Below are 72,089 nucleotides of genomic sequence, written 5' to 3'. Positions count from 1 at the left end.
GTCACCTTACACCTGCTGTCACTGTTCACCTAGCAGTAAGCAGGTACCTGGGTGTTAGCCACCTTACACCTGCTGTCACTGTTCACCTAGCAGTAAGTAGGTACCTGGGTGTTAGTTACCTTACACCTGCTGTCACTGTTCACCTAGCAGTAAGTAGGTACCTGAGTGTTAGCCACCTTACACCTGCTGTCACTGTTCACCTAGCAGTAAGTAGGTACCTGGGTGTTAGTCACCTTACACCTGCTGTCACTGTTCACCTAGCAGTAAGTAGGTACCTGAGTGTTAGTCACCTTACACCTGCTGTCACTGTTCACCTAGCAGTAAGTAGGTACCTGGGTATTAGGTGACTGATAAGGGTGGCATCCTGGGGGACAAAATTAACCTAAGTTGCCTCAGGAACTTTCTATACAAGTCAACTATTTCTATATCACTTGTACTACTAGAAATAAAGGTTATTAACACCTGGAAGCACCTAACAACTGAAGTATCCGGGTTTAATCCTGGGGACGGGTGGAAATATAAGACAAAACACCAGAACACTTCTTGTTGTTGGGTTTATAAGGGCCACTGACGGCTCACGCAATATGCTATGATTCAAGCTTATTTTCACTTATTATGTTGTTTATTGTAGGTTAATAAGTAAATAAGTCAGTAAGTACATTTATTTAGGTACAGGTACACATAATTACAATTATCACAGTGTAAATAACCCACCAATATAACCCAAAATAAGATCAGACAAAGTTACTTATTTCCATTACTCTACCTGTAATATCTTATTTAAACTTTGAGAGTTAAAACAGCTAAGTACAAAGCTGAGCTATGAAATAATTAGGAACAAAAGTTCCTTAGTAAATAAAAACTAGTTGGTCCTAATTATATAGGTGACCTGGTGGCAAAAGTTCTCGCTTCACACGGTGATGGTCCGGGTTCGATTCCCGGCGAATAAGGAATAAGGATTTTATTTCTTTGAATACAAATACCACAATGGTAATACAAGGACCACAATGGTAATACAAGGACCACAATGGTAATACAAGGACCACAATGGTAATACAAGGACCACAATGGTAATATAAGGACCACAATGGAAATACAAGGACCACAATGGTAATATAAGGACCACAATGGTAATACAAGGACCACAATGGTAATATAAGGACCACAATGGTAATACAAGGGCCACAATGGTAATATAAGGACCACAATGGTAATACAAGGACCACAATGGTAATATAAGGACCACAATGGAAATACAAGGACCACAATGGTAATATAAGGACCACAATGGTAATACAAGGACCACAATGGTAATATAAGGACCACAATGGTAATACAAGGGCCACAATGGTAATATAAGGACCACAATGGTAATACAAGGACCACAATGGTAATACAAGGACCATAATGGTAATACAAGGACCACAATGGTAATATAAGGACCACAATGGTAATATAAGGACCACAATGGTAATACAAGGACCACAATGGTAATATAAGGACCACAATGGTAATACAAGGACCACAATGGTAATACAAGGACCACAATGGTAATACAAGGGCCACAATGGAAATACAAGGACCACAATGGTAATACAAGGACCACAATGGAAATATAAGGACCACAATGGTAATATAAGGACCACAATGGTAATATAAGGACCACAATGGTAATACAAGGACCACAATGGTAATATAAGGACCACAATGGTAATACAAGGACCACAATGGTAATACAAGGACCACAATGGTAATACAAGGACCACAATGGAAATACAAGGACCACAATGGTAATACAAGGACCACAATGGTAATACAAGGACCAGAATGGTAATACAAGGACCACAATGGTAATATAAGGACCACAAAGGTAATATAAGGACCACAATGGTAATATAAGGACCACAATGGTAATATAAGGACCACAATGGTAATACAAGGACCACAATGGTAATATAAGGACCATAATGGTAATATAAGGACCACAATGGTAATATAAGGACCACAATGGTAATACAAGGACCACAATGGTAATACAAGGACCACAATGGTAATACAAGGACCACAATGGTAATATAAGGATCACAATGGTAATACAAGGACCACAATGGTAATACAAGGACCACAATGGTAATACAAGGACCACAATGGTAATATAAGGACCACAATGGTAATGTAAGGACCACAATGGTAATATAAGGACCACAATGGTAATACAAGGACCACAATGGAAATACAAGGACCACAATGGTAATACAAGGACCACAATGGTAATACAAGGACCACAATGGTAATATATGGACCACAATGGTAATATAAGGACCACAATGGTAATATAAGGACCACAATGGTAACATAAGGACCACAATGGTAATATAAGGACCACAATGGTAATATAAGGACCACAATGGTAATACAAGGACCACAATGGTAATACAAGGACCACAATGGTAATACAAGGACCACAATGGTAATACAAGCACCACAATGGTAATACAAGCACCACAATGGTAATACAAGGACCACAATGTTAATACAAGGACCACAATGGTAATACAAGGACCACAATGGTAATACAAGGACTACAATGGTAATACAAGGACCACAATGGTAATACAAGGACCACAATGGTAATACAAGGACCACAGTCACGAGCCTTTTCCATCCTATGGAGAGGGAGCATGGACACGGGGGTCGTCCCTCAGTTACTAAAAACAACAGACATAGCCCCACTCCACAAAGGGGGCAGTAAAGCAACAGCAAAGAACTACAGACCAATAGCACTAACATCCCATATCATAAAAATCTTTGAAAGGGTCCTAAGAAGCAAGATCACCACCCATCTAGAAACCCATCAGTTACACAACCCAGGGCAACATGGGTTTAGAACAGGTCGCTCCTGTCTGTCTCAACTATTGGACCACTACGACAAGGTCCTAAATGCACTAGAAGACAAAAAGAATGCAGATGTAATATATACAGACTTTGCAAAAGCCTTCGACAAGTGTGACCATGGCGTAATAGCGCACAAAATGCGTGCTAAAGGAATAACAGGAAAAGTCGGTCGATGGATCTATAATTTCCTCACTAACAGAACACAGAGAGTAGTCGTCAACAGAGTAAAGTCCGAGGCAGCTACGGTGAAAAGCTCTGTTCCACAAGGCACAGTACTCGCTCCCATCTTGTTCCTCATCCTTATATCCTACATAGACAAGGATGTCAGCCACAGCACCGTGTCTTCCTTTGCAGATGACACCCGAATCTGCATGACAGTGTCTTCCATTGCAGACACTGCAAAGCTCCAGGCAGACATCAACCAAATCTTTCAGTGGGCTGCAGAAAACAATATGAAGTTCAACGATGAGAAATTTCAATTACTCAGATATGGTAAACATGAGGAAATTAAATCTTCATCAGAGTACAAAACAAATTCTGGCCACAAAATAGAGCGAAACACCAACGTCAAAGACCTGGGAGTGATCATGTCGGAGGATCTCACCTTCAAGGACCATAACATTGTATCAATCGCATCTGCTAGAAAAATGACAGGATGGATAATGAGAACCTTCAAAACTAGGGAGGCCAAGCCCATGATGACACTCTTCAGGTCACTTGTTCTATCTAGGCTGGAATATTGCTGCACACTAACAGCACCTTTCAAGGCAGGTGAAATTGCCGACCTAGAAAATGTACAGAGAACTTTCACGGCGCGCATAACGGAGATAAAACACCTCAATTATTGGGAGCGCTTGAGGTTCCTAAACCTGTATTCCCTGGAACGCAGGAGGGAGAGATACATGATTATATACACCTGGAAAATCCTAGAGGGACTAGTACCGAACTTGCACACGAAAATCACCCACTACGAAAGCAAAAGACTTGGCAGACGATGCACCATCCCCCCAATGAAAAGCAGGGGTGTCACTAGCACGTTAAGAGACCATACAATAAGTGTCAGGGGCCCGAGACTGTTCAACTGCCTCCCAGCACACATAAGGGGGATTACCAACAGACCCCTGGCAGTCTTCAAGCTGGCACTGGACAAGCACCTAAAGTCAGTTCCGGATCAGCCGGGCTGTGGCTCGTATGTTGGTTTGCGTGCAGCCAGCAGCAACAGCCTGGTTGATCAGGCTCTGATCCACCAGGAGGCCTGGTCTCAGACCGGGCCGCGGGGGCGTTGACCCCCGGAACTCTCTCCAGGTAAACTCCAGGTAAACAATGGTAATACAAGGACCACAATGGTAATACAAGGACCACAATGGTAATGCAAGGACCACAATGGTAATACAAGGTCCACAATGGTAATACAAGGACCACAATGGTGATACAAGGTCCACAATGCTAATATAAGGACCACAATGGTAATATAAGGACCACAATGGTAATATTCAAAGTTTATTCTCTATAAGGATTACAATGCTGAGTTTACAGAAATTTGGTTATTGTTTGGTTTACATGTAGTAAAATTGTGATTACAGAGTGTACCACTAGAACGCTTAGCATGGCTAGGCATTTCGGGCATACTTAGTTTTATTCTTAATCGTAAAATATTACAAATTATGAGGTAAGTTAGTATTATGGCTAAGTGACTAAATACTAGTTTGTGAGTTTAGCAATGTGAATGCTTTTGTTTTGGCACAGTACATAGTTTCAGTATTGGAGTATCACAGGATTCATTATTTTAAGACTGAGATTAATATTTCTGTTTATGGTCAAATGAGTGAGCGAGTGTAAGTGTGAACCACCAGGTGGCATTCGTGTAGTTAGTTGACGGGGTGTATCAGGGAGATAAGATGTTTTCTAATGGTAGTTTTGAAGGTGATGAAGGTGTCTGCAGTTCTAGAGTTCTCAGGTAGGGTATTCCAGATTTTAGGGCCTTTGACATACATTGAATTTTTGTAAAGGTTTAGTCGGACACGGGGAATGTAGAGATGTTTGTTTCTGGTGTTATGCCTGTGGGTTCTGTCACAACTATCAAGAAAGCGTTTTAGGTCAAGGTTGATATTAGAGTTTAAGGCCCTGTAGATATAGATTGCACAGTAGTAAGTGTGGATGTACTGAACTGGGAGTAAGTTTAGATCTTTGAAGAGTGGGGGGGTGTGCTGCCAGGGATGGGATTTAGTGATTATTCTTACTGCAGCTTTTTGTTGGGTTATTATTGGCTTTAGGTGTGTTGCTGCAGTTGATCCCCAAGCACAAATAGCATAGGTGAGGTATGGATAAATGAGTGGTATAGTGTGAGAAGGGCATTTTGCGGCACGTAGTATCATATCTTGGAGAGGATTCCAACCGTTTTGGATACTTTTTTGGCTATATGCTGGATATGGGTGCTGAAATTCAGGTTGTTGTCAAGGTATAAGCCTAGGAATTTTCCCCCATTATTTCTGGTAATTAGAGTGTTGTCAATCTTAATGTTAATTTGTGCATCTCCTGCTCTGCTACCAAACGTAATATAGTAAGTTTTGTCAGTGTTAAGCGTAAGTTTATTGGCTGTCATCCAAGTCGATATTTTAATCAGCTCCTCATTCACAATGGTGTTGAGGGTGGCAAGATTAGGGTGAGAGATGACATAAGTTGTGTCATCAGCAAAGAGAATGGGTTTCAGGTGTTGGGATACGTTTGGAAGGTCATTGATGTATATGAGGAAGAGCAGGGGACCAAGGACACTTCCCTGCGGAACTCCAGTATCAAGTGGCCGTGTTGTTGATGCTGTGTCTTTAATGGTGACATACTGATACCTATTAGTAATGTAAGATTTGAAATAAGCAAGCGCATGGCCTCTTATACCGTAGTGGTCAAGTTTGTGGAGTAGGATTTCGTGGTTTACTGTATCAAAAGCTTTTCTTAGGTCAATAAAAATTCCTAGTGGATATTCCTTATTTTCCAATGTTGTGTAAAGCAGATCTAGCATTTTTATGATTGCATCATTAGTGCTTTTATTTTTCCTGAATCCAAACTGGCAGGGGTTGAGTATGTTTTGAGCCGTTATAAATGAATACAGTCTCCTGTGCACGAGTTTCTCAAAGATTTTGGATAGCAATGGTAAGTTAGATATTGGCCTATAGTTGTTTAAGTCTGTAGGGTCACCACCTTTATGTATTGGTGTAACCCTTGCCATCTTGAGTAGTTTCGGGAAGGTGCTAGTCTCTATTGACTTGTTAAAAAGTAATGAAATAGCATGCGAAAGTACATGGGCCGCTCGCTTGTACAGTAATGGTGGGTAAGTAAGTAAGTAAGTAAGTAAGTAAGTAAATTTATTCAGGTATACACAATACAGTTACATAGAATTATCATACATAGCAGCATATGTGTAGAGAACCTGGGATAACCCAAAAAAGTCAGACAGAGTGACTTATTTCCATTCCCCGAGTTATTTTTAAGTGACTTTATGATCTCAATGACTTCCGTGGGCTCAGTTGGTGCAAGATAGAAGGAATTAGGGAAATTTCCATCTAGGTAGTCCCCGGCATGGGCATTGGTATGTGGGATTTTACTGGCGAGATTAGATCCTATGTTTGAGAAGAAGTCGTTTATCTTGTTAGCTGTGTCAGTGGGATGTAGTGGTGTTTCATTAGGTTTAGTTAGGACAATATTCTTGGTTTTTCTCAGTTTGTGGGTCCCTAGAATCTGAGAGAGTGTTTTCCAGGTCTTTTTTTATATCTCCTCTAGTGTCTGTGAATCTACTGGAGTTTACCTGGAGTTTACCTGGAGAGAGTTTCGGGGGTCAACGCCCCCGCGGCCCGGTCTGTGACCAGGCCTCCTGGTGGATCAGCGCCTGATCAACCAGGCTGTTGCTGCTGGCTGCACGCAAACCAACGTACGAGCCACAGCCCGGCTGATCAGGAACTGCCTTTAGGTGCTTGTCCAGTGCCAGCTTGAAGACTGCCAGGGGTCTGTTGGTAATCCCCCTTATGTGTGCTGGGAGGCAGTTGAACAGTCTCGGTCCCCTGACACTTATTGTATGGTCTCTTAACGTGCTAGTGACACCCCTGCTTTTCATTGGGGGGATGGTGCATCGTCTGCCAAGTCTTTTGCTTTCGTAGTGAGTGATTTTCGTGTGCAAGTTCGGTACTAGTCCCTCTAGGATTTTCCAGGTGTATATAATCATGTATCTCTCCCTCCTGCGTTCCAGGGAATACAGGTTTAGAAACCTCAAGCGCTCCCAGTAATTGAGGTGTTTTATCTCCGTTATGCGCGCCGTGAAAGTTCTCTGTACATTTTCTAGGTCGGCAATTTCACCTGCCTTGAAAGGTGCTGTTAGAGTGCAGCAATATTCCAGCCTAGATAGAACAAGTGACCTGAAGAGTGTCATCATGGGCTTGGCCTCCCTAGTTTTGAAGGTTCTCATTATCCATCCTGTAATTTTTCTAGCAGATGCGATTGATACAATGTTATGGTCCTTGAAGGTGAGATCCTCCGACATAATCACTCCCAGGTCTTTGACGTTGGTGTTTCGCTCTATTTTGTGGCCAGAATTTGTTTTGTACTCTGATGAAGATTTAATTTCCTCATGTTTACCATATCTGAGTAATTGAAATTTCTCATCGTTGAACTTCATATTGTTTTCTGCAGCCCACTGAAAGATTTGGTTGATGTCCGCCTGGAGCCTTGCAGTGTCTGCAATGGAAGACACTGTCATGCAGATTCGGGTGTCATCTGCAAAGGAAGACACGGTGCTGTGGCTGACATCCTTGTCTATGTCGGATATGAGGATGAGGAACAAGATGGGAGCTAGTACTGTGCCTTGTGGAACAGAGCTTTTCACCGTAGCTGCCTCGGACTTTACTCTGTTGACGACTACTCTCTGTGTTCTGTTAGTGAGGAAATTATAGATCCATCGACCAACTTTTCCTGTTATTCCTTTAGCGCGCATTTTGTGCGCTATTACGCCATGGTCACACTTGTCGAAGGCTTTTGCAAAGTCTGTATATATTACATCTGCATTCTTTTTGTCTTCTAGTGCATTTAGGACCTTGTCGTAGTGATCCAGTAGTTGAGACAGACAGGAGCGACCTGTTCTAAACCCATGTTGCCCTGGGTTGTGTAACTGATGGGTTTCTAGATGGGTGGTGATCTTGCTTCTTAGGACCCTTTCAAAGATTTTTATGATATGGGATGTTAGTGCTATTGGTCTGTAGTTCTTTGCTGTTGCTTTACTGCCCCCTTTGTGGAGTGGGGCTATGTCTGTTGTTTTTAGTAACTGAGGGACGACCCCCGTGTCCATGCTCCCTCTCCATAGGATGGAAAAGGCTCGTGATAGGGGCTTCTTGCAGTTCTTGATGAACACAGAGTTCCATGAGTCTGGCCCTGGGGCAGAGTGCATGGGCATGTCATTTATCGCCTGTTCGAAGTCATTTGGCGTCAGGATAACATCGGATAGGCTTGTGTTAATCAAATTTTGTGGCTCTCTCATAAAAAATTCATTTTGATCTTCGACTCTCAGTCTGGTTAGCGGCTTGCTAAAAACTGAGTCATATTGGGACTTGAGTAGCTCACTCATTTCCTTGCTGTCATCTGTGTAGGACCCATCTTGTTTAAGTAGGGGCCCAATACTGGACGTTGTTCTCGATTTTGATTTGGCATAGGAGAAGAAATACTTTGGGTTTCTTTCGATTTCATTTATGGCTTTTAGTTCTTCCCGCGATTCCTGACTCCTAAAGGATTCTTTTAGCTTAAGTTCGATGCTTGCTATTTCTCTGACCAGTGTCTCCCTGCGCATTTCTGATATATTGACCTCTTTTAGCCGCTCTGTTATTCTTTTCCGTCGCCTGTAAAGGGAGCGCCTGTCTCTTTCTATTTTACATCTACTCCTCCTTTTTCTTAGAGGAATAAGCCTTGTGCATACATCGAGTGCCACCGAGTTAATCTGTTCTAGGCATAAGTTTGGGTCTGTGTTGCTTAGTATATCTTCCCAGCTTATATCGGTTAGGACTTGGTTTACTTGGTCCCACTTTATGTTTTTGTTATTGAAGTTGAATTTGGTGAATGCTCCCTCGTGACTAGTCTCATTTTGTCGGTCTGAGGCTCCACGCATACATGTCTGAACCTCAATTATGTTGTGATCTGAGTATATTGTTTTTGATATGGTGACATTTCTTATCAGATCATCATTGTTAGTGAAGATGAGGTCTAGTGTATTCTCCAGTCTAGTAGGCTCTATTATTTGCTGGTTTAAATTGAATTTTGTGCAGAGATTTAAAAGCTCGTGTGAGTGTGAGTTTTCATCAGAGCTGCCTCCTGGTGTTATTACTGCAACAATATTATTTGCTATATTCCTCCATTTTAGGTGCCTTAAGTTGAAATCCCCCAGGAGCAAGATGTTGGGTGCAGGAGCTGGAAGATTTTCCAGACAGTGGTCAATTTTTAACAGCTGTTCCTGGAATTGCTGGGATGTTGCATCCGGAGGCTTGTAGACTACCACAATGACTAGGTTTTGGTTCTCGACCTTTACTGCTAAAACTTCCACTACGTCATTTGAGGCATTAAGCAGTTCTGTGCAAACAAGTGACTCTGCAATGTACAGGCCAACCCCCCCCTTTTGCCTGTTCACTCTGTCACATCTGTATAGGTTGTAACCTGGGATCCATATTTCGTTGTCCAAGTGATCCTTTATGTGGGTCTCAGTGAAAGCCGCGAACATTGCCTTTGCCTCTGCAAGCAGTCCACGGATGAAAGGTATTTTGTTGTTTATTGCTGGCTTTAGACCCTGTATATTTGCAAAGAAGAATGTTATCGGACTGGTGGTATTGTTGGTACTGGGGGGGGAGTAGTATAGTTGTTTGGTTTTTTTTATTACTTTGGTGAGAGCTGATGAATAGTGTTTAAGAGTATCTTTGTGTATTAAGCCCTGTCTATATTGCTTTTCATATTGGTGTTTCTTGTCAATGGATTTTAGAATGGTGCTGGTTAGCCATGGGCAACCAAGCCGTTTGTTTGTGATCTGTTTTGTTTTTATAGGACAATGTTTGTTGTATAGTCTAAGTAATTTGTTAAGAAAGATGTCTGTCCAGTCATCAATACCATTGGCCTTGGAGAATTCTGTAGGCCAATCAACAGTCTCTAGGTCAGCTGTGAACTTCCTTACTGAGGCCTCATCATGGAGTCTAAATGAGACTTTGTTGTATTCAAGTGGTGGTTTACTAATGTTTGTCAGGAGGAAGGTAGGGTAGTGGTCTGTAGTGCTATCTGTGATTATCCCTGATTTAAGGGGGGCTAGTATATTGGTATAATATAAGGATCACTATGGTAATACAAGGACCACAATGGTAATATAAGGATCACAATGGTAATACAAGGACCACAATGGTAATACAAGGACCACAATGGTAATACAAGGACCACAATGGTAATATAAGGATCACAATGGTAATACAAGGACCACAATGGTAATACAAGGACCACAATGGTAATGCAAGGACCACAATGGTAATACAAGGACCACAATGGTAATATAAGGACCACAATGGTAATACAAGGACCACAATGGTAATACAAGGACCACAATGGTAATACAAGGACCACAATGGTAATATAAGGACCACAATGGTAATACAAGGACCACAATGGTAATATAAGGACCACAATGGTAATATAAGGACCACAATGGTAATATAAGGACCACAATGGTAATACAAGGACCACAATGGTAATACAAGGACCACAATGGTAATATAAGGACCACAATGGTAATACAAGGACCACAATGGTAATATAAGGACCACAATGGTAATATAAGGACCACAATGGTAATACAAGGACCACAATGGTAATATAAGGACCACAATGGTAATATAAGGACCACAATGGTAATATAAGGACCACAATGGTAATATAAGGACCACAATGGTAATACAAGGACCACAATGGTAATATAAGGACCACAATGGCAATATAAGGACCACAATGGTAATACAAGGGCCACAATGGTAATACAAGGACCACAATGGTAATACAAGGACCACAATGGTAATATAAGGACCACAATGGTAATACAAGGACCACAATGGTAATACAAGGACCACAATGGTAATACAAGGACCACAATGGTAATACAAGGACCACAATGGTAATACAAGGACCACAATGGTAATACAAGGCCCACAGTGGTAATATGAGGACCACAATGGTAATATAAGAACCACAATGGTAATATAAGGACCACAATGGTAATACAAGGACCACAATGGTAATACAAGGACCACAATGGTAATACAAGGACCACAATGGTAATATAAGGACCACAATGGTAATACAAGGACCACAATGGTAATACAAGGACCACAATGGTAATACAAGGACCACAATGGTAATATAAGGACCACAATGGTAATACAAGGACCACAATGGTAATACAATAACCACAATGGTAATACAAGGACCACAATGGTAATACAAGGACCACAATGGTAATACAAGGGCCACAATGGTAATACAAGGACCACAATGGTAATACAAGGACCACAATGGTAATACAAGGACCACAATGATAATATAAGGACCACAATGGTAATACAAGGACCACAATGATAATATAAGGACCACAATGGTAATACAAGGACCACAATGGTAATATAAGGACCACAATGGTAATACAAGGACCACAATTGTAATACAAGGACCACAATGGTAATACAAGGACCACAATGGTAATATAAGGATCACAATGGTAATACAAGGACCACAATGGTAATACAAGGACCACAATGGTAATATAAGGATCACAATGGTAATACAAGGACCACAATGGTAATATAAGGACCACAATGGTAATACAAGGACCACAATGGTAATATAAGGACCACAATGGTAATACAAGGACCACAATTGTAATACAAGGACCACAATGGTAATACAAGGACCACAATGGTAATATAAGGACCACAATGGTAATATAAGGACCACAATGGTAATATAAGGACCACAATGATAATATAAGGACCACAATGGTAATATAAGGACCACAATGATAATATAAGGACCACAATGGTAATATAAGGACCACAATGGTAATATAAGGACCACAATGGTAATATAAGGACCACAATGGTAATATAAGGACCACAATGGTAATATAAGGACCACAATGGTAATATAAGGACCACAATGGTAATATAAGGACCACAATGGTAATATAAGGACCACAATGGTAATATAAGGACCACAATGGTAATACAAGGACCACAATGGTAATATAAGGACCACAATGGTAATATAAGGACCACAATGGTAATATAAGGACCACAATGGTAATATAAGGACCACAATGGTAATATAAGGACCACAATGGTAATATAAGGACCACAATGGTAATATAAGGACCACAATGGTAATACAAGGACCACAATGGTAATACAAGGACCACAATGGTAATATAAGGACCACAATGGTAATATAAGGACCACAATGGTAATACAAGGACCACAATTGTAATACAAGGACCACAATGGTAATACAAGGACCACAATGGTAATATAAGGACCACAATGGTAATATAAGGACCACAATGGTAATATAAGGACCACAATGGTAATATAAGGACCACAATGGTAATATAAGGCCAAAAATGGAAACTTTCTAGATAATAATTATATAAAGTTTGTAGATGATAATAATAAATTATAGTAATTATAGACCTCTTAGTTAATTAGATGGCGTATTTATTGTAATGTAATTTTTTTGAGTAGAATTTCCTAAATAAAATCAATAATTAATAATTTTATTAACAATAACAGAGGAAAATAAAGATGGACGTGTCCGAAACCTTCCCCGGTGTTCGGATGTTCTGGTGAAAATATATCACATTTTTCCCTTTTTGGGGGGATATCCAAGTTTTTATAGATGGTATTTGATGTATATGAGTCCATGGCGTCTATATAAACACAAAAAATGGAGTAAACGGTTTTTATTTAGGTGTAAAAGGGAAAAAAAGGGATTATTATTCTTGGTCTGGACGTCGGCCAGTAGTCAGCCAGGGTTGGTCTCCTCTCTTATATATCTTATTTTTGTGGCTTCCAGGGAGGGTTCTTGTTCTGAGGAAGTGGAGCTGAGCTCCCCTATCCTCGGACCCAGAGCCCCATATATCCCTCCCCCTTTTAGAATCCCCGTGGGCGCCATACGGGTTTAGTGCTTCGCGTGTGCTTTAAAGTTTGAGGTAATAAAGGAGAGTTCTTGATCCGAGGGAGTGGAGCCGCCTTCCCCTTCCTCGGATCAAGATCCCCCATACACTCCCATCCTTTCAGGATCCGCGGACGGCGGGGGAGCCCATACGGATATAGCGCTCCCCGCGTAAATATTTTTTTTATTGAAAAATTTTCGAAGGTAATAAAAGGGTTTTTTGATCCGAGGAAGTGGATCTGCCCTCCCTCACCTTGGATCAAGATCACATTCCCCACACCCCACCAGAAACCCCATTTGCCCCATACGGGCTTAGCGTTCCCATTTATCTTTATTATGAAGGGGGGGAAAAATAGGTAATAAAAAAATCACTAATAATGCGATGTTTCGCCCATAAACTTTGGCCATATTGAGTTAAAAACAGATTGATATGTGTTGCTTTATTAAGGACGTTTTGCCCCCCAGTGACATTTTGCTCAATGTGTGGGCGAAATGTTGTCAATAATGTATCACTGGTGGCCCGTGGCCTGGTGATGGTGGCCCGTGGCCTGGTGATGGTGGCCCGTGGCCTGGTGATGGTGGCCCGTGGCCTGGTGATGGTGGCCCGTGGCCTGGTGATGGTGGCCCGTGGCCTGGTGATGGTGGCCCGTGGCCTGGTGATGGTGGCCCGTGGCCTGGTGATGGTGGCCCGTGGCCTGGTGATGGTGGCCCGTGGCCTGGTGATGGTGGCCCGTGGCCTGGTGATGGTGGCCCGTGGCCTGGTGATGGTGGCCCGTGGCCTGGTGATGGTGGCCCGTGGTCTGGTGATGGTGGCCCGTGGCCTGGTGATGGTGGCCCGTGGCCTGGTGATGGTGGCCCGTGGCCTGGTGATGGTGGCCCGTGGCCTGGTGATGGTGGCCCGTGGTCTGGTGATGGTGGCCCGTGGCCTGGTGACGGTGGCCCGTGGTCTGGTGACGGTGGCCAGTGGCCTGGTGAAGGTGGCCCGTGGCCTGGTGACAGTGGCCCATGGCCTGGTGACGGTGGCACATGGCCTGGTGATGGTGGCCCATGGCCTGGTGACGGTGACCCATGGCCTGGTGACGGTGGCCCATGGCCTGGTGACAGTGGCCCATGGCCTGGTGATGGTGGCCTGTGGTCTTGTGATGGTGGCCTGTGGTCTGGTGATGGTGGCCCGTGGCCTGGAGTTTACCTGGAGAGAGTTTCGGGGGTCAACGCCCCCGCGGCCCGGTCTGTGACCAGGCCTCCTGGTGGATCAGCCCCTGATCAACCAGGCTGTTGCTGCTGGCTGCACGCAAACCAACGTACGAGCCACAGCCCGGCCTGGTGATGGTGGCCCGTGGCCTGGTGATGGTGGCCCGTGGCCTGGTGATGGTGGCCCGTGGCCTGGTGATGGTGGCCCGTGGTGTTAGTGGACTGGTGTGGGTCACATCCTGGGTGTTAGTGGACTGGTGTGGGTCACATCCTGGGTGTTAGTGGACTGGTGTGGGTCACATCCTGGGTGTTAGTGGACTGGTGTGGGTCACATCCTGGGTGTTAGTGGACTGGTGTGGGTCACATCCTGGGTGTTAGTGGACTGGTGTGGGTCACATCCTGGGTGTTAGTGGACTGGTGTGGGTCACATCCTGGGTGTTAGTGGACTGGTGTGGGTCACATCCTGGGACAAAACTGACATAATTTGAGGGAAATGCTCAGCATAACAAGCGGCTTTCTATATAGTAGTATGTCACTGATGTCAGCTATGATCTGTATACCTTGTACATGTAGAAAATAAAGATATTATTATTATTATTATTATTACTATTATTATTATTATTATTATTATTATTATTATTATTATTATTATTATTATTATTATTATTATTATTAAGATAACATTGATGAGGAAAAAAGATTGATTCTGACTGTGGCTGCTGTCTGTGTGGAGACAAAATATAAATTCATGAAGTATATGATAATCGTACAAATGCATGACAATAAACAATGCAGTATGAAACCACTTGGTGATTATTATTTTTATAGTCAAAACTAAGCGCTAAACTCTAAGGACTCAGCTAGCCCGCCACAATTGTTATTCTTTTCGAATTGCGTGGTGGTAGGAGGTGCTACTTTCATTTTTTGCTTTGCAAACATTTGTTCCTTTATTTAGCCATGTTACATAGAGTGCTAAAGGTGCGCGGTGCATCCTGATGTCTGCGGCCACAAAAACACAAAAAAAGTGTGATATTAGAAACTAAACTAAAATTTTTAAAGAGGTTTGACGATGGACATTGAGGTGTGGATGTTGGAAGAGCTTGTGGTTTCATTATACACCATTTCACTTACAGTCGCAGCTTCCAAGTATGTACTTACTGACGATGTAAAGTGAAGACTTACTGTACAGGTGCTCCTTGACTTACGATGCTTCGAATTACAATATTTTAACTTTATGACGCCGCAAAATCATGAAGGCAGCAAGTCCCTAACTTGTATTCATTTATTTACTTTTCAATACTGGTATTTAGTTACAGTAATTACCTGGAGTTTACCTGGAGAGAGTTCCGGGGGTCAACGCCCCCGCGGCCCGGTCTGAGACCAGGCCTCCTGGTGGATCAGAGCCTGATCAACCAGGCTGTTGCTGCTGGCTGCACGCAAACCAACATACGAGCCACAGCCCGGCTGATCCGGAACTGACTTTAGGTGCTTGTCCAGTGCCAGCTTGAAGACTGCCAGGGGTCTGTTGGTAATCCCCCTTATGTGTGCTGGGAGGCAGTTGAACAGTCTCGGGCCCCTGACACTTATTGTATGGTCTCTTAACGTGCTAGTGACACCCCTGCTTTTCATTGGGGGGATGGTGCATCGTCTGCCAAGTCTTTTGCTTTCGTAGTGGGTGATTTTCGTGTGCAAGTTCGGTACTAGTCCCTCTAGGATTTTCCAGGTGTATATAATCATGTATCTCTCCCTCCTGCGTTCCAGGGAATACAGGTTTAGGAACCTCAAGCGCTCCCAATAATTGAGGTGTTTTATCTCCGTTATGCGCGCCGTGAAAGTTCTCTGTACATTTTCTAGGTCGGCAATTTCACCTGCCTTGAAAGGTGCTGTTAGTGTGCAGCAATATTCCAGCCTAGATAGAACAAGTGACCTGAAGAGTGTCATCATGGGCTTGGCCTCCCTAGTTTTGAAGGTTCTCATTATCCATCCTGTCATTTTTCTAGCAGATGCGATTGATACAATGTTATGGTCCTTGAAGGTGAGATCCTCCGACATGATCACTCCCAGGTCTTTGACGTTGGTGTTTCGCTCTATTTTGTGGCCAGAATTTGTTTTGTACTCTGATGAAGATTTAATTTCCTCATGTTTACCATATCTGAGTAATTGAAATTTCTCATCGTTGAACTTCATTAGTATTTTATGCACTAATTAATTGACAGTAGTTATTTACTTATTTATTTATCATATATTCATATTCGACTTTTGATATTTTCGACTTACAAAGGGTTTATTGGAACATAACCCCATCATAAACTGTGGAGCACCTGTACGTATAAGTAATTTTTGTACATATGTGAATATGCAGACATAATGCTGAAACTCATCCTTAACCCGTAAACGGTCCAAGCAGATCTACGTTCACATGTGTAGTGCTACAAAAGTAGATCTACGTTTTTTTTTTACACATTTTGAAATGTAAAATAAACAAAAAGATCTACTTTTATTACATTCAAATGTTGAAAAAACGTACATATGTGTTTGGACCGTTTACGGGTTAAAACTTGTTACCAGAGGGTTAATAACCAAAGGTACCTCAAGCCAAGCAGTTTGGCATTTATCCTATTATAGTCTCTTAACTTCTCTTCCTCACATATTAGATCACACACTACAGCAGAGATTTGTCCATATAACATGTTTCTAAATGTAAAAAGAAGAAAACTTTCATTTCTTCTTTTTTTTGGTCGTTCTTCCTCGGTGGGAGCCGGCCAGTGTGAAAATAAAAATATAAATTTCTGATCAGTGCTGAAAAATCAGTGATTAGAAATTTGTCTGAAATACTGTAGCTTCATCAGTTTTTTATGAATATTGATGAGATTTATGAATATTTATGAGATTTATGAATATTGATGAGATTTTTGAATATTGATGAGATTTTTGAATATTGATGACATGAATATTTATGAGATTTTTTAATATTATTGAGATTTTATTAATGTTTATGTTTTCATTTAGTTTATTTAATAAGAAACTTTATTAGTTTTATTTTGCATGCCTTGATACTGGTAAAGGGCTCTTGATCTAAAGAATTGGAGCTATCCATCCCTGCCACAGATCAAACCTGATTATTTCTTATTCCCCAGGTACTGTGTGCCTCCCCTGCAGGTTTATTGTTTTCTCACAAACAAAATTATAATGCTATGCACGTAATTATTTGTTTAGCACTTTCCATGATAATAGTCGGTCCAGAGACAGTAGAAGATTATGGAAAAATAGACATAGATGGAGTATAATATGATCTTTTATTGACTACTTATCACTCACATCGGGTGATATGTGTGGGCAAAATGTAGTCGGTATAGGATCGCATTATAGTGTGTTTGTGTTTGTTTTTATATGTCAGTATTTAATGCCACTTATCTCCAGAAGATTATGGAGAAGGAGCATGGACACGGGGGTCGTCCCACAGTTACTAAAAACAACAGACATAGCCCCACTCCACAAAGGGGGCAGTAAAGCAACAGCAAAGAACTACAGACCGATAGCACTAACATTCCATATCATAAAAATCTTTGAAAGAGTCCTAAAAAGCAAGATCACCACCCATCTAGAAACCCATCAGTTACACAATCCAGGGCAACATGGGTTTAGAACAGGTCGCTCCTGTCTGTCTCAACTATTGGATCACTACGACAAGGTCCTAGATGCACTAGAAGACAAAAAGAATGCAGATGTAATATATACAGACTTTGCAAAAGCCTTCGACAAGTGTGACCATGGCGTAATAGCGCACAAAATGCGTGCTAAAGGAATAACAGGAAAAGTCGGTCGATGGATCTATAATTTCCTCACTAACAGAACACAGAGAGTAGTCGTCAACAGAGTAAAGTCCGAGGCAGCTACGGTGAAAAGCTCTGTTCCACAAGGCACAGTACTCGCTCCCATCTTGTTCCTCATCCTCATATCCGACATAGACAAGGATGTCAGCCACAGCACCGTGTCTTCCTTTGCAGATTACACCCGAATCTGTATGACAGTGTCTTCCATTGCAGACACTGCAAGGCTCCAGGCGGACATCAACCAAATCTTTCAGTGGGCTGCAGAAAACAATATGAAGTTCGACGATGAGAAATTTCAATTACTCAGATATGGTAAACATGAGGAAATTAAATCTTCATCAGAGTACAAAACAAATTCTGGCGACAAAATAGAGCGAAACACCAACGTCAAAGACCTGGGAGTGATCATGTCGGAGGATCTCACCTTCAAGGACCATAACATTGTATCAATCGCATCTGCTAGAAAAATGACAGGATGGATAATGAGAACCTTCAAAACTAGGGAGGCCAAGCCCATGATGACACTCTTCAGGTCACTTGTTCTATCTAGGCTGGAATATTGCTGCACACTAACAGCACCTTTCAAGGCAGGTGAAATTGCTGACCTAGAAAATGTACAGAGAACCTTCACGGCACGCATAACGGAGATAAAACACCTCAATTACTGGGAGTGCTTGAGGTTCCTAAACCTGTATTCCCTGGAACGCAGGCGGGAGAGATACATGATTATATACACCTGGAAAATCCTAGAGGGACTAGTACTGAACTTGCACACGAAAATCACTCACTACGAAAGCAAAAGACTTGGCAGACAATTCAACATCCCCCCAATGAAAAGCAGGGGTGTCACTTGCACATTAAGAGACCATACAATAAGTGTCAGGGGCCCGAGACTGTTCAACTGCCTCCCAGCATACATAAGGGGGATTACCAACAAACCCCTGGCAGTCTTCAAGCTGGCACTGGACAAGCACCTAAAGTCGGTTCCTGAGCAGTCGGGCTGTGGCTCGTACGTTGGTTTGCGTGCAGCCAGCAGTAACAGCCTGGTTGATCAGGCTCTGATCCACCAGGAGGCCTGGTCACAGACCGGGCCACAGGGGCGTTGACCCCCAGAACTCTCTCCAGGTAAACTCCAGAGGGTTAGTAACCCAGGATAATCCAGGGAAGCCATGACAGACTGTCTGGCTTACATCCATTAAGATTTTTTAGTCCTATTTTCCATAAGGTGACCAATACAAATCGGCTGTTTGTAGCTACATAAGCAGAGCTGTGTTCATGGCGTCCCATTGTTAATAATTTTATCATCATTTAATTTGTAAAGTAAAAGGACACAAGTGCAACTAATGTGACATTTTATTGTGGCAACGTTTCGCTCTCCAGGAGCTTTATCAAGGCGATACGTATCGGCTTGATAAAGCTCCTGGAGAGAGAAACGTTGCCACAAAAAAATGTCACATTAGTTGCACTTGTGTCCTTTTACTTCACATATTGTCGGTAATTCTACCAACATTATTACAATCATTTAATTTCTTTAAACATTCCGATGGTTGTAGCACTTATTAGTCTAAAGTTAGGCTTCAACTTGCCCAAAATGCTCTGTATAACCATGGGCTTTTCGCGTGAATTCTGTTGTCACCCATTACTGTATAAATAAATAATAAACACCTTTATTTCTTTGTCCCTTCAAGAAAGGTTCTTTGATGTTGGTGAAGGGCTTTTGAACTAGGGAATTAGATCTGTGCTCCAGTTCCCTGAATTAAGCCTGAATTCCTTCCACATCCCCCCCACAGGCGCTGCATAATCTGGCGGGTTTAGCGCTCTCCCTTGATTATAATAATAATAATAATAATAATTTATTTCTTTGTGTAGTGTATAAAGTGTAGTTTACATGTGATAAAATATTGTTAAGCACAAAGCTACTAAAATGCCTGTGGAAATAAACTTTGACTTTGAATTCATTTTGTCGTATGAACCTATGGTTTTAGGATTTCCCTGTAATAATCATTTACATCTTCTGCAGAGATGGAAGCACCCGTAGAGTCGGACAATGACGAGGGAAGTGACGAATCCATTGCCCTTCCTGACGACTATGATGATGAGGTGGACATTAACATACATTTCCACTGTGAACACTGCATCAAGATGATGAGGTGTACAGAGCGTCCCAAACCTGGCTGGTGCTGCGAGTTTGATGTGTGTTCCAACGGGTGTGGCCACAGGTAAGTTTGCCAGAATTCACAGTTAACAAGAACAGGAAAACTGCAGCACCACAGTAAGAGAGAGAGAGAGAGATTTTGTTCAAAATTTTAACCCCGGAGCATTAGCCACCCTGGATAACCCAACAAAGGCAGTGCATCATTGAATGACTGTCTGTCTTATTTCCACTGTGGTCCTCAATCTTGTCCTCCAGGATGCGACCCACACCAGGCAACTAACACCCAGGTACCTTACTTATTAGGTGAATAGGACAGCACATGTAAGGAAACATGCGCAATGTTTGCACCCGTACTGGGGATCAAACCTGGACTCTCAGGGTGTAAAGCCACGAGAGTGTTGGCTACCAGTTCTATTAGCCTGTTGTTTTGTGGGAAAAGACACTTATGTACAGTTCAGGTGGAGGAAACGTTTTGCCCTGAAAGGCTTTATGGCCAAACGTTTCCTCTAATAAATATCCTAAGCTAAATGTCTTCCATCATTTTTCTCTGTATTGGACTGAAGAAGCCACTGGCTGGTGAAACGTTTCTATATAAAGATTCCCAAATATTGCACAAGTGTCTCATTCTTTGACTGGTTAATGATCTAAGTTGGACCAAAAACATCGTCATAAGTTACATTCTCCTATGAGCATGTTATTTGTGTATCGTTCCAGCTACGGTATTGTGCCTTCTTATTCTTTATGACCCAACATTACAGATGCCACGTGTGCAAAATGGAAGAACATCGTCTTATATGTAGCCACGAGAGAGTGCCCTGCATCAACGCTGGTTATGGCTGCCCGCACTGGATGCAGCGCCGATTTGTAGCTGAACATTTGCCGTTTTGCCCTGCCTCAGTCATTATATGTAACGCTGAGTGGAATCGCTGGGCCTTAGGGGCCAAGGAGAGGGAGAAAGTGTCCATGGCTAAAGGTTTAACTGCACTCTATGATCCTACTGATCTAGGTAAGTAAAGGTTATTTCTGTGTCTAGTTTCTAACTTTTGTTAAGACAGCTGTGCCCATGCTGGTGAAGAGCTCTCCTTCCAATTATTTTGGAAATATATTTTCCTGGATAAAATCTGACTGCCTTCCATTCCAAGGTGCTGTATAGCTCCTACAGGTTTAGTGCTTCCCATGAATATGCAAGTAATAATAATGATGGGTAATAATGACTCACGAAATCGTAATGACACGATTGCAAACAAACCATACCACGGGCGGGGATAGAACCCGCGATCAGAGTCTCAAAACTCCAGACCGTCGCATTAGCCACTGGACCAGCTAGCCACAATAAGATTCGTCCAACTAGGTATATTTCTACACCATAGAAAGGTTAGCATAGGCACCACTGTGACCACAAATGCATGTTTTTACAGACGAATCTCCAGCTAGCGTGGCCGTGACGAACTCTAGCTCAAGTCCCCTCAAAGCAGTTAACATGACTCACGAAATCGTAATGACACGATTGCAAACAAGCCATACCATGGGTGGGGATAGAACCCACGATCAGAGAGTCTCAAAACTCCAGACCGTCGTGTTAGCCACTGGACCAGCTAGCCACAATAATTGTCGCGTTAGCCACTGGACCAGCTAGCCACAATAATTGTCGCTTTAGCCACTGGACCAGCTACCCAGAATAAGATTCGTCCAACTAGGTATACAGTGGACCCCCACATAACGATCACCTACGAATGCGACCAATTATGTAAGTGTATTTATGTAAGTGCGTTTGTACGTGTATGTTTGGGGGTCTGAAATGGACTAATCTACTTCACAATATTCCTTATGGGAACAAATTCGGTCAGTACTGGCACCTGAACATACTTCTGGAGTGAAAAAATATCGTTAACCGGGGGTCCACTGTATTTCTACACCATAGGAAGGTTAGCATAGGCACCACTGTGACCACAAATGAAAGTTTTTACAGACGAATCTCCAGCTAGCGTGGCCGTGGTGTTGTGTTCCAATGAACCCACAGTAAGTCAAAAGTATCATAAGTCGAATATGAATATGATATACTAAGGATATGTTGTGTATCTTTATACGTACATATATGCTTCTAAACTGTTGTATTCTGAGCACCTCTGCAAAAACAGTGATTACGTGTGAGTGAGGTGAAAGTGTTGAATGATGAAAATATTTTTTTTGGGGGGATTTTCTTTCTTTTTGGGTCACCCTGCTTCGGTGGGAGACGGCCGACTTGTTAAAAAACTAAATACCAGTATTAAAACGTTAATAAACGAATACTACAAGTTAGGAACTTACCACCTTCATGCTGGGCAATTATCTTAAGTTTCATCTCCCAAGCAACTGCTTTTGCACCATCGTAAAGTTGAACCATGATAAGTCCAACCACTGTAAGTCCAGCCACTGTAAGTCCAACTACCACAAGTCCAACCATCATAAGTTCAACCACTAAGTCCAGCCATCATAAGTCCAACCACTGTAAGTCCAACTACCACAAGTCCAACCATCATAAGTTCAACCACCGTAAGTCCAACCACCATAAGTCCAACCACCATAAGTCCAACTACCACAAGTCCAACCATCATAAGTATTTCTTTATTTCAGGATCTATTTTGAAGAAAGAACATTTTTATAAGTGAAGGGGGAGGGTTGTAAGTCGAGAGTTGCCTTTATATATTGTACAATGAAGATCCTTGGTGCGTATGATGTGATTTGTTTTTTTAACACATCGACCATCTCCCACTGAGGGAGGGTGACCCAAGTAAGAGGAAATACTGTCACCATCACTCACTCCATCACTGTCTTGCCAGAGGGGCACTGTTACTACAGTTCAAAACTGCAAATATTCCCACCTGTCCTTCAGAGTGCAGGCACTGTACTTCCCACCTCCAGGACTCGAGTCCGGTTAACTAGTTACCCTGAATCTCCTCGTAAATGTTACCTTGCTCACACTCCAACAGCACTTCAAGTCATGAAAACCACTTGAAATGTAAATTCAAAATTGATAATATGTGACAAGGCCTTTATTGTATGTGCCATTTAATTTTGGATGAATTTCTTCAATCGCATTTATAAAACGTTTCACTATGTATAGAAGAGCTTTATAAGAGAACTTACTTTTTGCCTACACACTGGGCTTTATCAAGTCACAGACAGATGTGTTTTTGACTTGATAAAGACCACTGTGTGGGTGAAACATTGTCAACAAAGGATCGCATTATACCGCAGTTATGTCTGTTTTTCCATCATGTCGGTATTTTATACCATTTATATCCAAGAGATGTTATTGCAGTTGCTTTTGTATAATTTCTGTTTCACTCCTCAGACATGGCTTTGGCCCTACACGACCAAGAACTTGTAAATGAGATGCAGAAGATGCCAAAGAAAGTTCGAGCGGCTCTCTGTAATGGCATCACTCGCCGTTTTCCCTACCTGCCGCTCACACTGCGGGGGTCCAGACACGAGACACCAAACGAGCACTTTAAGTTGCACAAAATGAGTCGTTCAGCCACAGACGAGGAAGAAGACGACCTCACGCCAGGTAGTAATACCTCAAACAGATAATTTAAGACAGAGAAACTTATGACAACGTTTCGGTCTGACTTGGACCAAAACATTGCTACTCCTCTCTCCTATGTGCCGGTTATTTGTGTATTGTTCCAGTCACGGTATTGTGCTTTTTTATTCTTCTTTCTAAACAAATAATTTATTTCTGTTCCGCAGTGTACAGGTAATGTAGTGTACATGTAATAATATATTGTCAGGCAGGAAACAAAGCCACTAACATGCTGAGTATTTCAGGCAGATTAATACTGATGCTAAGATACTACAGTCAGGCATTGCTTTACAGCGTTTCGCTTTACAGCGTTTCGCTTTACAGCGTTTCGCTTTACAGCGTTTCGCTTTACAGCGTTTCGCTTTACAGCGTTTCGCTTTACAGCGTTTCGCTTTACAGCGTTTCGCTTTACAGCGTTTCGCTTTACAGCGTTTCGCTTTACAGCGTTTCGCTTTACAGCGTTTCGCTTTACAGCGTTTCGCTTTACAGTGTTACGCTTTACAGTGTTTCGCTTTACAGTGTTTCGCTTTACAGCGTTTCGCTTTACAGTGTTTCGCTAATGCAGCAGTTTTCAATTATGGCCATTCTTCATTTATTCAGACTTCCTAAATAAAAATATTCACCTATGAGGCCTGGTCTCTGACCGGGCCAAGTAGCCCAGGGCCTATAAGCACTTGCCCTCCTTCTATAAGCAGGGCCCTCCTGTACAGCAGTAGCCCAGGCAGGGCCTAACTTGCTCTATAAGCAGGGCCCTCCTGTACAGCAGTAGCCCAGGACCTAACTTGCTCTATAAGCAGGGCCCTCCTGTACAGCAGTAGCCCAGGACCTAACTTGCTCTATAAGCAGGGCCCTCCTGTACAGCAGTAGCCCAGGACCTAACTTGCTCTATAAGCAGGGCCCTCCTGTACAGCAGTAGCCCAGGACCTAACTTGCTCTATAAGCAGGGCCCTCCTGTACAGCAGTAGCCCAGGACCTAACTTGCTCTATAAGCAGGGCCCTCCTGTACAGCAGTAGCCCAGGGCCTAACTTGCTCTATAAGCAGGGCCCTCCTGTACAGCAGTAGCCCAGGGCCTAACTTGCTCTATAAGCAGGGCCCTCCTGTACAGCAGTAGCCCAGGACCTAACTTGTTCTATAAGCAGGGCCCTCCTGTACAGCAGTAGCCCAGGGCCTAACTTGCTCTATAAGCAGGGCCCTCCTGTACAGCAGTAGCCCAGGGCCTAACTTGCTCTATAAGCAGGGCCCTCCTGTACAGCAGTAGCCCAGGGCCTAGCTTGCTCTATAAGCAGGGCCCTCCTGTACAGCAGTAGCCCAGGGCCTAACTTGCTCTATAAGCAGGGCCCTCCTGTACAGCAGTAGCCCAGGACCTAACTTGCTCTATAAGCAGGGCCCTCCTGTACAGCAGTAGCCCACCTAACTTGGCAGGGCCCTCCTAACTTGCTCTATAAGCAGGGCCCTCCTGTACAGCAGTAGCCCAGGACCTAACTTGCTCTATAAGCAGGGCCCTCCTGTACAGCAGTAGCCCAGGACCTAACTTGCTCTATAAGCAGGGCCCTCCTGTACAGCAGTAGCCCAGGACCTAACTTGCTCTATAAGCAGGGCCCTCCTGTACAGCAGTAGCCCAGGACCTAACTTGCTCTATAAGCAGGGCCCTCCTGTACAGCAGTAGCCCAGGACCTAACTTGCTCTATAAGCAGGGCCCTCCTGTACAGCAGTAGCCCAGGACCTAACTTGCTCTATAAGCAGGGCCCTCCTGTACAGCAGTAGCCCAGGGCCTAACTTGCTCTATAAGCAGGGCCCTCCTGTACAGCAGTAGCCCAGGGCCTAACTTGCTCTATAAGCAGGGCCCTCCTGTACAGCAGTAGCCCAGGGCCTAGCTTGTTCTATAAGCAGGGCCCTCCTGTACAGCAGTAGCCCAGGGCCTAACTTGCTCTATAAGCAGGGCCCTCCTGTACAGCAGTAGCCCAGGGCCTAACTTGCTCTATAAGCAGGGCCCTCCTGTACAGCAGTAGCCCAGGGCCTAACTTGCTCTATAAGCAGGGCCCTCCTGTACAGCAGTAGCCCAGGACCTAACTTGCTCTATAAGCAGGGCCCTCCTGTACAGCAGTAGCCCAGGGCCTAACTTGCTCTATAAGCAGGGCCCTCCTGTACAGCAGTAGCCCAGGACCTAACTTGCTCTATAAGCAGGGCCCTCCTGTACAGCAGTAGCCCAGGACCTAACTTGCTCTATAAGCAGGGCCCTCCTGTACAGCAGTAGCCCAGGACCTAACTTGCTCTATAAGCAGGGCCCTCCTGTACAGCAGTAGCCCAGGACCTAACTTGCTCTATAAGCAGGGCCCTCCTGTACAGCAGTAGCCCAGGACCTAACTTGCTCTATAAGCAGGGCCCTCCTGTACAGCAGTAGCCCAGGGCCTAACTTGCTCTATAAGCAGGGCCCTCCTGTACAGCAGTAGCCCAGGACCTAACTTGCTCTATAAGCAGGGCCCTCCTGTACAGCAGTAGCCCAGGACCTAACTTGTTCTATAAGCAGGGCCCTCCTGTACAGCAGTAGCCCAGGACCTAACTTGCTCTATAAGCAGGGCCCTCCTGTACAGCAGTAGCCCAGGGCCTAGCTTGCTCTATAAGCAGGGCCCTCCTGTACAGCAGTAGCCCAGGGCCTAGCTTGTTCTATAAGCAGGGCCCTCCTGTACAGCAGTAGCCCAGGACCTAGCTTGTTCTATAAGCAGGGCCCTCCTGTACAGCAGTAGCCCAGGACCTAGCTTGCTCTATAAGCAGGGCCCTCCTGTACAGCAGTAGCCCAGGGCCTAACTTGCTCTATAAGCAGGGCCCTCCTGTACAGCAGTAGCCCAGGACCTAACTTGCTCTATAAGCAGGGCCCTCCTGTACAGCAGTAGCCCAGGGCCTAACTTGCTCTATAAGCAGGGCCCTCCTGTACAGCAGTAGCCCAGGACCTAACTTGCTCTATAAGCAGGGCCCTCCTGTACAGCAGTAGCCCAGGACCTAACTTGCTCTATAAGCAGGGCCCTCCTGTACAGCAGTAGCCCAGGGCCTAACTTGCTCTATAAGCAGGGCCCTCCTGTACAGCAGTAGCCCAGGGCCTAACTTGCTCTATAAGCAGGGCCCTCCTGTACAGCAGTAGCCCAGGGCCTAACTTGCTCTATAAGCAGGGCCCTCCTGTACAGCAGTAGCCCAGGGCCTAACTTGCTCTATAAGCAGGGCCCTCCTGTACAGCAGTAGCCCAGGACCTAACTTGCTCTATAAGCAGGGCCCTCCTGTACAGCAGTAGCCCAGGGCCTAACTTGCTCTATAAGCAGGGCCCTCCTGTACAGCAGTAGCCCAGGGCCTAACTTGCTCTATAAGCAGGGCCCTCCTGTACAGCAGTAGCCCAGGGCCTAACTTGCTCTATAAGCAGGGCCCTCCTGTACAGCAGTAGCCCAGGACCTAACTTGCTCTATAAGCAGGGCCCTCCTGTACAGCAGTAGCCCAGGGCCTAACTTGCTCTATAAGCAGGGCCCTCCTGTACAGCAGTAGCCCAGGACCTAACTTGTTCTATAAGCAGGGCCCTCCTGTACAGCAGTAGCCCAGGGCCTAGCTTGTTCTATAAGCAGGGCCCTCCTGTACAGCAGTAGCCCAGGGCCTAGCTTGTTCTATAAGCAGGGCCCTCCTGTACAGCAGTAGCCCAGGGCCTAGCTTGTTCTATAAGCAGGGCCCTCCTGTACAGCAGTAGCCCAGGGCCTAGCTTGTTCTATAAGCAGGGCCCTCCTGTACAGCAGTAGCCCAGGACCTAACTTGCTCTATAAGCAGGGCCCTCCTGTACAGCAGTAGCCCAGGACCTAACTTGCTCTATAAGCAGGGCCCTCCTGTACAGCAGTAGCCCAGGACCTAACTTGCTCTATAAGCAGGGCCCTCCTGTACAGCAGTAGCCCAGGACCTAACTTGCTCTATAAGCAGGGCCCTCCTGTACAGCAGTAGCCCAGGACCTAACTTGCTCTATAAGCAGGGCCCTCCTGTACAGCAGTAGCCCAGGACCTAACTTGCTCTATAAGCAGGGCCCTCCTGTACAGCAGTAGCCCAGGACCTAACTTGCTCTATAAGCAGGGCCCTCCTGTACAGCAGTAGCCCAGGACCTAACTTGCTCTATAAGCAGGGCCCTCCTGTACAGCAGTAGCCCAGGACCTAACTTGCTCTATAAGCAGGGCCCTCCTGTACAGCAGTAGCCCAGGGCCTAACTTGCTCTATAAGCAGGGCCCTCCTGTACAGCAGTAGCCCAGGGCCTAACTTGCTCTATAAGCAGGGCCCTCCTGTACAGCAGTAGCCCAGGGCCTAACTTGCTCTATAAGCAGGGCCCTCCTGTACAGCAGTAGCCCAGGACCTAAATTGTTCTATAAGCAGGGCCCTCCTGTACAGCAGTAGCCCAGGACCTAACTTGTTCTATAAGCAGGGCCCTCCTGTACAGCAGTAGCCCAGGACCTAACTTGCTCTATAAGCAGGGCCCTCCTGTACAGCAGTAGCCCAGGGCCTAACTTGCTCTATAAGCAGGGCCCTCCTGTACAGCAGTAGCCCAGGACCTAACTTGCTCTATAAGCAGGGCCCTCCTGTACAGCAGTAGCCCAGGACCTAACTTGCTCTATAAGCAGGGCCCTCCTGTACAGCAGTAGCCCAGGACCTAACTTGCTCTATAAGCAGGGCCCTCCTGTACAGCAGTAGCCCAGGACCTAACTTGCTCTATAAGCAGGGCCCTCCTGTACAGCAGTAGCCCAGGACCTAACTTGCTCTATAAGCAGGGCCCTCCTGTACAGCAGTAGCCCAGGGCCTAACTTGCTCTATAAGCAGGGCCCTCCTGTACAGCAGTAGCCCAGGACCTAAATTGTTCTATAAGCAGGGCCCTCCTGTACAGCAGTAGCCCAGGACCTAACTTGCTCTATAAGCAGGGCCCTCCTGTACAGCAGTAGCCCAGGGCCTAACTTGCTCTATAAGCAGGGCCCTCCTGTACAGCAGTAGCCCAGGACCTAACTTGCTCTATAAGCAGGGCCCTCCTGTACAGCAGTAGCCCAGGACCTAACTTGCTCTATAAGCAGGGCCCTCCTGTACAGCAGTAGCCCAGGGCCTAACTTGCTCTATAAGCAGGGCCCTCCTGTACAGCAGTAGCCCAGGGCCTAACTTGCTCTATAAGCAGGGCCCTCCTGTACAGCAGTAGCCCAGGACCTAACTTGCTCTATAAACAGGGCCCTTATGTACAGCAGTAGCCCAGGCTTGTTCTATAAGCAGGGCCCTCCTGTACAGCAGTAGCCCAGGACCTAACTTGCTCTATAAGCAGGGCCCTCCTGTACAGCAGTAGCCCAGGACCTAACTTGCTCTATAAGCAGGGCCCTCCTGTACAGCAGTAGCCCAGGGCCTAACTTGTTCTATAAGCAGGGCCCTCCTGTACAGCAGTAGCCCAGGACCTAACTTGCTCTATAAGCAGGGCCCTCCTGTACAGCAGTAGCCCAGGACCTAACTTGCTCTATAAGCAGGGCCCTCCTGTACAGCAGTAGCCCAGGACCTAACTTGCTCTATAAGCAGGGCCCTCCTGTACAGCAGTAGCCCAGGGCCTAACTTGCTCTATAAGCAGGGCCCTCCTGTACAGCAGTAGCCCAGGACCTAACTTGCTCTATAAGCAGGGCCCTCCTGTACAGCAGTAGCCCAGGACCTAACTTGTTCTATAAGCAGGGCCCTCCTGTACAGCAGTAGCCCAGGACCTAACTTGCTCTATAAGCAGGGCCCTCCTGTACAGCAGTAGCCCAGGGCCTAACTTGCTCTATAAGCAGGGCCCTCCTGTACAGCAGTAGCCCAGGACCTAACTTGTTCTATAAGCAGGGCCCTCCTGTACAGCAGTAGCCCAGGGCCTAACTTGCTCTATAAGCAGGGCCCTCCTGTACAGCAGTAGCCCAGGGCCTAACTTGCTCTATAAGCAGGGCCCTCCTGTACAGCAGTAGCCCAGGACCTAACTTGCTCTATAAGCAGGGCCCTCCTGTACAGCAGTAGCCCAGGACCTAACTTGCTCTATAAGCAGGGCCCTCCTGTACAGCAGTAGCCCAGGACCTAACTTGCTCTATAAGCAGGGCCCTCCTGTACAGCAGTAGCCCAGGGCCTAACTTGCTCTATAAGCAGGGCCCTCCTGTACAGCAGTAGCCCAGGCAGGGCCTAACTTGCTCTATAAGCAGGGCCCTCCTGTACAGCAGTAGCCCAGGACCTAACTTGCTCTATAAGCAGGGCCCTCCTGTACAGCAGTAGCCCAGGGCCTAACTTGCTCTATAAGCAGGGCCCTCCTGTACAGCAGTAGCCCAGGACCTAACTTGCTCTATAAGCAGGGCCCTCCTGTACAGCAGTAGCCCAGGACCTAACTTGCTCTATAAGCAGGGCCCTCCTGTACAGCAGTAGCCCAGGGCCTAACTTGCTCTATAAGCAGGGCCCTCCTGTACAGCAGTAGCCCAGGACCTAACTTGCTCTATAAGCAGGGCCCTCCTGTACAGCAGTAGCCCAGGACCTAACTTGCTCTATAAGCAGGGCCCTCCTGTACAGCAGTAGCCCAGGACCTAACTTGCTCTATAAGCAGGGCCCTCCTGTACAGCAGTAGCCCCAGGCCCTCCCAGGTCCTAACTTGCTCTATAAGCAGGGCCCTCCTGTACAGCAGTAGCCCAGGACCTAACTTGCTCTATAAGCAGGGCCCTCCTGTACAGCAGTAGCCCAGGACCTAACTTGCTCTATAAGCAGGGCCCTCCTGTACAGCAGTAGCCCAGGACCTAACTTGCTCTATAAGCAGGGCCCTCCTGTACAGCAGTAGCCCAGGGCCTAACTTGCTCTATAAGCAGGGCCCTCCTGTACAGCAGTAGCCCAGGGCCTAACTTGCTCTATAAGCAGGGCCCTCCTGTACAGCAGTAGCCCAGGGCCTAACTTGCTCTATAAGCAGGGCCCTCCTGTACAGCAGTAGCCCAGGGCCTAACTTGCTCTATAAGCAGGGCCCTCCTGTACAGCAGTAGCCCAGGACCTAACTTGTTCTATAAGCAGGGCCCTCCTGTACAGCAGTAGCCCAGGACCTAACTTGCTCTATAAGCAGGGCCCTCCTGTACAGCAGTAGCCCAGGACCTAAATTGTTCTATAAGCAGGGCCCTCCTGTACAGCAGCAGGACCTAACTTGCTCTATAAGCAGGGCCCTCCTGTACAGCAGTAGCCCAGGACCTAACTTGCTCTATAAGCAGGGCCCTCCTGTACAGCAGTAGCCCAGGACCTAACTTGCTCTATAAGCAGGGCCCTCCTGTACAGCAGTAGCCCAGGACCTAACTTGCTCTATAAGCAGGGCCCTCCTGTACAGCAGTAGCCCAGGACCTAACTTGCTCTATAAGCAGGGCCCTCCTGTACAGCAGTAGCCCAGGGCCTAACTTGCTCTATAAGCAGGGCCCTCCTGTACAGCAGTAGCCCAGGGCCCAACTTGCTCTATAAGCAGGGCCCTCCTGTACAGCAGTAGCCCAGGACCTAACTTGCTCTATAAGCAGGGCCCTCCTGTACAGCAGTAGCCCAGGACCTAACTTGCTCTATAAGCAGGGCCCTCCTGTACAGCAGTAGCCCAGGGCCTAACTTGCTCTATAAGCAGGGCCCTCCTGTACAGCAGTAGCCCAGGACCTAACTTGCTCTATAAGCAGGGCCCTCCTGTACAGCAGTAGCCCAGGACCTAACTTGCTCTATAAGCAGGGCCCTCCTGTACAGCAGTAGCCCAGGGCCTAACTTGCTCTATAAGCAGGGCCCTCCTGTACAGCAGTAGCCCAGGGCCTAACTTGCTCTATAAGCAGGGCCCTCCTGTACAGCAGTAGCCCAGGACCTAACTTGTTCTATAAGCAGGGCCCTCCTGTACAGCAGTAGCCCAGGGCCTAACTTGCTCTATAAGCAGGGCCCTCCTGTACAGCAGTAGCCCAGGACGTAAATTGTTCTATAAGCAGGGCCCTCCTGTACAGCAGTAGCCCAGGACCTAACTTGTTCTATAAGCAGGGCCCTCCTGTACAGCAGTAGCCCAGGGCCTAACTTGCTCTATAAGCAGGGCCCTCCTGTACAGCAGTAGCCCAGGGCCTAACTTGCTCTATAAGCAGGGCCCTCCTGTACAGCAGTAGCCCAGGACCTAACTTGCTCTATAAGCAGGGCCCTCCTGTACAGCTATAACTTGCAGGGCCCTCCTGTACAGCAATAGCCCAGGGCCTAACTTGCTCTATAAGCAGGGCCCTCCTGTACAGCAGTAGCCCAGGGCCTAACTTGCTCTATAAGCAGGGCCCTCCTGTACAGCAGTAGCCCAGGACCTAACTTGCTCTATAAGCAGGGCCCTCCTGTACAGCAGTAGCCCAGGTACAGCAGTAACTTGCCTAACTGTTGCTCTATAAACAGGGCCTTCCTGTACAGCAGTAGCCCAGGACCTAACTTGCTCTATAAGCAGGGCCCTCCTGTACAGCAGTAGCCCAGGACCTAACTTGCTCTATAAGCAGGGCCCTCCTGTACAGCAGTAGCCCAGGACCTAACTTGCTCTATAAGCAGGGCCCTCCTGTACAGCAGTAGCCCAGGGCCTAACTTGCTCTATAAGCAGGGCCCTCCTGTACAGCAGTAGCCCAGGGCCTAACTTGCTCTATAAGCAGGGCCCTCCTGTACAGCAGTAGCCCAGGACCTAACTTGCTCTATAAGCAGGGCCCTCCTGTACAGCAGTAGCCCAGGACCTAACTTGCTCTATAAGCAGGGCCCTCCTGTACAGCAGTAGCCCAGGACCAAACTTGTTCTATAAGCAGGGCCCTCCTGTACAGCCGTAGCCCAGGATCTAACTTGCTCCATAAGCAGGGCCCTCCTGTACAGCAGTAGCCCAGGACCTAACTTGCTCTATAAGCAGGGCCCTCCTGTACAGCAGTAGCCCAGGACCTAACTTGCTCTATAAGCAGGGCCCTCCTGTACAGCAGTAGCCCAGGACCTAACTTGCTCTATAAGCAGGGCCCTCCTGTACAGCAATAGCCCAGGGCCTAACTTGCTCTATAAGCAGGGCCCTCCTGTACAGCAGTAGCCCAGGATCTAACTTGCTCTATAAGCAGGGCCCTCCTGTACAGCAGTAGCCCAGGACCTAACTTGCTCTATAAGCAGGGCCCTCCTGTACAGCAGTAGCCCAGGACCTAACTTGCTCTATAAGCAGGGCCCTCCTGTACAGCAGTAGCCCAGGACCTAACTTGCTCTATAAGCAGGGCCCTCCTGTACAGGCCTAACTTGCTCTATAAGCAGGGCCCTCCTGTACAGCAGTAGCCCAGGACCTAACTTGCTCTATAAGCAGGGCCCTCCTGTACAGCAGTAGCCCAGGACCTAACTTGCTCTATAAGCAGGGCCCTCCTGTACAGCAGTAGCCCAGGACCTAACTTGCTCTATAAGCAGGGCCCTCCTGTACAGCAGTAGCCCAGGACCTAACTTGCTCTATAAGCAGGGCCCTCCTGTACAGCAGTAGCCCAGGACCTAACTTGCTCTATAAGCAGGGCCCTCCTGTACAGCAGTAGCCCAGGACCTAACTTGCTCTATAAGCAGGGCCCTCCTGTACAGCAGTAGCCCAGGGCCTAACTTGCTCTATAAGCAGGGCCCTCCTGTACAGCAGTAGCCCAGGGCCTAACTTGTTCTATAAGCAGGGCCCTCCTGTACAGCAGTAGCCCAGGGCCTAGCTTGCTCTATAAGCAGGGCCCTCCTGTACAGCAGTAGCCCAGGACCTAACTTGCTCTATAAGCAGGGCCCTCCTGTACAGCAGTAGCCCAGGTCCTAACTTGCTCTATAAGCAGGGCCCTCCTGTACAGCAGTAGCCCAGGACCTAACTTGCTCTATAAGCAGGGCCCTCCTGTACAGCAGTAGCTCAGGACCTAACTTGCTCTGTAAGCAGGGCCCTCCTGTACAGTAGTAGCCCAGGACCTAACTTGCTCTATAAGCAGGGCCCTCCTGTACAGCAGTAGCCCAGGACCTATCTTGCTCTGTAAGCAGTGCCCTCCTGTACAGCAGTAGCCCAGGACCTAACCTAACTCGCTCTATAAGCAGGGCCCTCCTGTACAGCAGTAGCCCAGGACCTAACTTGCTCTATAAGCAGGGCCCTCCTGTACAGCAGTAGCCCAGGACCTAACTTGCTCTATAAGCAGGGCCCTCCTGTACAGCAGTAGCCCAGGACCTAACTTGCTCTATAAGCAGGGCCCTCCTGTTGTGCCTGTGTTGTGTCAGTGTACAGCTCTGTGTTGTGTCAGTGTGTTACCTGTGTGTTGTGTCAGTGTGTTTAGCCTGTGTTGTGTCAGTGTGTTGTGCCTGTGTTAGTCAGTGTGTTGGGCCCAGGTTGAAGTCAGTGTGTTGTGCCCAGGTTGTGTCAGTGTGTTGTGCCCAGTTAGTCAGTGTGTCAGCCTGTGCTGTGTCAGTGTACAGCCTGTGTTGTGTCAGGTGTGTGTTACCCTGTGTTGTGTCAGTGTGTTGTGCCTGTGTTGTGTCAGTGTGTTGTGCCTGTGTTGTGTCAGTGTGTTGTGCCTGTGTTGTGTCAGTGTTGTGCCCAGTTAGCCTGTGTTGTGTCAGTGTGTTGTGCCTGTGTTGTGCCTGTGTGTTGTGCCCAGGCAGTCAGTGTGTTGTGTCAGTGTGTTGGGCCTGTGTCAGTGTGTTGTGCCTGTGTTGTGTCAGTGTGTTGTGCCTGTGTTGTGCCTGTGTTGTGTCAGTGTGTTGGGGTCAGTGGTTGTGTCTGTGTTTGTGTCAGTGTGTTGTGCCTGTGTTGTGTCAGTGTGTTACCCTGTGTGTTGTGTCAGTGTGTTGTGCCCAGTTAGTCAGTGTGTTAGCCCAAAGCAGTCAGTGTGTTGGGCCCAGGTTGTGTCAGTGTGGTTGTGCCCAGTTGTGTCAGTGTGTTTTGTGCCTGTGTTGTGTCAGTGTGTTGTGCCTGTGTAGGTCAGTGTGTTAGCCCAGTTGTGTCAGTGTGTTGGGCCCAGGTTGTGTCAGTGTACAGCCTGTGTTGTGTCATGGTTAGCCTGTAAGAACAGTGTGTTTGTGCCTGTGCAGTCATGTGTCAGCCTGTGTTAGCCTGTGTTGTGTCAGTGTACAGCCTGTGTAGCCTGTGTGTTGTGCCTGTGTTAGTCAGTGTGTCAGTCAGTGTGTTAAATCTGTGTTGTGTCAGTGTAAGGTAGCTCCAGTTAGTCAGTGTGTTGTTCAGGTTGTGCCCAGGTTGTGTCAGTGCATAGCCCAGTTGTGCCTGTGTTGTGTCAGTGTGTTGTGCCCTGTAAGTTGTGTCAGTGTGTTGTGCCTGTGTTGTGTCAGTGTGTTGTGTCAGTGTGTTGGGCCCAGGGCAGGTCATGTGTTGTGCCTGTGTTGTGTCAGTGTGTTGTGCCTGTGTTGTGGGCCAGTGTGTTAGCCTGTGTTTGTGCCTGTGTTGTGTCAGTGTGTTGTGCCTGTGTTGTGGCCTGTGTTGTGTCAGGTTGTGTCAGTGTGTTGTGCCTGTGTACAGCCTGTGCTAAGTCAGTGTGTTGTAATGCGTGTTGGGCCTGTGTTGTGTCAGTGTGTTGTGCCTGTGTTGTGTCAGTGTAAGCCAGCCCAGGTTGTGTCAGTGTACAGCCTGTGGTTAGCCCTGTGTTTGTGTCAGTACAGCCTGTGTTGTGCCTGTGTAAGGTCTGTGTTAGTCAGTGTGTTGCGCCTGTGTACAGCTCCAGGCAAATAAAAGTGTTGTGTCAGTGTTGGGCCCAGGTTGTGTCAGTGTGTTGTGCCTGTGTTGTGTCAGGTGTGTTGTGCCTGTGGTTAGTCAGTGTGTTGAGCCTGTGGCTAGCCTGTGTTGTGTCAGTGTACAGCCTAAAGCTAGCCCTGTGTGTTGTGCCTGTGTTGTGGTCAGTGTACAGCCTGTGTAAGCCAGCCTGTGGTTGTGTCAGTGTGTTGTGTCAGGTTGGGCCCATAGGTCAGTGTGTTGTGCCCAGTGTTGTGTCAGGTTGTGCCCGTTAGTCAGTGTTGTGCCTGTGTTGTGTCAGTGTGTTGGGCCTGTGTTGTGTCAGTGTGTTGTGCCCAGGTTGTGTCAGTGTGTTGTGCCCAGGTTGTGTCAGTATAGCCTGTGTTAGTCAGTGTGTTGTGCCCAGGTTGTGGCCCAGGTTGTGGGTCAGTGTGTTTGTGCCTGTGTTAGCCCTGTGTGCTGTGCCTGTGTTGTGTCAGTGTAAGCCAGCCTGTGTACAGCTCAAAGGTGTCAGTGTGTTGTGTCATGTGTTGGGCCTGTGTTGTGTCAGTGTACAGCCTGTGTTGTGTCAGTGTGTTGTGCCTGTGTTGTGTCAGTGTGTTGTGCCTGTGTTGTGTCAGTGTGTTGTGCCTGTGTTGTGTCAGTGTACAGCCTGTAAGCAGCTGGGGTTGGGCCCAGGTTGTGCGTGTGGTTGTGCCCAGTGTTGTGCCTGTGTTGTGTCAGTGTGTTGTGCCCTGTGTTGTATCAGTGTGTTGTGCCCAAGTAGTCAGTGTGTTGTGCCTGTGTGTTGTGCCTGTGCAGTCAGTGTTGTGCCTTGTGTGTTGTGTGCCTGTGTTGTGTCAGGTGTGTTGTGCCTGTGTTGTGTCGTGTAAGCCAGCCTGTGTGTTGTGCCTGTGTGTTGTGCCCAGTGTTGTTGTGCCTGTGTGTTGTTGTACCTGTGTGTTAGCCTATGTGTTGTCCTCTATGTGGTTGTGCCTGTGTGTTGTTGTACCCAAAGTTGTGCCCATGTGTTGGTCCCATGTGTTGTGCCTGTGTGTTGTTGTGCCTGTGTTGTTGTACCTGTGTGTTGTGCCTATGTGTTGTCCCATGTGCTGTGCCTGTGTGTTGTTGGGTGCCTGTGTGTTGTTGTACCTGTGTGTTGTGCCCATGTGTTGTCCCCATGTGTTGTGCCTGTGTGTTGTTAAATTGTAAAAGGTTGTACCTGTGTGTTGTGCCTGTGTGTTGGTCCCATGTACAGCCTGTGTGTTGTTGTGCCCTGTGTGTTGTTGTACCTGTGTGTTAAAATGGTGTGCTTGTCCTATGTTGTGCCCAGTGTTATTGTGCCTGTGTTGCTTGTACCTGTGTGTTGTCTTTCAGCTATCATGCGAAAAAGTTTCAGAGGAGGGTTTATGTTTGAGTATAATGTTCTATATAGTAGTCCCTGTATCCACAGGGATACGGAAACTATGAATAGTAGCAAACCCCATAAGTAAGTTGTTTTTTGTTGACACACACCCATGATACAGCTTCTAATTGATGAATAATGCACAATAAGTGGATAATTATCACTTTTTCACTGATGAAAACACTTAAATTTTTTAGGTTTTGCCCCATTATCACTATTTTTGTGTTTGGTGTTTTTATTCCACAAACAGGATAACTAAAACGGGAACGGAACGCGATCGGGGTTTGCTGTATATAATAGGCACGTAATAGAGGCATTTTTTTATGGTTTTCAAATTTTTAAAAATATTTGTAAACTTAGTTTAAATGATGAAATTTTTTTATATCATGAAAAGGGCCTTTTTGGATATAAGTATAAAAGACGGGAAGGAGATGTATATGTTTAAACCCTTAAAACTTTTATCTACTGTATTTTTTGGCCTTACTTTTTTATCAAAGCCTTTTCCAATATATATATCAACCTATATTTATCTCCTGTAATTGTTTTAATGATGGAGGATTGGGTTTTTTTCTGTCTCTAAACCGCAAGATTTCAGATAAATCCATTCATACACTTGGTACACTCAAAACTGACAACGAATATCACCCTCGGGTTTTTTAAATTTTTTTCTTTGTTTTGTTTTTGTTGTTTATTTTCTTCCCCATGGGGAAGTGGAAAAAATTTTTCCCCCAAGCCATGGTTTGAGGAGGAACTAAATCGGGAAAAAGGGGCTAGTAACCCTTCTCCCCTGTATATTTACTAAATGTAAAAGGGGAAAATTTTTTTTCCTTTTTGGCCACCCCCCGGTGGATAGGCCGGGGTTTAAAAAAAGAAAAAAAGGGTTTTTTTTTTCTGTCTCATAAACATGCCAGATAAATCTTGCTAACCCTTTTAAATTGTCACATTTCAATTATTCAAGCATATATAAACACCCCCTGGTTTTCTTTTTTTATAGTTCTTGTTATTTTTTATCTCCATGGGGAAATGGAAAAAATTTTCCTCCCTAGCCTTTTGTTGTAAGAGGCAAATAAAAAGAAAGGAAAAGCAGTAACCCCTTCCTTTTAAATTATAAATTTATAAAAGAAACTTTTTTTTTTTTTATGGGGCCCCCCTGCCTTGGTGGGGTATGGGTGCATCGAAAAAAAAAAATATTTATCCCATAAACTCTTTCATTCACATTTCCCCCGAAACCTCTTCATCCCTATTTCCCCTCAAAACCCCCCTTTTTTTATTTTGATAGAGACCCTTTACACCAGTGCATTTCATCCAAAAGATTTCTTAATCTGCTGAAGAGTTCTGACGTGGGCAAAATACCAGGTCTCTTTACGATGTTTGTCCAAACCGGGGGGATCCACTGGGGTTTTTTTCCCGGGGGATGGAAAGGCCCCGGAGGCAAAAAAAAGGAAAAATTAATGGGAAAAAGGGAAACCATATCTGTTGAAGGCAAAAGGGCAAATGGCCTTTTGCACCCCCTTTCTCAAGTGGATGTCATGCAAGTGGTCTTGTTCCCCCCAAGTGGATGTCAGTGCCAATGGTCTTGCTTCACCTTTGGGCAAGTGGATGTCAGTGCCAAGTGGTCTTTTCCCCTGCCAAGTGGATTTTGGCCAAGGGGTTTTTCCCTTCCCCTTTGGTAAAGGTGGATTTTGGGGTGGGGCCGCTTCCCCTTTTGGTCAAGTGGATGTCAGTCCCAAATGGTCTTGTTTCCCCCTTGCCCAAGTGGTTTCAGTCCCCGGGGGTTCTTGTTTCCCCCTTACCCAGGGGATGAAAATTAATGGTTTTTTTTTCCCCCTTCCCCAAGGGGATGGGGTAAGTGGTCTTGTTTCCCCCAAGTGGATGGGTCCCAATGGTCTTGCTTTGCATCGATAATTTTTTAAATTTTTTCCAAAAGTTGAGGAAAGACATGTTGGGGGCCCAAATTTAATAACATTTGTTTTATCATGACAAATACAACTCTAAATTTTTTTCTAAACAGATCATCTCCCCCAAAGGTGGGGTTGTTTCCCCCCAAAAAAGAAGAAACACATTTACTGTCATTCAGTCACTGCCTTGGCAGAAGTATTCGGCAACAAAATTTGTTTTGACTCTTGAAGGCTATATCCTCACTCTTTTTTGAGTGAAGGCACTTTTATTTCCCCAACCCTGTTTGTCAAGGCTTAATGTTTGTCCCATTGAAGGCTTGTTTTTCCAACAAGTCTTTTTGTCTTTTAGAAATATGCTTTTTGGGAATTCATGTTTAATCCATTTTTTTGTATGTTTTGTTTTCAGATTTTTTTTTTCATTGTGTCAACGTATGCTTTGGAATTCCCCTTTTAAAGTTTTTTATCATGTTGTTTTGCTTGTGGCATGTAACCCCTGTGTTTGGGTTCCCCCTCCCAGGTCTTTCTGTGTCTGTTTGCACTGAGCTTTTAGTGGGAAAAATTGAATGTGTGTTCCACCGGGGAGGCCCCGGCCCCCCCATTCCTCCTCCATCTTCCGGGACCCTTTTACTCCCCGAATTTATAACTCTACAGAAGATCATGGGTTTAAAGCAGTTATTCCCTCAGTTGTTCAAGAATCATCACTTGAAATGGGAGGGCCCTTGATGATTTTGAAAAAGCCTTTATATAAATACCCGGGAACCTTTATTTTTTAAAACAAACCCGAATCCCAAAGTTTTTTTCAGAAAAATTGACCCGTCTCCCGGATATTTTTTTTTAGGGCCCAAAAATGCTGACTTGTTTAAAAAATTTAGTTGTAAAAAAATTATATGGAAAACTCTGTTTGAAAAAATGGATTAAGGGCCTTTTGATACTGACCTGATTTTCAGAGACTTTTGGGAAGGGGTCAAGTTCCCAAATTTCGATAATTAAAACCTGGGGAAAAGTTTTCCCCATTGAACTTTTTTCCCGTTCAAACACCACCTAGGAACCAATTAAAATTCAAACACTGAGGTTGCAATTTTGGAGTTATTATACCCTTAATTACCCTTTTATTTCCCCGACTTGTATGACCCAGTGGGTTCACTGGCTTGTATGACCACAGTGGGTTTTACTGGCCCGTTGACCACAATTGGGGTTTACTGTTTTCCCTTACTATAATAACAATAACCCATTTATTTATTAATTTAAAAAAAAATTTTAAGTTTTTTTTTTTTTTTTTTCAACAAGTCTTCTCCCCCCGAGGCAGGGGACCCACCCAGGGAGGGTGACCCACCGAGGCAGGGGGTATTAAAAAAAAAAAATCCCCAAAAAAAAAATACTTTCATCATCATTCAACACTTTCACCCCACTCACACATTATCACTGTTTTTTCAAAGGGGCTCGAATAAAAAGTTTAAGCATTTTACGATAAAAAATACATAACATATCCCTTTCCCAAAATGCCAATATCCCAAAACCCCCCCTTTAAAATTTTGCATTGTACTTTTCCCCTTTCAGGACTCAAATCCCTTTTATAAAATAACCGGTTTAAATTTTTTTTTTTTTTTTTTTAAAATCGGGCCTCCCACCGAGGCAGGGTGACCCAAAAAAAAAAAGAAAATCCCCAAAAAAAAAAAACCATCATCATTCAACACTTTACCACACTCACACAATTACTGCTTTTGCAGAGGTTTCAGAAACAACAGTTTAGAAGCATATCGATAGAGATACAAACATATCCCCCCCAAACTGCCAATACCCCAAACCCCCCTTTAAAGTCGGCTTGTATTTTTATTTCAGGACTAAAGTCGACTATATGAAAAAAACCCGGTTTTCCTAAATCCCTTCCTAAATTTACCCTGCTCACCTCCAACAGATCGTCAGGTCCCAAGTATCTCGTCCCCATTCCTCCTATCTCCGCTCATGCCGCTTTGAAGTCAACCCCCTCCCCCCAAAAACCTCCACCCCCCTTTTTCCCAAACCCTTTTTGGGAAGCCCCCCCTTTTTCCCTTTCCCCCAAAGTTTATGTTTCCATGTCTTCTACTTTGACCCATTCTTTTAAATAAAACCACCTCAACAACCCCTCCTCCCCCTCACTAATGTTTTGCTCCACCCTTCTCCAAATTTCCCACCCCCCAATTTTCTGCATAATATTTAACCAAAATTCCCCTTAGACGGGTTTCCCCACTGCCCCCAACCGTCCTCGCTGCCTTTTTCCACCCAACCATCCATATAAAGTGTTTACTACTATTTTTCAACATTCCTTTTTTGCCTCCATGATAACGTTTTTGACTCACATATCCTCAATGCCACCCTTTTTCCCTCATCAATTCTTGATTAACCTCATCCTTCTAAATCCTCCCCGCCCGTCAACTCCCAAGTATCTAAAAACATTCACTTCCCATACTCCTCCCCCCCAATTTGATATCAATTTTTTTCTTTTCTAAATCATTTTCCCTCATCATTCCTTTTTTTATTTCCTTTAATTTTCTCCCCACATTCTAAAACTCATCCACAAACCCTTTTGTAATTTTCTTTAGAATCCCCCATAAGCACATATCATAAAAAATATTAAATTCCTTTTAAAATTTGATTCCCCAAAAATTTAATCCCCCCCCTCCCAAACCCAAATTTCTTTTTTCCCCCATCTATAAATAATTAAAAAAATGGTGACATTACACACCCCTGTCTAAGACCTTTTTTCGGGAAATTTCCTCTCTTCTACACCCCCCCTAACCTGAGCCTCACTACCCTCATAAAAGCTTTTTGCATTTGTAACACCACCTATTCCATATCCAACATCCCCATTGTCCTCTATCCACTCTATCTATGCCCTAAACCCATAAATGCAATAAACCCCTACCTTTATCTAAATACTGTTCCATATAGCCAAGTAAACACTTATCTAAAACCCCCTCCCCCCTTAAAACCCTTTGCGTCCAATTCTCTTTCTTCTTCCTCTTTTTTCAATTAAAACCCCTAAATTATTTTTCCTTTTCTCAGTAAACTTATTCCTCTATAATTTTAAATCTTTTTTGCCCCCTTTCCCTTTTAAAAAAAGGGACTATTTCCCCTCCGTCCTAGGTACCTTCCTCTTTCAAAATTTATTAAACAAAGTAAACCACTCCAAACTATACCCCCCCTTTTTTAAAATTTCTGCAGTCCCATAGTTCAGCTGTTTTACCCCTTTCATTCTTATCCTCCTCCTCCACCACCCCTTCTTTTCTTCCCCCAAAAGATGGTATACCTCCCAAAATTTGAAATCCCTCCCTTTTTTCCCTTAACATTTAAAATTTCCCCTAAATATTCTCCCATCTCCCTAATCCTCCCTTCCCCATCTACTACCCCCTCTCTGTTTTTAAAAAAATCCATACTTTCCCCTGGCTTTCTTCTTTTTTAACTCATAAAATTTTCTTTTTTCTTTAAAAATTTTTTGACATTCCCCACCTTTTATCTGCTCTCCTTTTTCACTCTCCACTCTCTTCACCTTTTTTTTCTCTCCAAAACTCCTCTTCTTATAACACTTCTTTTTAAAAACCTCTTAAAGCTCCTTTTTTCTTTTTCACCCCTTTACTTCATCATTCCCAAAACATCCCCTTTTTCCCCCCCTCCCATAAACAAACCCCACATTTTTAATACTGCATTTTAAAAATACCAACCCCTTTCCCCCCATATCTTTTTCTTACCTTTCTGTTTCATATCTCTTGAACTTCCCCCCTCCCAGGTTTTTCACTTTTACCCCCCTTTCTTTTTTTGCCACCTTCCCCTTTTTCCCCTCTCCTCTTCTCTTGTGCTTTCTAAATAATGATCGATATATCAGTTTTCCCCCCTTAAAATGCATCCTGACCTAAACAACCTTTTTTTACCAATCAAAACAACAAACTCTTTCATTTTGGTACATCTATTTTATTTTATCCTCTTTTCATAAAAATTTTATTACTTATTCAAAAATTTTTTTCTAAAATAGCTCAATTAAAGGCTCCCCCTTTTTCATTTTCCCCGAAAAATTTTACTACTCCCCCCATAACATTTTTTCCCACTTTGTTTAAAACCCCAAACCATTACTCTCCCTGATTCAAAAATCCCCCCCCCTTCCTCCCCTTTCCCAGAATCTCTCTCTCTCCTCACACTTCTCTCTTCTCAGGTCTCCACTATAACCCTTTTCCCTCAATCTTTATTTTCTCCCCTAATCCCTTAATTTATCATTTTGTCCCTCTTTTCCTGCCATAAAAAAACCCTTTAACATTATTTCTCCTTCTTTAGCTCTAACTCTATTTAAACCCCCGACCTAATCCCCTTTATTCCTCCATTGAAACCCCCCACCCCCTTCAGCTTTGTTTCACTTAAAGCCAGGAAACAGTTTTTTTCATTCATAAAACCCCAATCATCTCTTTCTTATTTTCACAACTCCCCCCATTCAGACCCCACGAAAATTTTTTTCTTCTTATTCTTTTATAATCTTTACAGGAAAAGTTACTAGCCCCTTGTTCCCATTTTAGTTTACTTTTACAACACCACTTCTACGGAGGAAAGTTCATTCCACTTCCCCCCGGATATAAAGGAAAAAATAATAAGACCAGAACATTAAAAAATAAAAACAAAGAAAACTCAGATGATTACATGAGTGTACATGTGTGAGTGTGACCTAATTTAAAATAGAAGTACAAGGTCCTGTAATCTTATATTTTTAGACAGTCAACTCCCAAGTATCTGAAAACATTCACTTCTTCCATACTCCTCCTCCCCAATTTGATATCCAATTTTTCTTTATCTAAATCATTTGATACCCTCATCACCTTACTCTTTTCTATGTTCACTTTCAACTTTCTACCTTTATACACACTCCCAAACTCATCCACTAACCTTTGCAATTTTTCTTTAGAATCTCCCATAAGCACAGTATCATCAGCAAAAAGTAACTGTGTCAATTCCCATTTTGTATTTGATTCCCCATAATTTAATCCCACCCCTCTCCCGAACACCCTAGCATTTACTTCTTTTACAACCCCATCTATAAATATATTAAACAACCATGGTGACATTACACATCCCTGTCTAAGACCTACTTTTACCGGGAAGTATTCTCCCTCTCTTCTACACACCCTAACCTGAGCCTCACTATCCTCATAAAAACTCTTTACAGCATTTAGTAACTTACCACCTATTCCATATACTTGCAACATCTGCCACATTGCTCCTCTATCCACTCTATCATATGCCTTTTCTAAATCCATAAATGCAATAAAAACTTCCCTACCTTTATCTAAATACTGTTCACATATATGCTTCAATGTAAACACTTGATCTACACATCCCCTACCCACTCTGAAACCTCCTTGCTCATCCGCAATCCTACATTCTGTCTTACCTCTAATTCTTTCAATTATAACCCTACCGTACACTTTTCCTGGTATACTCAGTAAACTTATTCCTCTATAATTTTTACAGTCTCTTTTGTCCCGCTTCCCTTTATATAAAGGGATTATACATGCTCTCCGCCACTCCCTAGGTACCTTCCCCTCTTTCATACATTTATTAAACAAAAGTACCAACCACTCCAACACTATATCCCCCCCTGCTTTTAACATTTCTGTCATGATCCCATCAGTTCCAGCTGCTTTACCCCCTTTCATTCTATGTAATGCCTCACGTACCTCCACCACACTTACATTCTGCTCTTCATCACTCCTAAAAGATGGTATACCTCCCTGGCCAGTGCATGAAATTACCGCCTCCCTTTCTTCCTCAAAATATTCTCGCCATCTACCTAATACCTCCCTCTCCCCATCTACTAACTCCACTACTCTGTTTTTAACTGACAAATCCATACTTTCCCTAGGCTTTCTTAACTTGTTTAACTCGCCCCAAAGTTTTTTCTTATTTTCATTAAAATTTCTTGACAGTGCCTCTCCCACTCTATCATCTGCTCTCCTTTTGCACTCTCTCACCACTCTCTTCACCTTTCTTTTACTCTCCATATACTCTGCTCTTCTTATAACACTTCTGCTTTGTAAAAACCTCTCATAAGCTACCTTTTTCTCTTTTATCACACCCTTTACTTCATCATTCCACCAATCACTCCTCTTTCCTCCTGCCCCCACCCTCCTATAACCACAAACTTCTGCCCCACATAGTAATACTGCATTTTTAAAACTATTCCAACCCTCTTCAACCCCCCCACTACTCATCTTTGCAGTAGCCCACCTTTCTGCCAATAGTCGCTTATATCTCGCCCGAACTTCCTCCTCCCTTAGTTTATACACTTTCACCTCCCTCTTACTTGTTGTTGCCACCTTCCTCTTTTCCCATCTACCTCTTACTCTAACTGTAGCTACAACTAAATAATGATCCGATATATCAGTTGCCCCTCTATAAACATGTACATCCTGGAGCCTACCCATCAACCTTTTATCCACCAATACATAATCTAACAAACTACTTTCATTACGTGCTACATCATACCTTGTATATTTATTTATCCTCTTTTTCATAAAATATGTATTACTTATTACCAAATCTCTTTCTACACATAGCTCAATTAAAGGCTCCCCATTTACATTTACCCCTGGCACCCCAAATTTACCTACTACTCCCTCCACAACATTTTTACCCACTTTAGCATTGAAGTATATGCATAAAATGGCAAATAGTACTAATACAGGCGCTCGTTGACTTACGGTGCTTCAACTTAAGATATTTTGACTTTAAAATGGTGTAGCAGCAATTACTTTAGAGATGAAACTTGAAAATAATTACCCATCATGAAGGTGGCAAGTCCGTAACTTGTATCCATTGATTAACTTTTCAGTACTGGTATTTAGTTACAGTAATTATTTGTTTATTTACTTATTCAGTGACAGTATTTATTTATTTACCTACTTAGCATATCATATTCATATTAAACTTATGATATTTTTGACTTTACAATGGGTTCATTGTAACGTAACTCCATTGTAAGTCAAGGACCACTTGTATACTGCATTATGCACAGATAACCTGCACATAGATGAATGAAACTTATGACGTTTCAGTCCGTCTTGAACCATTAACTAGTCACACAGAAGTGCGAAGGGAAGGGAGCCAGTATATATACTAGAGGGAGGGTGGAACCCCACTTGTATATATACTGGCTCCCTTCCCTTCATGCTTCTGTGTGAGTAGTTAATGGTCATAAGTTTCATTCATCTATGTGTGGGTTATATGTGTATCATTCCAGTCATGGTATTGTGATTTTATTCTGTATTCTGCAATAGCATATGTTTAAACCTTTTTTTATTTTATTTTCAACCATAATGGCCATTACATGTGAAGGTGAAGTGAAGTAATGGAAGCTTTACGCACGATGAAAAGCTAATTCATAGTTTACAATAGTCGTAATGTAATAATGTTTAGAAGGTCCTTTAAATTGTGATGTTTGCACATTTCTGACAGAACAGTTATTGAAGGAATGATGGTGAATGTGTTTCCTTGTTTCTTGAGTTTCTGACAGAACAGTTATTGAATGAATGATGGTGAATGTGTTTCCTTGTTTCTTGAGTTTCTGACAGAACAGTTATTGAATGAATGATGGTGAATGTGTTTCCTTGTTTCTTGAGTTTCTGACAGAACAGTTATTGAAGGAATGATGGTGAATGTGTTTCCTTGTTTCTTGAGTTTCTGACAGAACAGTTATTGAAGGAATGATGGTGAATGTGTTTCCTTGTTTCTTGAGTTTCTGACAGAACAGTTATTGAATGAATGATGGTGAATGTGTTTCCTTGTTTCTTGAGTTTCTGACAGAACAGTTATTGAAGGAATGATGGTGAATGTGTTTCCTTGTTTCTTGAGTTTCTGACAGAACAGTTATTGAAGGAATGATGGTGAATGTGTTTCCTTGTTTCTTGAGTTTCTGACAGAACAGTTATTGAAGGAATGATGGTGAATGTGTTTCCTTGTTTCTTGAGTTTCTGACAGAACAGTTATTGAATGAATGATGGTGAATGTGTTTCCTTGTTTCTTGAGTTTCTGACAGAACAGTTATTGAAGGAATGATGGTGAATGTGTTTCCTTGTTTCTTGAGTTTCTGACAGAACAGTTATTGAAGGAATGATGGTGAATGTGTTTCCTTGTTTCTTGAGTTTCTGACAGAACAGTTATTGAAGGAATGATGGTGAATGTGTTTCCTTGTTTCTTGAGTTTCTGACAGAACAGTTATTGAAGGAATGATGGTGAATGTGTTTCCTTGTTTCTTGAGTTTCTGACAGAACAGTTATTGAAGGAATGATAGTGAATGTGTTTCCTTGTTTCTTGAGTTTCTGACAGAACAGTTATTGAAGGAATGATGGTGAATGTGTTTCCTTGTTTCTTGAGTTTCTGACAGAACAGTTATTGAAGGAATGATGGTGAATGTGTTTCCTTGTTTCTTGAGTTTCTGACAGAACAGTTATTGAAGGAATGATGGTGAATGTGTTTCCTTGTTTCTTGAGTTTCTGACAGAACAGTTATTGAAGGAATGATGGTGAATGTGTTTCCTTGTTTCTTGAGTTTCTGACAGAACAGTTATTGAATGAATGATGGTGAATGTGTTTCCTTGTTTCTTGAGTTTCTGACAGAACAGTTATTGAAGGAATGATGGTGAATGTGTTTCCTTGTTTCTTGAGTTTCTGACAGAACAGTTATTGAAGGAATGATGGTGAATGTGTTTCCTTGTTTCTTGAGTTTCTGACAGAACAGTTATTGAAGGAATGATGGTGAATGTGTTTCCTTGTTTCTTGAGTTTCTGACAGAACAGTTATTGAAGGAATGATGGTGAATGTGTTTCCTTGTTTCTTGAGTTTCTGACAGAACAGTTATTGAAGGAATGATGGTGAATGTGTTTCCTTGTTTCTTGAGTTTCTGACAGAACAGTTATTGAAGGAATGATAGTGAATGTGTTTCCTTGTTTCTTGAGTTTCTGACAGAACAGTTATTGAAGGAATGATGGTGAATGTGTTTCCTTGTTTCTTGAGTTTCTGACAGAACAGTTATTGAAGGAATGATGGTGAATGTGTTTCCTTGTTTCTTGAGTTTCTGACAGAACAGTTATTGAAGGAATGATGGTGAATGTGTTTCCTTGTTTCTTGAGTTTCTGACAGAACAGTTATTGAAGGAATGATGGTGAATGTGTTTCCTTGTTTCTTGAGTTTCTGACAGAACAGTTATTGAAGGAATGATGGTGAATGTGTTTCCTTGTTTCTTGAGTTTCTGACAGAACAGTTATTGAAGGAATGATGGTGAATGTGTTTCCTTGTTTCTTGAGTTTCTGACAGAACAGTTATTGAAGGAATGATGGTGAATGTGTTTCCTTGTTTCTTGAGTTTCTGACAGAACAGTTATTGAAGGAATGATGGTGAATGTGTTTCCTTGTTTCTTGAGTTTCTGACAGAACAGTTATTGAAGGAATGATGGTGAATGTGTTTCCTTGTTTCTTGAGTTTCTGACAGAACAGTTATTGAAGGAATGATGGTGAATGTGTTTCCTTGTTTCTTGAGTTTCTGACAGAACAGTTATTGAAGGAATGATGGTGAATGTGTTTCCTTGTTTCTTGAGTTTCTGACAGAACAGTTATTGAAGGAATGATGGTGAATGTGTTTCCTTGTTTCTTGAGTTTCTGACAGAACAGTTATTGAAGGAATGATGGTGAATGTGTTTCCTTGTTTCTTGAGTTTCTGACAGAACAGTTATTGAAGGAATGATGGTGAATGTGTTTCCTTGTTTCTTGAGTTTCTGACAGAACAGTTATTGAAGGAATGATAGTGAATGTGTTTCCTTGTTTCTTGAGTTTCTGACAGAACAGTTATTGAAGGAATGATGGTGAATGTGTTTCCTTGTTTCTTGAGTTTCTGACAGAACAGTTATTGAAGGAATGATGGTGAATGTGTTTCCTTGTTTCTTGAGTTTCTGACAGAACAGTTATTGAAGGAATGATGGTGAATGTGTTTCCTTGTTTCTTGAGTTTCTGACAGAACAGTTATTGAATGAATGATGGTGAATGTGTTTCCTTGTTTCTTGAGTTTCTGACAGAACAGTTATTGAAGGAATGATGGTGAATGTGTTTCCTTGTTTCTTGAGTTTCTGACAGAACAGTTATTGAAGGAATGATGGTGAATGTGTTTCCTTGTTTCTTGAGTTTCTGACAGAACAGTTATTGAAGGAATGATGGTGAATGTGTTTCCTTGTTTCTTGAGTTTCTGACAGAACAGTTATTGAAGGAATGATGGTGAATGTGTTTCCTTGTTTCTTGAGTTTCTGACAGAACAGTTATTGAAGGAATGATGGTGAATGTGTTTCCTTGTTTCTTGAGTTTCTGACAGAACAGTTATTGAAGGAATGATGGTGAATGTGTTTCCTTGTTTCTTGAGTTTCTGACAGAACAGTTATTGAAGGAATGATAGTGAATGTGTTTCCTTGTTTCTTGAGTTTCTGACAGAACAGTTATTGAAGGAATGATGGTGAATGTGTTTCCTTGTTTCTTGAGTTTCTGACAGAACAGTTATTGAAGGAATGATGGTGAATGTGTTTCCTTGTTTCTTGAGTTTCTGACAGAACAGTTATTGAATGAATGATGGTGAATGTGTTTCCTTGTTTCTTGAGTTTCTGACAGAACAGTTATTGAAGGAATGATGGTGAATGTGTTTCCTTGTTTCTTGAGTTTCTGACAGAACAGTTATTGAAGGAATGATGGTGAATGTGTTTCCTTGTTTCTTGAGTTTCTGACAGAACAGTTATTGAAGGAATGATGGTGAATGTGTTTCCTTGTTTCTTGAGTTTCTGACAGAACAGTTATTGAAGGAATGATGGTGAATGTGTTTCCTTGTTTCTTGAGTTTCTGACAGAACAGTTATTGAAGGAATGATAGTGAATGTGTTTCCTTGTTTCTTGAGTTTCTGACAGAACAGTTATTGAAGGAATGATGGTGAATGTGTTTCCTTGTTTCTTGAGTTTCTGACAGAACAGTTATTGAAGGAATGATGGTGAATGTGTTTCCTTGTTTCTTGAGTTTCTGACAGAACAGTTATTGAAGGAATGATGGTGAATGTGTTTCCTTGTTTCTTGAGTTTCTGACAGAACAGTTATTGAAGGAATGATAGTGAATGTGTTTCCTTGTTTCTTGAGTTTCTGACAGAACAGTTATTGAAGGAATGATGGTGAATGTGTTTCCTTGTTTCTTGAGTTTCTGACAGAACAGTTATTGAAGGAATGATGGTGAATGTGTTTCCTTGTTTCTTGAGTTTCTGACAGAACAGTTATTGAAGGAATGATGGTGAATGTGTTTCCTTGTTTCTTGAGTTTCTGACAGAACAGTTATTGAAGGAATGATGGTGAATGTGTTTCCTTGTTTCTTGAGTTTCTGACAGAACAGTTATTGAATGAATGATGGTGAATGTGTTTCCTTGTTTCTTGAGTTTCTGACAGAACAGTTATTGAATGAATGATGGTGAATGTGTTTCCTTGTTTCTTGAGTTTCTGACAGAACAGTTATTGAAGGAATGATGGTGAATGTGTTTCCTTGTTTCTTGAGTTTCTGACAGAACAGTTATTGAAGGAATGATGGTGAATGTGTTTCCTTGTTTCTTGAGTTTCTGACAGAACAGTTATTGAATGAATGATGGTGAATGTGTTTCCTTGTTTCTTGAGTTTCTGACAGAACAGTTATTGAAGGAATGATGGTGAATGTGTTTCCTTGTTTCTTGAGTTTCTGACAGAACAGTTATTGAAGGAATGATGGTGAATGTGTTTCCTTGTTTCTTGAGTTTCTGACAGAACAGTTATTGAAGGAATGATGGTGAATGTGTTTCCTTGTTTCTTGAGTCACCTTACTGAGGCAGGAGACGGCCAGTGTGTTAAAAAAAGTCTATACATTGTACTCTAGCCAGACCTCCAATTTTGTGTTTCTCTAATAACAAAACACTATAAATGGAACAATGGCTGGCAAAACTTTCTCAAAATTGCTAGAGATTCTTCATAGATAAATTTTGAATAGAAAAATGTAAAAATTACAAATGTCTTAACTTAGGCTCCAGATATAAAAGTACAGTAAGTCTCTGACTTATGAACATTTTGAGTTGTGTATAGAATAATAATATAATAATAGTGTAATAAAGTTAGTAGAATTACCGACAATATGTAAAGTAAAAGGACACAAGTGCAACTAATGTGACATTTATTGTGGCAACGTTTCGCTCTCCAGGAGCTTTATCAAGCTTGATAAAGCTCCTGGAGAGTGAAACGTTGCCACAATAAATGTCACATTAGTTGCACTTGTGTCCTTTTACTTTATAATAATAATCATAAGATCTCTATTTCTACAAGAACATGTAATATTTTTGACTACCAGCCCACACCATGGGGTGCATGATAGATATTAAACTTAACTAATACTCAAAGCCTAAATAAATAATTATTACTGACTTGTTATTAAAGATTTTATTCAATTTATACCCTGAGGAGATATTAATCCAGCCACAATAGCTTATAGCCAGCAATGTTCTCACCTATATAATAATAATAATAATAATAATAATAATAATAATAATAATTTTTTTTTTCAACAAGTCGGCCATCTCCCACCGAGGCAGGGTGACCCACCGAGGCAGGGTGACCCACCGAGGCAGGGTGACCCACCGAGGCAGGGTGACCCACCGAGGCAGGGTGACCCACCGAGGCAGGGTGACCCACCGAGGCAGGGTGACCCACCGAGGCAGGGTGACCCACCGAGGCAGGGTGACCCAAAAAAGAAAGAAAATCCCCAAAAAGAAAATACTTTCATCATCATTCAACACTTTCACCACACTCACACATTATCACTGTTTTTGCAGAGGTGCTCAGAATACAACAGTTTAGAAGCATACACATATAAAGATACACAACATATCCCTCCAAACTGCCAGTATCCCAAACCCCTCCTTTAAAGTGCAGGCATTGTACTTCCCATTTCCAGGACTCAAGTCTGACTATATGAAAATAACCGGTTTCCCTGAATCCCTTCACTAAATATTACCCTGCTCACACTCCAACAGATCGTCAGGTCCCAAGTAATAATAATAATAATAATAATTATTATAATAACAATAATAAATAAATAATAATAAATGGAGAGCATTTAAATCTGTAGGAGAAGGAAGGCAGGGTAGGGGTCATCCTCGAAAAGGTTGGAAGGAAGAGGTAAGGGAGGTTTTGTGGGCGAGGGGCTTGGAGTTCCAGCAGGCATGCATGAGTGTGTTCTATAGGAATGAATGGAGACGAATGGTATTTGGGACCTGACGATCTGTTGGAGTGTGAGCAGGGTAATATTTAGTGAAGGGATTCAGGGAAACCGGTTATTTTCATATAGTCGGACTTGATTCCTTTAAATGGGAAGTACAATGCCTGCACTTTAAAGGAGGGGTTTCGGGATATTAGCAGTTTGGAGGGATATGTTGTGTATCTTTATACATACGTATATGCTTCTAAACTGTTGTGTCCTGAGCACCTCTGCAAAAACAGTGATTATGTGTGAGTGAGGTGAAAGTGTTGAATGATGATGAAAGTATTTTCTTTTTGGGGATTTTCTTTCTTTTTGGGTCACACTGCCTCGGTGGGAGACGGCCGACTTGTTGAAAAAAAAAAAATCTTTATTTGTACAAGTATATGTACAAGGTATACAGACCATAGCTGACATCAGTGACATACTACTATATAGAAAGCCACTTGTTTTGCAGGGGTTAAGTTGCAGACTACTGCCATTAAGCAAATATCACCTTAAAGAGAATCATAGCCTTCTTTTTCATTTGCTAGTGCATATATAAACCTAAAAACATGTTCACACTGTCATTATGTGCACAATAGCACTAGGCCTAAAAAAGATGCAAAAGGAAAAATAATAAAAATTTTAAATTTTCGAAAATCATCTTAAGAGTAAACCAAACATCGAAAATAATAATAAACAAATACTGTATACTGTAATTAAAAAGCACCGTATGTATTGGTGAAACACTCTAAAGCGAGTGTCATATTAACCCCTTGACTGTCGCAACCCCCAATCTTGAGGTGTCTCCTGGTGTCGCAAAATTTAAAAAAAAAAAAAAATTACTTTTTCTTATGAAATGATAGAGAATCTTTTTCCGATTGTAATGACACCAAAAAAACGAAATTTGATGGAAAACTGACAGAATTATGCTCTCGCGAAGTTAGCGACCTCGGCGCTGTTTACAAATCGGCGATTTCGCCCACTTTGAGCCCTATTTTCGGCTAATTCCGTTTTTCCAGTCGCCCAAACTCATAGCTATTTCTTTAGAACTCCATTTTTTCTATCGATTGAGTACAAGAAACTGCCCATTTACCGATTTCAACTACCTAATAATGTGGTCAGAAATTTGCAATTTGGCCAATTTCACGAAAACTAAAAAATATGACAATTTCAAAATAAGGTCCAGAATGAACAATGCAGACATTCCTGGCTCTAAAATAACATTTTCTTTGTTCATCAGTCATGTCTCCAGGCCCCTCTGATATTACTCTTGCTTTCTATTTTGAATTTTTATTCAAACAAAAAATAGAAGACTTACTATTATGCAGACTACTGCAATACTGTAATAATTGTATAAATAACATCAACCCATTCATGACTGCATATTAGAATGGCTAGTTGGACATTTATTGGACAATGGCATCATTTGTTTACTTTTGAACATTGGCAAAAATCAAACATTTCTCCTACTTTGAGCTCCATTTCTAGGTTCTTTTTATAGTAAAATCAATCAAAATCACCTCTATTTCTATAATATGTTTTCCATTCTATCAAATGAGACCAAGATAACGAGAATGCAACCATAAATACTATACGAAAATAGACCACAAAGTCGGCATTTTAATTAAAAAAAACGGTCGGAGTTTTTTTTTCTCATTATGCACTGCGTGCTCCAGGATTTTTTTTATATGGTGCACACTGACCACACAGACCCATTCTCTCACATGTGGGCCTACCAGCTTTCTCCTGCTTGATTTGAAGCCGCTAGAATTTACGAGTATATATACGTCAAACACGGTACCTCGTAAGACGTATATATACGGCCGCGACAGTCAAGGGGTTAACCTGGGTTGCCTGGACCTGGAGCCTAAGCTAAGATCTTTACAGGTTCCTGTTTTTTCCAACTGTGGCATTGACAAAGAATCCTGAGTGACGTGAAAACATTTTGCCAGTCTATCTCATTATCTCAGAGGATGATTTGATGTCAGATGTTTATGAATTTATTTTTTTATCATGGTACCAAAAAAAATGAGCTGGTTTCAATTATTCATTATTTTTACTGAAGAGTTGTCCTGAATAATTTTAATTTTATTTTTGGCTTGGCTCACCACTCACAAATTAATGTTATGTGTATTGTTATTTGTTGCTGTATTAACCCAGGATAATGGATGTAAGCCACACTGCTGGGTTAATAGCCCAGGATAACAGATATGTCACACTGCTTGGCTTGAGTTATCCTAGGTTATTAATCCAGGACAACAGATATAAGCCACACTGCTTGGCTTTCTTGAGTTATCCTGGCACATGTTAACATTCACAAATGGCACAAATTCGAGGGAACATTGGTTGATATGTATTTTTTTTTAGGTGATACAAAGCGTAACTCCGGGCAGGCAGCCAACACAGCAAACAAAGATGACATCTCTGCGCTCTGCTGTCTGCACGGCATCTTCAAAGACCTCTGCATATTTTGTCGCGACGATCCTGACGAGCCTGACTTCAAGATGGGTAAAGTGTGGCGAGAACGACTGTCAGTAAAGAAGCCCGGGGAGGTCAGATGGGTGGAGGAACCACGCGTGGAGAAGGTATGTGTTTTTTTTATGTTTCAACACACCGGCCATCTCCTACCAAGGCTGGGTGACCTGAAAAAGAAACACTTTCACCATCATTCACACTATCACTGTCATGCCAGAGGTGCACAGTTTAGATGTCACTTCAAACAGCCAGTATCCGAAACTCCTCCTTAAAAGTGTAGGCATTGTATTTCCCACCTCCAGGACTCAAGTTCAGCTAACTGGTTAGATTAGGAAATGTAATCCATTTGTAGTGTTTATTCAGATTATGAAATGTAATCCATTTGTAGTAGCTTTCACATTAGTAAACATAATCCATTTGTATTGCTTTTCAGATTAGGAAACGCAACCCGTTTGGAGTATTTGCGTACAAGAGGTACGATGAATCGGACGAGGAGGAAGAAGGTAACACCTTAGATAAGATGAACTTCATACTGGACGAGCAGGGTCGACCAATAGGGAAGCGGCCGAGGTTCCAGACTCCTCCCCCGGCACCACTAACCTGTAAGGGACTGACGATGGAACTGACCTTAAAGCACTACTCTCGTCACCAGACCAAACCTCGACTCATGTTTACCTTCCAGTGTATGCAGGTACCACCAATAGTGCTCCTCACATTATTATTATTATTATTATTCTTTCAACAAATTGGCCGTATCCCACTGAAGCAGGGTGCCCCAAAAAGAAAAGCAAAAGTTTCTCTTTTTAACTTCAGTAATGTATACAGGAGAAGGGGTTACTAGCCCCTTGCTCCCGGCATTTTAGTTGCCTCTTACGACACGCATGGCTTGTGGAGGAAAAATTCTGTTCCACTTTCCCATGGAGATAAGAGGAAATAAACAAGAACAAGAACTGGTAAAAAAATAGAAGAAAACCCAGAGGGTTGTGTATATATATAGTTGTACATGCATGTGTAGTGTGACCTAAGTGTAAGTAGAAGTAGCAAGACATACCTGAAATCTTGCATGTTTATGAGACAGAAAAAAGACACCAGCAATCCTACCATCATGTAAAACAATTACAGGCTTTCATTTTGCATTCACTTGGCAGGATGGTAGTACCTCCCTGGGTGGTTGCTGTCTACCATCCTACTACCACAGGATGGTAGTACCTCCCTGGGTGGTTGCTGTCTACCAACCTACTACCACAGGACGGTAGTACCTCCCTGGGTGGTTGCTGTCTACCAACCTACTACCACAGGATGGTAGTACCTCCCTGGGTGGTTGCTGTCTACCAACCTACTACCACAGGATGGTAGTACCTCCCTGGGTGGTTGCTGTCTACCAACCTACTACCACAGGATGGTAGTACCTCCCTGGGTGGTTGCTGTCTACCAACCTACTACCACAGGATGGTAGTACCTCCCTGGGTGGTTGCTGTCTACCAACCTACTACCACAGGATGGTAGTACCTCCCTGGGTGGTTGCTGTCTACCAACCTACTACCACAGGATGGTAGTACCTCCCTGGGTGGTTGCTGTCTACCAACCTACTACCACAGGATGGTAGTACCTCCCTGGGTGGTTGTTGTCTACCAACCTACTACCACAGGATGGTAGTACCTCCCTGGGTGGTTGCTGTCTACCAACCTACTACCACAGGATGGTAGTACCTCCCTGGGTGGTTGCTGTCTACCAACCTACTACCACAGGATGGTAGTACCTCCCTGGGTGGTTGTTGTCTACCAACCTACTACCACAGGATGGTAGTACCTCCCTGGGTGGTTGCTGTCTACCAACCTACTACCACAGGATGGTAGTACCTCCCTGGGTGGTTGCTGTCTACCAACCTACTACCACAGGATGGTAGTACCTCCCTGGGTGGTTGTTGTCTACCAACCTACTACCACAGGATGGTAGTACCTCCCTGGGTGGTTGCTGTCTACCAACCTACTACCACAGGATGGTAGTACCTCCCTGGGTGGTTGCTGTCTACCAACCTACTACCACAGGATGGTAGTACCACCCTGGGTGGTTGTTGTCTACCAACCTACTACCACAGGATGGTAGTACCTCCCTGGGTGGTTGTTGTCTACCAACCTACTACCACAGGATGGTAGTACCTCCCTGGGTGGTTGTTGTCTACCAACCTACTACCACAGGATGGTAGTACCTCCCTGGGTGGTTGCTGTCTACCAACCTACTACCACAGGATGGTAGTACCTCCCTGGGTGGTTGCTGTCTACCAACCTACTACCACAGGATGGTAGTACCTCCCTGGGTGGTTGCTGTCTACCAACCTACTACCACAGGATGGTAGTACCTCCCTGGGTGGTTGCTGTCTACCAACCTACTACCACAGGATGGTAGTACCTCCCTGGGTGGTTGCTGTCTACCAACCTACTACCACAGGATGGTAGTACCTCCCTGGGTGGTTGCTGTCTACCAACCTACTACCACAGGATGGTAGTACCTCCCTGGGTGGTTGCTGTCTACCAACCTACTACCACAGGATGGTAGTACCTCCCTGGGTGGTTGCTGTCTACCAACCTACTACCACAGGATGGTAGTACCTCCCTGGGTGGTTGCTGTCTACCAACCTACTACCACAGGATGGTAGTACCACCCTGGGTGGTTGCTGTCTACCAACCTACTACCACAGGATGGTAGTACCTCCCTGGGTGGTTGCTGTCTACCAACCTACTACCACAGGATGGTAGTACCTCCCTGGGTGGTTGCTGTCTACCAACCTACTACCACAGGATGGTAGTACCTCCCTGGGTGGTTGCTGTCTACCAACCTACTACCACAGGATGGTAGTACCTCCCTGGGTGGTTGCTGTCTACCAACCTACTACCACAGGATGGTAGTACCTCCCTGGGTGGTTGCTGTCTACCAACCTACTACCACAGGATGGTAGTACCTCCCTGGGTGGTTGCTGTCTACCAACCTACTACCACAGGATGGTAGTACCACCCTGGGTGGTTGCTGTCTACCAACCTACTACCACAGGATGGTAGTACCTCCCTGGGTGGTTGTTGTCTACCAACCTACTACCACAGGATGGTAGTACCTCCCTGGGTGGTTGCTGTCTACCAACCTACTACCACAGGATGGTAGTACCTCCCTGGGTGGTTGCTGTCTACCAACCTACTACCACAGGATGGTAGTACCACCCTGGGTGGTTGCTGTCTACCAACCTACTACCACAGGATGGTAGTACCTCCCTGGGTGGTTGTTGTCTACCAACCTACTACCACAGGATGGTAGTACCTCCCTGGGTGGTTGCTGTCTACCAACCTACTACCACAGGATGGTAGTACCTCCCTGGGTGGTTGCTGTCTACCAACCTACTACCACAGGATGGTAGTACCACCCTGGGTGGTTGCTGTCTACCAACCTACTACCACAGGATGGTAGTACCTCCCTGGGTGGTTGCTGTCTACCAACCTACTACCACAGGATGGTGGTACCTCCCTGGGTGGTTGCTGTCTACCAACCTACTACCACAGGATGGTAGTACCACCCTGGGTGGTTGCTGTCTACCAACCTACTACCACAGGATGGTAGTACCTCCCTGGGTGGTTGCTGTCTACCAACCTACTACCACAGGATGGTAGTACCTCCCTGGGTGGTTGCTGTCTACCAACCTACTACCACAGGATGGTAGTACCACCCTGGGTGGTTGCTGTCTACCAACCTACTACCACAGGATGGTAGTACCTCCCTGGGTGGTTGCTGTCTACCAACCTACTACCACAGGATGGTAGTACCTCCCTGGGTGGTTGCTGTCTACCAACCTACTACCACAGGATGGTAGTACCACCCTGGGTGGTTGCTGTCTACCAACCTACTACCACAGGATGGTAGTACCTCCCTGGGTGGTTGCTGTCTACCAACCTACTACCACAGGATGGTAGTACCACCCTGGGTGGTTGCTGTCTACCAACCTACTACCACAGGATGGTAGTACCTCCCTGGGTGGTTGCTGTCTACCAACCTACTACCACAGGATGGTAGTACCTCCCTGGGTGGTTGCTGTCTACCAACCTACTACCACAGGATGGTAGTACCACCCTGGGTGGTTGCTGTCTACCAACCTACTACCACAGGATGGTAGTACCTCCCTGGGTGGTTGCTGTCTACCAACCTACTACCACAGGATGGTAGTACCTCCCTGGGTGGTTGCTGTCTACCAACCTACTACTACAGGATGGTAGTACCACCCTGGGTGGTTGCTGTCTACCAACCTACTACCACAGGATGGTAGTACCTCCCTGGGTGGTTGCTGTCTACCAACCTACTACCACAGGATGGTAGTACCTCCCTGGGTGGTTGCTGTCTACCAACCTACTACCACAGGATGGTAGTACCACCCTGGGTGGTTGCTGTCTACCAACCTACTACCACAGGATGGTAGTACCTCCCTGGGTGGTTGCTGTCTACCAACCTACTACCACAGGATGGTAGTACCTCCCTGGGTGGTTGTTGTCTACCAACCTACTACCACAGGATGGTAGTACCACCCTGGGTGGTTGCTGTCTACCAACCTACTACCACAGGATGGTAGTACCTCCCTGGGTGGTTGCTGTCTACCAACCTACTACCACAGGATGGTAGTACCTCCCTGGGTGGTTGCTGTCTACCAACCTACTACCACAGGATGGTAGTACCTCCCTGGGTGGTTGCTGTCTACCAACCTACTACCACAGGATGGTAGTACCTCCCTGGGTGGTTGCTGTCTACCAACCTACTACCACAGGATGGTAGTACCTCCCTGGGTGGTTGCTGTCTACCAACCTACTACCTAGGATTATTATTATTATTAATTAATATTTTGCTTTAGCAAACATTCCTCCTCTGAACCTGTTTGCTTGGACTTCCTCCTCTTTTCTGTAACATTGCAAGCTCCTGATGACGTGTTGATTGCAACATGAAAGACCTAGAACTATCATTCAACTCCCCCTATGTTGTTTTGCATCTTGTATTACTTGTTCACAATTTTTGCATAATATACATAAATAAATCACTTACTGTCACTGAATAAGTACATAACTATTGTGACTGACTAAATACCAGTATTGAAAAGTAGATAAATGAATACAAGTTGTTCTTTCTTTCAACAAACAGAGAATGCAAGTTGATCCTATCAATAAATGTATAGTACTGTACAGTACATAGGGAAAAAGATTTTACACCATGGTAAAGTTGAAATATTTTAAGTGAAACCATAGTAGTGCAAGGAGCATTTGTAGTCCTCTTATCATTTCAGTAATAATAATGTGAGATATTAGTTGTTGCTTGTTAATGGTTCCAATTTGAGTAAAACATCGTCATAAGTCTCTCTCTCCTATGGCCAGGTTATTTGTGTATGTCATTAATCATTTGTGGTCATTAATTCAATTTTAAATCTTCCATACATTAAGTCCTCAACTTACAAACACACTGGGAACCTCCTGAATTGTGTATAATAATGATATTATACACAGTAATGATATAATAATGATATTATATACAATACAGAAGATTCTCAACATGTTCGTAAGTCGAGGACTTACTGTATATTTTTTCCCCAGGAAGTACGTCGGAGTGAGTTTAGCAGCCATTATCAGAACGTCCACAGTGAGATACAGGAAGGACTAGATGGCTGGCTTATTTCCAGATGTCCACTGCATGTTTTCGGTTGTCCTTATGTATATAAGCGCCTTCACCCAGGCCGTACGGTTAGTAAGATATATCGGTTGTTATTACTACATCACAAGAGGTTACTGGATGTGAGTCCTGGAGGTGGGAAGTACAGTACCAATATTGGAGGTCAAGAGAGTCATCAAGACCGTGATGTCCTTGTACTTCCGGCAAGACAGCTATTGTATGAGTGATGGTGAATGTGTTTTCTTCTTTGTATTACCCTACCTTGATAGTAAATATTTCTTGTAAGAGAGCTTTTGAATCAGTGATGGTGGATGTGTTTTCTTCTCTGGATCACCATACCTTGATGGGAAACAGGTGATGTGATAAAAAATCAGAAATGAATGAACCAAGGAAGACAAAAGTATCTATATTTACTGATTGATAAATACTTTACCATCATTATCCTCTATTTAGTCTCTGTTCAATCACTCCATAAAACTGAAGGTCATTGAATCAACTTAAAATAATAAATCATACAGTAGAACCACCGTATCCATGGATTCAGTATCTGCTGTTTCAGTTATCCACTGTTTACTGTGTCCCAAAAATAACCATTAATTTTGCTTAATAACGGCCCCAGAGCACAAAAGTAGTGATGGTGGCAGTTCTTCAAAGACTCAGAGAAGACATAAAGTGCTTCCCATCAGTGAGAAAGTGATAATTCTCCACTTATTGTGCATAATTTATCAATTAAACTTTGTGATAGGTATATATGCCAGTGAAAAATGACATATTTAGGATTTGCTAGTAACCACGGTTTCAGGTATCCCCGGCAGGTCTTGGAAGGTATCCCTCGTGGATATGGAGGGACTACTGTACTTTTAAAATTGTACCATTCATTCATTCACTAAATAAAAAAAAATAAATGTTTATGTCTTTGTGATGTATGCAAACTGTAGTTTACATGTCATAAAATATTGTTAAGTACAAAGCCACTAACATGCCCAAGTATTTCAGGCAGATTAATATTAACCCTTTGGGGGTTTCGGACGTACTAGTACGTCTTAAATAACAAAAAAAGGCACAATACCGTGACTGGAACGATACACAAATAACCCGTACATAAAAGAGAGAAGCTTACGACGATGTTTCGGTCCGACTTGGACCATTTACAAAGTCACACTAACCAGAAGTGGGGCAGGACGGCTATATATAGGCAGGAAGAGGTGGTGGTAGTAGTAGTAGTAGTAGTAGTACAAGAATGGTATATAATACCAACAAGATGAAATTAAGACACATGCGCAACACCCGTGTTGCGCATGTGTCTTAATTTCATCTTGTCGGTCTGGAGTTTTGAGACTCTCTGATCGCGGGTTCAATACCAGCCGGGGTATGGTTTAAATGGTCCAAGTCGGACCGAAACGTCGTTGTAAGCTTCTCTCTTTTATGTGTGGGTTATTTGTGTATAGTACGTCTTACGATCCAGGGTTTTTGACGTACTAGTACGCCTAAATTCTAGCGCCCTCAAATCTAGTGAGAGAAAGCTGGTAGGCCTACATATGTAAGAATGGGTCTATGTGGTCAGTGTGCGCAATATAAAAAAAATCCTGCAGCACACAGTGCGTAATGAGAAAATAAAAACTTTGACCGTGTTTTTGGATTAAAACAGCGAATTTGCACTGTATTTTCGTATGGTATTTATTGTTGTATTCTAGTTTTCTTGGTCTCATTTTATAGAATGGAAGACATATTACAGAAATTGAGATGATTTTGACTGGTTTTACAATGAAAAGTACCTTGAAATTGAGCTCAAAGTAGCAGAAATGTTCAATTTTTACCAAAGTTCAAAAGTAAACAAATCATGCCAAGCGTCCAATACACGTCAACTGGTGAGTCTAATATTCTTTCACAAGTGTGCTGATATTATTTATACCATTTCTACACTAATGCAGTAGTCTGGATAACAATAAATCTTATTTTTTTTGTGAGAATAAAAATTCACAGTGGAAAGCCAAAGAAATATAAGAGAGGCCTGGGGATGTGACTAACGAACAGAGAACTTGTTATTTTAGTGCCAGGAATGTCTTTCTTGTTTATTCTGGACCCTATTTGGAAATTGGCATCTTTTGAAATTTGTGTGAAATTGGCAAAATTGCTAAATTCTGACCACTTTATTGGATAGTTGAAATCGGTAAATGGGTGATTTCTTGTACTCATTCGGTAGAAAAAATGGAGTTTTAGTGAAATAATTATGATTTTTGTTGACTAGTACACTGAAATTGGCCGAAAATAGGGCTCAAAGTGGGCAAAATCGCCGATGCGTAAACATCGTCGAGACCACTAACTTCGCGAGAGCATAATTCTGTAAATTTTCCATCAAATTTCATACTTTTGGTGTCATTATGATCGGGAAAAGATTCTCTGTCTTTTCACAAGAAAAAATAATTTTTTTTTTTTTTTGAAATTTGGGCGACCCTGAGAACAAGTCTCTGAGAGGACCTGTCGACCCCCAAAGGGTTAATGCTTATACATTATACTTCAATTTAGACACAAGTTATAGAGTGGTCAATTTTAATTATGTATTATGAAAAACTAGGTAGCAAAAATATAATTAGAAAAAAATTATTGAGTGTATAATAGTAGATAATTGCTTAAGAAACCCAACTTCATATTTTGTGTATAAATACAGTGGACCCCCGCCTTACGATATTAATCCATTCCTGAGAGCTCATCGAAAGCCGAAATTATCGTTAGCCAAATTAATTTTCCCCATAAGAAATAATGGAAATCAAATTAATCCGTTCCTGACGCCCCAAAATATGAAAAAAAAAAAATTTTTACCACATGAAATATTAATTTTAATGAACATCAAAATGGTATACAATACCGACAGGTTGGTAGGTAAGACACCTTGGACAAACTTTTCAAGTGAGAATTGTTGAATCTGAGGGGGACATGACCTCTCAGTGGCTACATTCTCACTACTACTACTACTACTCTGCACCTCTCCTTCCGACAGTATTTAAGTCTCCGCACTGTCGCTTGATCTTCAGATAGTTCCTGACTATGGAACTGAACTTCTCCAGGCTGAGGGACTGACAACCTCAAATTCTACGACTTCAAGGGTGATGGACTGATTACATCGTCTTCACATCTCTACTGTTCCTGCCTACTTTCTGTATTCGACTGAAGAAGCCTACTGTGTAGGCGAAACGTTTTGGAATAAAGTTGCCCAACTGTTGCCTATGTGTCTTACCTACCATTAGTTTTAATACACACAAACTGAAGAAGACATGCACAATTACTACTCTACTAAGAATAGAACACATGACGCTTACCTTTATTGAAGATCTGGTGATGACTGATGGGATGGGAGGAGGGGAGAGTGTGGAAGTTATTGTTTAGAAGGGGAATCCCCTTCCATTAGGACTTGAGGTAGCAAGTCCTTTTCCGGAGTTACTTCCCTTCTTCTTTTAATGCCACTAGGACCAGCTTGAGAGTCACTGGACCTCTGTCGCACAAGAAATCTGTCCATAGAGCTCTGTACCTCCCGTTCCTTTAAGACTTTCCTAAAATGGGCCATAACATTGTCATTGCACAGGTTGCCAACACGGCTTGCAGTAGCTGTGTCAGGGTGATTTTCATCCGTATGTGTAAATGCGACCGCACTGGCTGACTTGTAAACACTGGCGCTGAGGCCACACGTGGGACGCGTCCCGGATGAATCACATAAGGCGAGTTTTTTATTGTGAGGTGAGGCAAAATTTTTGCGTTCAAATGCTTCGTATGGCGAATTTAACATAACGCGATGTGTTCGTAAGGCGGGGGTCCACTGTATTAAGTAATCTTTAAGCATTAGGATTAGTCTGCCCAAGATGAACTGCATACTAGTGGTTTACCGTATACAGTGGAGCCCCGCCTAACAATGAGCTCCCACCTCGACCAATTATGTAAGTGTATTTTTGTAAGTGCTTTTGTAGGTGTATTTTTGGGGGTCTGAAATGGACTAATCTAATTCACAATATTCTTTATGGGAACAAATTCGGTCTATAACGGCACTCGAACAGACTTCTGGATTAAGATAATATCGTTAGGCGGGGTCCACTGTATAAAGGAACTTTATAAAAGAGTTTTCTGTAGATGTCACTTACCTAATACTTGATACAGTACTCTGCCTATATACAGGATGGTGACGTGGTCTACTGTCACACTCTTAATGCGTTCGGTGTACGACCCAAACTGGAGTATGAACCAGCCTCGTGTGGTGGGTATGCTCTTGTATTTCCTCTCAGTTACCTTTGTAGCATTTGTTTTATACACCAGAGATACACAACCTGTTGCCCAGGGACTGCATGGGGCCCACACGCAGCAATATCACTGCCGTTGATGTATTGTGTTAAACAATTTGAATTTATCAGTAATGTGTGACACGGAATACCTTCCACTGGTGTTGTGCCATTGATAAACAGCCTATTATTATTATTATTATTAGTGGTAGTAGTAGTAGTAGTAATAGTATTTTTAACACGTCTGCTGTCTTCCACTGATGCAGGGTGACAATTAGTGATTTATACAAGAGAAGGGGGGTTACTATCCCCTTGCTCCCATTATTATTATATTTAAAAACAAGTATTAAACCCATACATGTCATACAGTGTACAGGTGAGGAATGGTACACAGTGTCATGTGCTGCTTATGTGTCAACACTGCATTCCAACCATCACATTTTTTGTTTTTTTTCTCATTAATTTTGGGTGTCTAAAGGTTGTGTATCCTCCATTAACTCTTCACTCTTTTTTTAATGCAGTACAAAAAAAGGTGGTCCTTGACTTACTATGGGGTTATGTTTTGACAAACCCAATGAATAACTAGTCACTGAATAAGTAAATAAATTACTTCTTCCATAAGTCATGCATGTCATAAATACCAGTATTGAAAAGTAAAAAAATGAATGACAAGTTAGGGACTTGCTGCCTTTATGCTGGGTAATTATCTTAAGTCTCATCTCCAAAGTAATTTCTGCCGCACCATTGTAAAGTTGACATATTGTAAGTCGAAGAAAGCATCATAAATCGAGGAGCACTTGTATTCCCAACTTTAAAAAAATCATAATTTTAGCTTAATTATATGATAATATTCCAGTCTAAGTAATGAAGATATATTTTGCTCTCTGGTGTCTATTATATATATTTTTTGTATGTTAAGTAAAAGAACACAGTTGCAACAAATGCAACATTTTATTGTGGCAACGTTTCACTCTCCAGGAGCTTTGTCAAGCAGTTGCACTTGTGGTCTTTAACATATTGTCGGTAATTCTACCAACATTAATACAATTTTTTATATGGTTAGGTGGAGTGCCAAGATCACGTTCACCGAGCGTTGAAAAAACTGGCGGTGCATTAAGCCAGATGCGGTTGTCATCGGTGCAGAAAGCGATGCGCTCCATCCCGGAACATCGCAGAAGTGGTGTGCGTAAGACTGAGGAGCAATATTACGCCTCCAGCATCAACCTGACATATTTACCCATCGAAGTTCTGCAGAATATTGCCAGTTACTTAGATGGCTTCAGGTGAGTTAGTGAAGCTGTTACCTCTCTTGTGAATTTTGTTCATGGTTTTATATAAGAGGAGCTTAAGGGTGGCAATCTGCTTGAGTGAGGAGGCTAGTCTTGAATTGGTGTGTGTTTGTGTGTTTTTGTGTTTTTGTGTGTGTGTGTGTGTGTGTGTGTGTGTGTGTGTGTGTGTGTGTGTGTGTGAGAGAGAGAGAGAGAGAGAGAGAGAGAGAGAGAGAGAGAGAGAGATAGAAAGTGAGATAGAGATAAAGAGAGAGAGATAGAGAGAGAGAGAGAGAGAGAGAGAGAGAGAGAGAGAGAGAGAGAGAGAGAGAGTGAGAGAGAGAGAGAGAGAGAGATAGATAGATAGATAGATAGATAGATATGCTTGGATGATGATCTCCTCTCAACAAACTGACTGTATCACACCGAGGCGGGGCGGCTGAAAAGGAAAAATGAAAATTTCTCCTTTTAAATTTAGTAATATATACAGGAGAAGAGGTTACTAAGCACTTTGCTTCTGGCATTTTAGACGCCTCTTATGACACGCATGACTTATGGAGGAAGAATTCTGTTCCACTTTCCCATGGAGAAGAGACAGCGGGTGTAGTAGTGAAGTGAGGATGATGTAATCAGTCCATCAACTTTGAGGTGGTCAGTTAGTTCAACTTCGTGGAGCTGAAATCTTCTCCAGGCTGAGGGACTGACCACCTCAAATGCTTTTTCTCCAAGGTTGATGGACTGATTACATTATCTTTGTTTCACCACTGCATCTGCTTCTTCTGTATTTGATTGAAGAAGCATATTGTGTAGGTGAAACATTTCATCAATAAAGATACCCAATTGTTGCACATGTCTTAACCTTCAATCATGTGATTACTGGAGTTGAGATTGAATTGTATTAATTACTTTTTTCTACTTGCTTCCAGCCTCAACAACCTATCTCTAACTTGTCGCCTCATGAGAGATATTTGTCTCTCGTTACTGAGTGAACGAGGACTTGTTATTATTGAGTGGGTGCGCTATATTGAGAACGACAGAGCTAGATGGAGAGAAGGAAGGAAGGTGAGTACGTATATATATTGAGAACAACAGCTAGATAGAGAGAAGGAAGGAAGGAAGATGAGTGTATATATTGAGAACGACAGCTAGATAGAGAGAAGGAAGGAAGGTGATTATACACATTGAGAATGATAGCTAGATGGAGAGAAGGAAGGAAGGTGATTATACACATTGAGAATGATAGCTAGATGGAGAGAAGGAAGGAAGGTGATTATACACATTGAGAATGATAGCTAGATGGAGAGAAGGAAGGAAGGTGATTATACACATTGAGAATGATAGCTAGATGGAGAGAAGGAAGGAAGGTGATTATACACATTGAGAATGATAGCTAGATGGAGAGAAGGAAGGAAGGCAAATGTCCACATCAAGAATCACAGCTAGATGGAGATAAGAATGTATCCCTGGGGGGATACATTCCAAGACATACTGTAGATACCCAAAACCCTGGATAGTAGCAAACCCTATATGTAAGTTGTTTATTGTTTACATACACCTCTATAATAAAGTTTAATTGATAAATTACTCAATATAAGTTGAGAATTAGCACTTTTTCACATATAGGAAGCACCTCACAGCTTCTCTGAGGCTTTGAAGAACTGTCACCATCACTGCTTGTGCATTTTGGTGCATTTTTGGTTGCAGTTTAAAAACTGTAGTGTAAAGCACCCTTCTGGCAAGACAGTGATGGAGTGAATGATGGTGAAAGTTTTTCTTTTTCGGGCCACCCTGCCTTGGTGGGAATCGGCCAGTGTGATAATAAAATAAATAAAATATTCAGCAAAATTAAGGGTATTTTTTGGGCCACAGTAAACCATAGAAACCAAATCCATGGATACGGGGGTTCTACTGTTATAAGGTTTGACCTGAGGAAGTTTCAAGAGGCCTTCAACAGCATGAAAGAGTTAGAAGGGAAATGTTAGTAAGCTAGGTGCATACATTGCTATTTCAAACGACTGTAGATAATGGGAATTTTTATTTAGCTTTTATATTAAAGAAATAATGCATGTAAAATCTATGGAGGTTACAATGATTTTTTTTTTTTACTTTACAGCGTCGTTTCTTTAGCAAGTCATTCGAGCATGTTAATTACTGGGGATTAAAGGACTCAACACACATGGCGAACCACCTGCGAGACTGTCCCTTTAACAACCGGTGAGTTTACTTCCTGGATACTAAGGTGTACAGGAAGGCCACACATGTACACTTCTTTTCATGTTCCCCAGCAAAAATTGCCAGCAGGTGGAACACAATGAACAATGGCTCGGTTTGAAACCCATGAAAACATGGAACACTGAAAAGAGGTGTTGTATACACAGAGCCTTCCTGTGTTACCGACACTATTGTAAACACAATAGGTGTGTGATGAACTTTTAACGTAATTACATAAGAATGGAGCACTGCAGTAGGCCTATTGGCCCATACTAGGCACTGCAACATGCTACTGGCCCATTCTGAGCACTTCAGCATGGCTATTGGTTTATTCTAAGCACTGCAGCATGTGTACTGGCCCATTCTAAGCACTGCAGCATGCATACTGGCCCATTCTAAGCACTGCCTCATACATACTAGCCCATTTTATGCACTGCATCATGCATACTGGCCCATTCTAAGCACTGCATCATGCATACTGGCCCATTCTAAGTACTGCAGCATGCATACTGGCCCATTCTAAGCACTGCCTCATACATACTAGCCCATTTTAAGCACTGCATCATGCATACTGGCCCATTCTAAGCACTGCAGTATGCTTATTGGCCCATTCTAAGCACTGCAGCAGAGCTACTGGCCTATTCTAAGCATTGCAGCCCATACATGGCAGATCCTCAAATTCAGCACCCCATTGGAGGGTTCATAAGTCCAATACAGAGAATAACAGTGGAAGATGAGATGTAGTTTGAGGTAATCAGTCCCTCAGTCTGGACTGATGAAACCACCAATCAGCAAAACATTTCTACAGGAAAGATACCCAAGAGTTACACAGGTGTCACATTTATCAACTTGTTAGTTTCCTAAAAGATTTATACAATAATATCCCTTTGGAGAGGGTGAAAAATTATGAAAATTTTGTTTTTGAGAAAGTTATTGTTGTTTGTGGGTTGTTTTAGTCAAGGAGTGAGTAGGATTCTAATCTGAAGTCTGGATGTGCTCAAATTACCATCCTGCAACACTAGCCACCATGCTGTGGTGTAGCATCCCCACCCATCCTCCAGAGTATAGGTACTCTACTTCCCACCTCCAAGACTGTAACACCCTCACCCATCCTCCAGAGTACAGGCACTCTACTTCCCACCTCCAAGACTGTAACACCCTCACCCATCCTCCAGAGTACAGGTACTCTACTTCCCACCTCCAAGACTGTAACACCCTCACCCATCCTCCAGAGTATAGGTACTCTACTTCCCACCTCCAAGACTGTAACACCCTCACCCATCCTCCAGAGTACAGGCACTCTACTTCCCACCTCCAAGACTGTAACACCCTCACCCATCCTCCAGAGTACAGGCACTCTACTTCCCACCTCCAAGACTGTAACACCCTCACCCATCCTCCAGAGTACAGCCACTCTACTTCCCACCTCCAAGACTGTAACACCCTCACCCATCCTCCAGAGTACAGCCACTCTACTTCCCACCTCCAGGACTCGAGTCCGGCTAACCAGTTTGCCTTCACCCCATTTTTTTGGTGACTTGTTTATTAGTAAAATATAAACATATATATAAAATGTATAACACACTATTTTTTTTTTTTCAGGCATATATCAGAGAAGAAGTTTGCTTATGTCCAGCCAAGAAAAGATGGGACCATTCAAGGCAACTTTAGAAATTGTCAAGTCTGACAAAGCAGTCAGAGTATTCTTTGATCAAAGTATTCTTTGATGAGAGTATTCTTTATTTAAAGTATTCTTTATTTAAAGTATTCTTTATTTAAAGTATTATTTATTTAAAGTATTCTTTATTTAAAGTATTCTTTATTTAAAGTATTCTTTATTTAAAGTATTCTTTATTTAAAGTATTCTTTATTTAAAGTATTCTTTATTTAAAGTATTCTTTATTTAAAGTATTCTTTATTTAAAGTATTCTTTATTTAAAGTATTCTTTATTTAAAATATTCTTTATTTAAAGTATTCTTTATTTAAAATATTCTTTATTTAAAGTATTCTTTATTTAAAGTATTCTTTATTTAAAGTATTCTTTATTTAAAGTATTCTTGATGGTAACTGTGATAGCTTTAATAACAATGTTTACATTGTAAATTAAGGAGTTTATCTACAAAACTGTGAATATTTTTATAAAGACAGATTAACACAGTATATTTTGTCAGTGACGTAGGCGGTGGAAATGGTGCGGCTGTGGCGACACAGTGTAAGTAAAAGGACACGTAGACCCCGATCAGGCCATTTATTAAGGAAATGCATTGTCATGTGACTCTCCTAACTCAAAAAATAAGGGAGCTTTATAAAGTTTTTCTTCTTTTTGCATTTAGTGATTTATACAGGACAAGGGATTATAGTCTTGATAGAGTCTAGAGAGTTCTGATGTAGTTTTACTACAGGCTGTATACAGTCTTGATACAATCTTGCTACAATCTAGATACAGTCTTGATACAGGCTTGATACATTCTTGATACAGGCTTTATACAGGCTTAATACAGTCTTGATACATTGTTGGTACAGTCTTAATACAGTGGCTACTAGCCCCTTGTCTCGTGTCTATACATTTCCTCAATAAATGTGTTGATCAGTGTGTACCTCTCTTTTTACCCAAGGTAATTTGGCTGCCGCATTTGCCTTTGTATTTTTTATTACACTGATGTACACACAGCTCTCTTAAAGCTCCTTTAAATTCTTTATTACATGTACACACAGCTCTCTTAAAGCTCCTTTACATTATTACAAAGACATACAGTCAGCTCTCTTATTAAGCTCCTCTCTATGGTGCATTTTTTGTATATGCTATTGAAAAGTCCATCCAAAATTAAATAGCACCTCATAGGCCTTTGTAGTAAGTGCTATTCAATTTTGGATGGACTTTTTCAGTTTCCAGTTTAAAAACTGGTATTATATAGAATAGATTTATAAGAGAAGTGACTGTAGTGATGTATGGGGAGCTTATTGTATAATACATCCAGTATTTATTTGTCTTGGGGTTAATTTAAATAAGGGATGATATAGATTAGGCTTTTGTTTTGTAATTTATGTGGTAAATCTGTGGTGTAGGCTTGATCCTCTGTCTGGTTAACCAGTATGTGGTGCAAGGAGTGGTGTAGGCTTGATCCTCTGTCTGGTTAACCAGTATGTGGTGCAAGGAGTGGTGTAGGCTTGATCCTCCGTCTGGTTAACAAGTATGTGGTGCAAGGAGTGGTGTAGGCTTGATCCTCCGTCTGGTTAACCAGTATGTGGTGCAAGGACTGGTGTAGGCTTGATCCTCCATCTGGTTAACAAGTATGTGGTGCAAGGAGTGGTGTAGGCTTGATCCTCTGTCTGGTCAACAAGTATGTGGTGCAAGGATTGGTGTAGGCTTGATCCTCCATCTGGTTAACAAGTATGTGGTGCAAGGATTGGTGTAGGCTTGATCCTCTGTCTGGTTAACAAGTATGTGGTGCAAGGAGTGGTGTAGGCTTGATCCTCTGTCTGGTCAACAAGTATGTGGTGCAAGGAGTGGTGTAGGCTTGATCCTCCATCTGGTTAACAAGTATGTGGTGCAAGGAGTGGTGTAGGCTTGATCCTCCATCTGGTTAACAAGTATGTGGTGCAAGGAGCGGTGTAGGCTTGATCCTCCGTCTGGTTAACAAGTATGTGGTGCAAGGAGTGGTGTAGGCTTGATCCTCCATCTGGTTAACAAGTATGTGGTGCAAGGAGTGGTGTAGGCTTGATCCTCTGTCTGGTTAACAAGTATGTGGTGCAAGGATTGGTGTAGGCTTGATCCTCCATCTGGTTAACAAGTATGTGGTGCAAGGAGTGGTGTAGGCTTGATTCTCTGTCTGGTTAACCAGTGTGTGGTGCAAGGATTGGTGTAGGCTTGATCCTCCATCTGGTTAACAAGTATGTGGTGCAAGGAGTGGTGTAGGCTTGATCCTCTGTCTGGTTAACAAGTATGTGGTGCAAGGATTGGTGTAGGCTTGATCCTCCATCTGGTTAACAAGTATGTGGTGCAAGGAGTGGTGTAGGCTTGATCCTCCATCTGGTTAACAAGTATGTGGTGC

The 72,089-nt window shown here is 43.1% G+C and overlaps 2 protein-coding genes across 5 annotated transcripts in view; one reads left to right on the top strand and one right to left on the bottom strand.

Moving 5' to 3' along the window:
* Positions 1–573, bottom strand: part of LOC128698357 (SRR1-like protein) — a 6,876-nt gene extending 6,303 nt beyond the window's left edge. The window contains exon 1 of one of the 3 annotated variants that reach the window (XM_053790562.2): positions 463–573. The gene's annotated coding sequence lies outside the window, so the exon portion shown is untranslated. The remainder of the gene's footprint in view (positions 1–462) is intronic. The other 2 variants (XM_053790564.2, XM_053790561.2) reach the window with 2 other exon arrangements.
* A 12,369-nt stretch (positions 574–12,942) lies between these two features.
* On the top strand, positions 12,943–69,920 carry LOC128698297 (F-box only protein 30). Of its 2 annotated transcripts, none has more exons than XM_070104430.1 (12): positions 12,943–12,972; positions 20,158–20,356; positions 21,051–21,298; positions 23,627–23,842; positions 54,497–54,714; positions 55,038–55,295; positions 60,217–60,363; positions 64,457–64,535; positions 65,621–65,840; positions 66,752–66,887; positions 67,939–68,039; positions 69,639–69,920. In XM_070104430.1, exons 2-12 carry the CDS (start codon positions 20,160–20,162, stop codon positions 69,721–69,723), a joined length of 1,905 nt encoding a protein of 634 aa, XP_069960531.1. In that variant the 5' UTR covers positions 12,943–12,972; positions 20,158–20,159; the 3' UTR covers positions 69,724–69,920. The 2 variants fall into 2 exon arrangements, with proteins under 2 accessions (XP_069960531.1, XP_069960532.1); XM_070104431.1 differs by lacking the exon at positions 12,943–12,972 and adding an exon at positions 13,004–13,150.
* The last annotated feature ends 2,169 nt before the right edge of the window (positions 69,921–72,089 follow it).

This window comes from Cherax quadricarinatus, chromosome 92 (genome assembly GCF_038502225.1).
Source record: "Cherax quadricarinatus isolate ZL_2023a chromosome 92, ASM3850222v1, whole genome shotgun sequence".
Taxonomy (NCBI): domain Eukaryota; kingdom Metazoa; phylum Arthropoda; class Malacostraca; order Decapoda; family Parastacidae; genus Cherax; species Cherax quadricarinatus.
Note: the sequence above shows the minus strand (reverse complement) of the source record. Positions and strands in the feature narration are given on the sequence as shown.

Coding starts and splice junctions, on each gene's coding strand:
- LOC128698297 (XM_070104430.1), top strand. CDS start 20,160: ATGGAAGCACCCGTAGAGTCGGACAATGACGAGGGAAGTGACGAATCC. Junction 20,357..21,050: donor TCCAACGGGTGTGGCCACAG/GTAAGTTTGCCA, acceptor CCAACATTACAG/ATGCCACGTGTGCAAAATGG. Junction 54,715..55,037: donor AGGAACCACGCGTGGAGAAG/GTATGTGTTTTT, acceptor ATTGCTTTTCAG/ATTAGGAAACGCAACCCGTT.